The 66568-nt window shown below is 58.5% G+C and overlaps 1 protein-coding gene and 1 long non-coding RNA gene across 2 annotated transcripts; one reads left to right on the top strand and one right to left on the bottom strand.

The window, feature by feature from the left end:
- Positions 1–5946: 5946 nt before the first annotated feature.
- On the bottom strand, positions 5947–64805 carry UMODL1 (uromodulin like 1). Its single transcript, XM_072807291.1, has 22 exons — positions 64720–64805; positions 63247–63593; positions 57274–57435; positions 56111–56232; positions 53153–53339; positions 51059–51199; positions 41967–42221; positions 39764–39876; positions 38488–38707; positions 34959–35096; positions 33898–34470; positions 32531–32788; positions 30693–30805; positions 28264–28477; positions 26019–26156; positions 24292–24614; positions 19011–19156; positions 18267–18503; positions 17910–18069; positions 16077–16161; positions 9212–9414; positions 5947–7174 (listed from the first exon to the last, which is right to left on the bottom strand). Exons 1-21 carry the CDS (start codon positions 64803–64805, stop codon positions 9233–9235), a joined length of 4200 nt encoding a protein of 1399 aa, XP_072663392.1. The 3' UTR covers positions 5947–7174; positions 9212–9232.
- On the top strand, positions 44109–48874 carry LOC140621360 (uncharacterized). The gene is made up of 4 exons (XR_012021075.1): positions 44109–45049; positions 45141–45292; positions 46062–46186; positions 47121–48874. It is a non-coding gene; the product is annotated as an uncharacterized lncRNA (long non-coding RNA).
- Positions 64806–66568: the final 1763 nt, after the last annotated feature.

Here is a 66568-nt window from a genome sequence, read left to right as displayed (position 1 = left end):
GCTCGGAAGTGTGATGGCACATTGCAGCCGCCTTTCAGGGGACCAAGGCTGGCCCCAAGGGGCCCCTGGACACCCGCCCAGACCCAGACCCAGACCCAGACCCAGACCCTGCAAAGTCTTCCTGCCCAGGGCCTGCTGGGCACTGAGGAGCCTGTGAGCAGGCTTCACAGTGGCAGGGGACACCACTGCCCTGGGATTTCTCTCCAGGCCTGTAGCCCTCAGGCCCGCCCTCGTCCCAGCCCCCCGTGACCAGCACAGGGCTGGTCCACCACCAGGAGCACCCACCAGTCTGGCCCCAGTGCATTTGCATCCAGCCTCCGGATGCCTTCACCTCCCATCTCGGTCTCATGTGTCCATCAGAGGCCACAGAACCTTCTGGATTCCAGTGAACGAGGAGGGAAGAGCCACAGGAAGGAAGCTACAGGGTCTTTTCTGGATTTTCTAAATATTCTATTATGGTTTTCACCAAACACTTCCAATGCTGCCCACCCCAGCGGAGCCCACAGCAGCAACGCGTGCACGCAGGGCCCGGAACCCTGGGACCAGCCCCTGGCCGCGCCCTGACCACCTCTCCTCCCAGGATGCGGGATACGAGGTCTCTGGACCGCTAGGGGTCAGGAGGCTCCTCCCAGCCCCCGTCCGGGTGCCTGTCCCATGGCTTCTCTGCAGCCCCTTCCCCCCAAGTTGGAAAACTCCAACTTGCCTCTTTTTCCCTCACATCTGATTATAGATACGGCCCCACACTTGGAGTAGCTCCACGGGAGGGTCTCTTGCCCGAACTCTCGTGGATGCCATGAGGCAGGATCTATTCATAACACTCACAGGTGGTTGTAAACACAGCTCCAAACCTGAGATGTGTGTTGTTGGTGGTTTGAGGATCATTTTCTTCTTTTTTAAAAGAATATTTTATTCATTTATTCATGAGAGACACAGAGAGAGAGAGAGGCAGAGACATAGGCAGCGGGAGAAGCAGGCCCCACGCAGGGAGCCCGACGCGGGACTGGATCCCAGGACTCCAGGATCACGCCCTGGGCCGAAGGCAGGTGCTAAACCGCTGAGCCACCCAGGGATCCCGAGGATCATTTTCCACTAAAAACTCCACAAGCTCATTATGTTTTGTCTCACGTTTGGTTCCTCGGGGTTTTGCTTGGGGTTTTGTTTCTCTCTCTCTCTCTCTCTCTCTCTCTATCCTTTAATCACAAAATCCACAGAGATAAGCCTGGAGTTCACCGGTGAATTTCGCAATACTCGTGCTTCTTGGCACCAGCTTCGTGAGAAACCCAACCCCGGGTGGGTCCAGGCCACGGGGCGGGGAGCCGGGAGCACTATTTGTGGGGCCCCGGCCCCGTGCCCCGGGTGCGGTGAAAGCCCGCAAGCCCAGGGCGCCACGTGGGGCATCAGGAGCCAGGCCTGGCCTCCGGCAGCTCCGATGAGCTCCGAAGGCTCCGAAAGGGAGACGGACACCCACAGGAAGGGGGAAAACACTGGGCCCCAGAGACCGAAGGTTTTCAGTGGGGTCGATGCCGCCCTGAATCAAATCACACCGCGCGTGCGGCCGCCCCGCGTCCTTTCTGCCGCTGCGGGAGTCCTCCCATCGCCGTGGTTACCCACAGGTTTATTTTGCTGAGCTGATGGCAACTTGTGCTACTGCCCAGAGAGGATCCATGGACACTTCCGGGGATGTGTAAAGCACGAGGCAGCCAAAACGCCCGAGGGAAGCTCTTCCCGACTCCTCAGCCGGCGGCGGCTGTCTTCCGCGGCTGGGCAGGGGCCCTGGGGCCGAGCCCCACACTCACCCCCGTGGTCCAGCTCTACCCGGGTTTGGGGCGATCCCCCCCCCGACTCTGGTCTCTCCGGGACGCCTCCCTGGGCCTCCCCTTTGCCGATTGCCCTCTGCATCCTTGTGTTATGAGATGTTAAGCCTCTTTAGTCTTTCTAATAGCTCACTGAGCCTAAAGATGGTCTTGGGGGCCCCTGGCACATCCTCCTCCCCCCAGAAATGTCCCCGACTGGAGCTTCCACTGAAACAGGATTGAGACAATTCCTGCCCTTTATGGGAGAAAGGGATTTGCCTTTCAGCCTTCCCACAACAGGGCCGGGATGGGTGGGAGGGGAATGACCCACAGGGTCCCGTCTCCCTGACCTCCCTGTTGCGGTGCACAGGAGCCCCCCGATGGGGACTGGTCCCTGCAGGCAGGCGCAGACTGGAAAGCCCTGGGAGCTGAGGGCCAAGACGCTGCACAGAGCAGGACAGTGGACATGTCCCGGGACAGTGACCTTCAGCATCACCTCCTTCCAGGCGTGGGGCAGCAAGTGGGGGAGCTCTGTGCAAACCTGAAAAGCTGGGCCACCCCAGCACCCGGGGCTGCCCAGAGAGAGTCCTGGTCCTGCTGCCCCGAGGAGGACACAGAGGGACCAGCTTATGGATCAGCAGCCTCTGTGAAGGGACAGGCTGCTGAGAAGGCTCCTGCGGGGTGTGGGTCCTGCCCTTGAGAGGCTGAGGAATCACACCAGGCTCCCCGGGAAGGACAAAGGGTGCCGGGGGGCTGTCCCCCTGTAAAGAGCAGCCAGGCCCCTGGAGAGGCCAGTTTATGTGGGTCTGAGCGTGGGCAGTGGGCGCGGGCGCGGGGACCTACTGGGGACATCAGGTCACCGTGGCCCTGCTCAAGTGCAGGTGGGAGCGTGAGGGAGGCCGCCTTGGGCAAGGAGCTGACAGCTCCGAGTGAGGCCCTCACGCTCATGGGTGTTGGGTGAGCCAATTCCTCCCCAAGGGGAGGCCGAGCCGGCCAGTCCATGGGGGTGGGAGGCCACACGGGCCACGGGGACGCAGCTTCCTGCACGGCGTGAGCAGCGAAGTGCCCCCTTCACCTGTCCCCAGGGCTCCACAGCCAGGTTCCTCGCCGGGCGCCCCCTTCCCAGACCAGGGCTCCCCACCGTGGCCAGGTGACGGGGCAAGGGGGCCAGAAGGACGAAGTCTCATGGGCCCCGCTCAGAGGGAGACCAGGGATTGTTGTTTTGTGGGTCCTGCCCCCCAGTCCCAGCCCCTGTGGGTCATGCCAGGTGGTGAGCCTCCCACTCTCCCCAGGTGCCCCTAAGGGAGGAAGGTTCTGGAACAAAGGGAGGTGTGGGGTGGGGCTGATGTTTATACCCAACCCCTCCTGGGGGGACAGGCTCTTGTGCTCACCCCTGCATCATCTTAAATATTCTCCTCTGCTGGACGGAGAGTGAAGGTCAAGGTCAGGGCCTGGCCAGGGCTGATGGAGACCGCGGCCCCCATGCGCTCAGGCAGCTAAGAGATCCTGCCCCAAACCGGCAGCGTGGCCTCGTGCAGCCAGGCTTCCCGATGTTTATTGGAACATAAACCCTCCTCCCTCCTTCCAAGGGTGCTCCTGGGCACTGACCCTGGGACCCTGGGTCCTGGGTGGGACCCATGTGTGGCGGTCCACGCTCTGGGAGGTCTGGCCCAGCTCCTGCACCTGCTGCTTGATCGGGGGCAAGTCACCGATGCCTTGGGACCGCCTCTGTTCTCTTCCTACAGCTTCGGGGTGCCAGCGCTGGCCTCCCAAGTTAGCAGCAGCAAGAAACGGGCCGTGTGTGTGTCCAGCGCCAGCCATCGGTGCCTCTTGGTGAGTGTTCTGGAGTCATCATTGCCCAGAGCCCCTCTTGGCCTGAGTGACTGGCTCAGGGTTGGGGACACGATCCAGGATGTTTCAACCAAGACGTAACTTCAGCCCCTTCGATCAGTAGTTGAGGGAGACACCGTCTTTCTTTGGCCACCCGTGAACGAAGGCGCACCTAGTCCTGATCACTTCTCATAGTTATCGGGGGCCTAAGAGGGAACCATTGGTTGAGGCTGAAGCCATGGAAGGAGAGCAAAAAAGGTCCGTCTTGAGGGCTGCAGGAGCGAGCCTCACCTGAAGCCCACCCTGCCCTGGACTTTTAATCTGCAGGAGGCCTTGGATCATCTTTATCATTAAAGCCTGTTGGGTAGAGGTCTCCACTGCCTGTAGCCCAAAGCTCCCTGACCCTTGCTACCACCATCCCCAGTTCTCAGGTGAAGAAGCAGGCTCAGAGAGGTTAGGTGACATGTGGGAGAGTCAGTGCCCGTAGCCCCCACGCCACCCTGACTCCCACAATTCCACGCTACCCTGTGGGGTGCCAACTCTCAGGAACTCCCCCGCTAAGTCCTTACCATCAATTTCTTTCCATCAGAATCACCGTGGCTCCCGGGCCTCAACAAGCAAGACTGTCCAGTCCCTGGTGCCGGGAAAGATCCCTCCCCACGCGGCCGAGACGCAGCGTCCTGAGCGCTGGGACCAGCCCGGGGCGCCCTGGTTTCCCTCCACGCTGGGCACCCCCCTGCCCTGCCTGACCATAACCCACACCCCCCCCCCCCCAGGGAACTTAAACCCAGAAAGATGCCCACGCAGCGTCCAGGCTGGAAGCACTTCTACCCTGTGGCACACACGCTGTCCTCCTCCAGCCCGCCGGCTCTCAGGCTTTGCTGGAGGCCCCAGGTCCCCGGGGCAAGCGGGCATCGGAGGTCCCCCCTGGGGGGTCCCCCTTCAGGGACGCAGGACGCTGGCTCATCCCCAGCGGCACATAGAGACTGTCTCCCGGTGGGGCTGCCCTTCCCGCCCCAGACACGGGGTGAGAGGAAGGGGTGAGGAGGCGTCCCCCTCCCTTGGGCAGTCCTGGCGGGAAGGCAGGGTCCACTAGTGTCACCGCATGGAAATAACTCACTTCTTCTCCAGGCGCCACAGCCACCCTGGAAGACGGGCATCCTTTCCTGAGCGGTTTCCAGGACCCCTAGGGCCGCACCCCAGCAGACTCGTGCCCTAGGACCGCAAAGCCCTGAGGGACGATTCCAGATTCCCCTCGTTTGCAGGCAAATGGCTCAAAGGGAGCAAAAAAAGAACCAACCGGAGAAGCAGGGCTGTGGCTGCGGCGGGAGCGAGGACCTCCAGCCCTGGTCTGCATCGCCATCTACTGGCCGAGCGACCCAGTGCAGTCCGGGGGGAGGGCGCACCCGGAGCGGGGACGACTCTAGCCTCCTCCTTCACCTCCACCGGACCCTCCAGCTCAGAGGGAATCAGCCCGAAAAATCCTGGGCCAGGAAGGACGCTGGGCTCCCGGTGGCGTCTGGACGTGAGAACCGCTAGCGACCCAGAGCCTCAACCAATCGAAGCCCACCACCTGGCGGAGACCTCCTGGGTGGCCTCTCCACAGCTCCGGGGGACTCTGGGTTCTCCTTAGAGCCCTGGAAGGCTCCCATTCCTCACCAGTGAGCCAATCAGGTCTTCTCCGGAATCGCAGGAAGAGCCTGCACTAGGAGGGACAAGATCAGGGTGTCCGTGGTGAGCTGCCGACTGCAGTAACTTAGAGTTTTAGCCTCAAGTTTGCTTATCTGTGAAATGGGACCAGTGACTTCTAACTCATAGGGCTGTTGTAACAGTTAGATGAGCACCGGGAGGACGTTCGTGGTCGTGCTCACGTCCCACCCCAGCCTGCCGCGGGAGCACGGACCTTACAACCAGCCAGGCTTGGGTCTAAGTCCAGCTCTGTCCACTGATTCGTTGTCCCCCTGTGGGAACGTTGCACGGTATCTCCATTCCTGCGGCGGTAAAGTGAGAATAATCATTTGGGACCCACACGGTCATGGGTCTTGAAACCTGGATTTGCTGAACATGTTGCCTTCTTTCAAGAAAGGTGAGTGACAGGTACTGAGCCAATTATCAGAACAGATGGATGCAAAACACACACACACACACACACACAAAAATAATAAAGCAAACAAATAAACAAATGGATGCAGCTCATGAAGAGCCAGAAACACATGTTACCTGCCCTCCGTGGACGCAGGTAAGCATGGGATGTGCCTGAACCAAACAGAGCAGCCAGCGCAGTCACATTTCAGCATCACATGAGATTTATTCTACTTGCCCAAAACCAGTTTAACCACACGCGTTATATATTGTAATTCCTTACTGACTCTGAGAATATCCGCTAAATCAAAATAGTCACATTCTCCAACTGTCCTGTATTCAAGGCAGTTAGTTACATTCAACAAAATTAATCTCATTAATTAAAAGCTATGACCGCGTTCCCATTCTAAGTTCGTCAAGGAAAAACACTATACTCTCAGGCGTTTGCTATCAGATACAATTCAACTTACTTTAAATAAAGTAAAAACCACTATTTGTCAGTAGGGTGTCATGGAAAACATTTTAAAATAGAAGTTTAGATTCTATACCCGATCCCTCTTTAATTCATTTTGTGACCTTATGTAAGTGACTCACCTATTTCTTCTCTGGTTTCCCATTGTGTAATGGGTAAACAGTACCTTCCCTGGGGTAAAATTGTATTTTTAAATGGCTTTGAAAATACTTGGAAAAATATTAAAATAATGAGTATATATATATATATATATGTTGTTTCTACTTTTTTCATATTAATAGAGTATCTTTTGAGTCACTGTTGTGTAAAAATGATATCCTGGTAATGCAGGAGAAAAGGTAAAGAGCATATATGCCCGCTAGAAATAATATTAGCAATATATTTATGATGGATCTATTATTAAAAGAACTTCAAGGATATAGTCAAATATATTTATAAATGTGAAATATTAAATATTTAACAGTGTTGGATGAGTGGATAGAAAGATGGATGGATTGGTAGGTAAATGTATGGATGAATAGAAAGGTGAAGGATGGATGGATGGATGAGTGGACAGTTGGATGGAATGGATGGATTATGGATGGATGGATGGATGGACAAGTGAGTGGATGGTTGGTTGGATGGGTGGATGGGTAACAGGTGACAGATGTCAGGTGAGCAAAACCAAAAAGGGCCACTTGGACCAGTTAGGATGGTAAAAAAGAGTCTGGGAACTGGGGGCCTGTGGGAGTGATCTATGTGATGGCAGATCTGCATTCATGCTTGGTTTGAATATCCCCGTGTCTGGGCATCCCCCTCACCCTGCCTCCCTCTCCAACAGCTCCCCTCAGCCTCCTGGAGGGCACTGCTTATCTGGGACCTATACATATGACGGGTCTCCTGGGTCAGTCAGAGGCTGTGTTTTCACCTCTGGGACTCATCCAAGCTCTGGACGTGGGACAGAGCAGGCTTCCATCAATGCTCGATGAATTAAGAACTGAGTTGGAATCACAGCTACCTGCATGGAGAAGGAGGAGGTCACCAGGGTCAGTGTGTATGCAGGAAAGGAGAGGTTCGTGCAGGAATACTCCCAGAGCGTGGGTAGTGAAGGGGTCCCATCACCCCAAGGACAGGACTTCTATGCTTCCTGGACAGAGAGAGACTGGGCCCAAACAAAAGGGCTCCCAGGAGGCACAGAGGAATAGGAACCACGGTGGCTGAGGCCCGGTCTCCAGTGAATGAAGCTCTAGCTTCCCACCAGCATACAGGTGTGTCTGGCTCGGACACCTGAGCCAGGTGACCACACCCTGGGGGCCTTGGCCTTTGTACTATCTGTAGAGAACAGACCGAGACACGGGGCTTGCAGGGCAGCAGGGCTGAGCCGAGTGCCACCCTGGCGGGGATGGTGTGGTGTTTGCCAAAGAACAGATTGTTGCAGGAACTTGAGAACCAGTTGCAGATGTTTTTCACTTTGGAAATGGAAGCCACTGGAGAAGATGAAAAAGATGAGAGGCCAATTTTGCCCCCCCCCCCCGGTGTTTTCATTTTCAGGAGGGAGGACACTCAGGGTGACCTTGGCACCAACATACCAGATTTCCTCAGAAAGTTAGCAGGACATGCATTGACATCATCGTTGGGGTTCATGTTGCAAGTATTAAGTAAAATTCACTAAATTCCTCCTTGGAACTCTGTCCAGGGCGGTGACTGGCCTTCAGTGCTGGCCCTCTCCTAGTCTTTTCCATCTGAACTGTGACAGTTCTAAGAACCCAGGGAATGGGTACCTAAGCTATCAGGTGTCCCCGGAGCCAAGGGGGCTGAGACAAAGCAAAGGCATGGCCCCCCGGTGTCTGCAGAACCAGCTCCTGGAGCTTCTCTAATGACGAGAAGTCACGGGGAAAAGGACATCGCCTTGAGGACAAGTGTGCTGATCTGGCCTCTGCTGTGTGACTCGGAGGATTCACTTGAGCTCTCTGGGCCCCATTTCCTCATTTAAGGATGGGACTTATATCGACCACACTTTGCTGGGTTGTTTCGAAGCTCTGTTATCTCAAGAAAATAAAGAGCTGAATGTGGGGAAGGCAGCTTTGACTAGGGGAAGACCCTGAGACGGAGGCCTGTCTACAGGACAGTGTCCCCTCCTGGACAATAGGATGCAACAGGTCGGTAAATAGGAAGGCCTCCATGACTCAGACCTCATGGGCCCCAAACCAGAGACCAGAAGGCACCACGCTCAGGAGTCTTATTTATAGTTAGTGTTAAGGTGAACGGGAACTTACTGCCAGTCCCCCACCTGTCTGGGGCCCTCAGGCTGGCAGAGAACCCTGAGCAGTGGGAACAGCACCTGCCTCCCCAGGGGCTTCAGGGTCCCAGGAGGGGCCTCACTTCTGACCCAGGAGCTGCTGCCCGCACTGCTGGGTGCCTGTGCCCCACCGAGAGAATTGTGGGTTTCTTAGATCATTGCTAACATGCAACTTCTCCGGGTCTCCAGTGAAAGGAAGAGCCCGGGAGCCTCGTTCTAAATGCCTGCCAGTCAGGCGCACGCTGGTCTAGGGAGGGCCAGCCGGTCGCGTCCAGTCTAAGGCACTGTGGCTCAGCAGCTAGGACAATGGACGCCAGACCTGAATCCCAGCTCTGGCCCTTCCTAGCTGCGTTCCAGGGCACCCCTTCACCTCCCCGCCCCAGGTCCTCATCTGAAGAAGTGGTAGTAACACAACCCCACACGGTTGTGGGGAACCTGGATGAGTTAACCCGTGCACAGTGGATGAGTTAACTCATATGCAGCAGATGAGTTAACTCATGCTCAGTGGGTGAGTTAACCCGTGCACAGTGGATGAGTTAAGCTGTGCACAGTGGATGAGTCACCTCATCGTCCCTAACGACTGATGGTCCATTTCCCCTCCTGCGACTGCTCCTGTGGCTTCCCACTGACGGACGTCAAACCTGACAGCCCCCACCTACCCTCTCCCAAAGCCACCAGGACACACTGTCAGGTCTCCACCAGTGGCGAGGGTAGGACGCGCGCGCGCGCGCCGGAGGCATCTTATTCCTCACCCACCTTCGTGCCAGCTGCGACCTCCTACTCAGAGAACACCTGGTAGCTGAAGTCATCCGGGCGGGCTCTGAAGTCGTATTTGCCCGTCATTCTCTGGTACTGCACGATGACAAGCGCAGCTGCCCCTGCCACCGAGGCAAAGACGGCCACCGCGATGAGGACGAGGTAGCCGGCCGCCAGGCCTGCCTGGGCACCTGGATGCTCACCTGCAGGGAATGAGACGGGCACAGGTGGGAGGCCCGCCCGAACCAGGAGGGACGCGTCTCCTGTGACCCCAGCACTCCGACCTTGCCGGTGCGGGTGGAGCGAAGGGCTTAGGATGGAAGGGGACCAAGCTGTCCACCGGTGTCCACTGCCTTGTGACATTATTATCTGTATCTGATGGGCCTGGAGTACATGTGGGTTCCTAAAGGTGACCGAGCGGGTGTCCCGACCCCGAGAGAGCAGCGCATCAGCCTGCCCCACGTTCTAGATTATCACTAGCCAGGGGGTCAGGCCGTGTGGGAGCAGCAGGGGCCGCTGGGGCCTCGGCTGGGCTCTGCACGTGGCCACGAGGCCTTCCCCAGACCCAGAGGCCCAGTGACCATCCAGGAAAGCACAGACCCAAACAAGCTGGAAATTGGGACTCGAACACCCAGACGCCCACGTTCATAGTATCCCAACAGCCCAAGTGTTCACCAAAGGATGCTCAGATGGGCAAGTTGTGTTCCGTCCACACAGCGGAATGTCGTCGGGCCGCGAAAAGGAGCAGAGTCCTGCTGCGTGCTACAGCACGGAGGAACCTCCAGAACATCCGGCCCAGTGAGAGCGCCCGGTCTCAAAGGACCACATGCAGTATGACCCTGCTTGTAGAACTATCCAGAACGGGCAAAACCAGAGGCAGAAAGCACACTGGTGTCAGGTTCTGAGGGAAGGGGGCCGGGAGGGACCCCCAACTGGTGCAGAGCCACCTTTGGGGGCGATGAAAACATTTCGTAACCGGGGAGAGGTGGTGGTTGTACGTCGTGGTGAGTGTGTGAAGGGCCCCTTGGGTTGTTGATTGGTTCCCTGTTTGGTGTGTGAATTTCCCCTGGTTTCACGGCAGGAGAAAACCAAAGGGCCAGAGAAGGAAGCAGGCCCCCCCCACCAAGGAGAGAGACCCACCCCCCTGTGAGGAAGTCGGGGTGCCCTGAAGCACAGTGCGAGTGGCTGTGAGCCCTGATGGGGCATCTGCAGCAGGTGCCAGAGCCACCCCAGCATCACGCTCACCTCCATCCATCCTCCTACATCGTGGGGTGTCCACCCGGGTGACGGGGAGCATACCTGCTCCAAGTAGACCCTGCGCCAGGTCTCCCAGGGCATGGCACAGGTGTGCACAGTCGGCAAAGTGGTCCGACAACAGCACTAGGAACACCACCACCACCATCCCTCCCCTCGGCTGCCTGGAACACTGGTCATCCCTCCTCCAGAGGGAGGAAGGCCCTGGGGACAGTTGCTCGAGCAGCTAACCCTCCCAAGTCATCCAGACTCTGGGCAGCCTGCTTCCCCACCAACATTGGCATTGCTGGTCCTTAGACCCAGCCTCTGGGGGGTGGGGATGCAATAATGGGCCGCTGCCCTCCTCCCGGGGCTCAGGTGCAGGCCATCTTGCTAGGACAAGCAGTGTGGACCACCCCGGGGACATAGGGTCCACAGTGGAGCCCAGTGCCAGCCCCATACTGCCAGCTCCGGGGACAAATGAGCTGGTTTCGTTGCTGCCTTCCCCGCTGTGTTTCTGTTACCTGCTGCCAAATGCTCCTAACTGACTCCCTGACCCAGAGCGGCTCCAGGTGGGGTCCACAAGCCCTCACTGTCCACTGGTTTCTGTGGCCCAGGATGGTTACCAGTCCACGTGAGATAGCTAGGAATGGGGAGAATGGAGAGTGAGTGCGTCCTGCAGCATGACCTTCACCATCGGGGAGCGGGGAGGTGACCACCCGTCCAGGTGAGACCAGTCATGTGGTGTGAGCTCCATGAGGGTCACACGGTTGGACCACCTGCCTGTCTTTTAATTAAAAAAACAAAAACTGGTCCTCCACCCGCATAGCTCAAGCAGCCCACACCCGTGTGCAGGACGGTCACCATGGTCACTAGGCGTAGCTCACACAATCAGTCATTTTGCAAAGACACTGAGCTGTCAGAGCTTTGGTAAAGGAGACACACGCCCTGTGACGGATGTGACGGAGAATCTTCTAGCACAGGTACGACCCCCGGGAAACAGCCCCTTCCAAAGGTCTGCGTTCCAGCTCAGCCAATTGGGGACCCCCGTCTCCTCACTTCGGAGTGGCCTCAATGACGGCTCCAGACCCTTCCTGCTGAGACGTGTGAGCCTCTGGCAGACATCACCTAAACGTTCCCTTCCTCTCGGTACGAAGAAACTCTAGTGAGTGAGAAGTCACGAGTCATCTAGTGAAGCAAATGGCCATGGAAGAGTTCCAAAAATTAAATCAGAAAATTGTGATGCTGATATAAGATATGTTGGCGGCACACATTCAGGGACGATGCCCAAATGGATTCTCCCTTAATATTGCACGACGTGCGGGACGCCCGGGTGGCTCAGTGGTTAAGCATCTGCCTTCAGCTCAGATCGTGATCCTGGAGTCCTGGAATCGAGTCCCACATCAGACTCCCTGCATGGGGCCTGCTTCTCCCTCTGCCTGTGTCTCTGCCCCTCTCTGTGTCTCTCATGAAGAGATAAACGAAATCTTTAAAAAAAAATTATATATATATATATATATTGCACGACGTGCAACATGTGGTGCTCTGTGTGTCCTCCATAGAGATGTGTTGGGGTCCCAGCCCCTAGTACCACAGCAAGTGATGTTATTTGGAGCCAGGGTCACTGCAGATGTAATAGAGTCGGTGCAGGTTCAGATGCGGTCATGCTCAGGAGACGCCCCTGATCCAGTATGGCCCACGCCCTTAGAAGAAGACGGCCGTTTGAAGACATAGAGGACAGGGACAACGCCATGTGAGGACAGAGGCAGAGATCCGGTGATGAGATCCCACAAGGCAAGGGGAGCCAGAGCAGCAAATGCCAGAAGCTGGGAGAGCCTGGAATGATTCTCCTTCACTGCCCTGGTGGGAATCAGCCCGGCTGACACGTTGCTCTTGAATTTCTGGCCTCCTGAATGGTGAGAGAATATTTTCTCCTGTTTTAAGCACCTCCTCAGTCTGTGCAGTTAGTTTCCTGGAGCAACAGCCCCAGAAAACTAACACAGGTGGTGTGAGGGCTGGAGCGCGGGAGGGGAATGTGGAGAAGGAAGCCCCAGGAAAGGAAGGCAAGGGGTCTAGAGAAGCCAGGAACTGCTCTGAGAGGCCTCACCTGTGCAGCTACCAGCCTGTGAGCTTGGCCACATTCCCTGAAATCTCCAAATACTCTCATTCTTCCCAACAGTGGAAGTGATGGTGATTGCAGAGCCAGAGCATGGGCGCGCATTGAGGGGGCAGACTATGGGTGCACGTTGCGGGGGCAGAGCATAGACACACATGGGAGGCAGGGCGTGGGTGAACATGGGAACAGAGTGTGGGTGCAGGGTGGGAGGGGGGCAATCCTGAAGGGATGTGTCTGACAGTCTATCTCACCCCTGCACTCTCCAGCAATATTTCTGTTCACGTACACAATCAAAACGTCAAGTTTCCCCCATGTTTCTAAATGCTTTTTCTGCATATCCGTGTGGCACAGTCATGGAGCAAAGAAAAGCTAAGAAAACCCTGAGAAAGAATGATGAACAAAATGAATAATTATAATCCTTGGTTTTGAACCCGACAATTTATACCCTTATTACACTTGGTGTTGTCTGGAATGGTTGTTAGTGTGTGTTCTAGTGATTTCAAATGATGACAACTAACTCTTATTCAGTAATTTCTATGGACAAGGCACTGTATGAACTAGAAGTTATTATTGTTCCCATTTTGTAGATGAAGGAAATGAGACACAGTGTAGTCACCCATGTTGCAGAGATAAAGGAGAGTGCTGGACACTTAGTAGAGATGTAATTCTACCATGTAGACAGATGAAATAATGAATGAGTGGGTGGGTGAATGGAGAGATGGATGGAAGCTGAGTGGATGGATGGATGGATGGATGGATGGATGGATGGATAGATGGATGGATGAAGGAATGCTGCATCAGTGGATGGATGGATGAAGGTATGATGGATGAGTGATGGATGGATAGATAGATGAATGGATGGGTGGATGGATGGGTGGATGGATAGAGGAATAATGGATGGGTTGGTGGAAAGGTAAGTGGATAGATGGATGGATAGATGAATGGATGGATGGATAGATGGATGGATGGATAAAGGAATGCTGGATGGGTGAATGGATGGGTGGATAGATAGATAAATGATTGGATGGGTGGATGGAGGAATGATGGATGAGTGAATGGATGGATGGATAGATGAATGGATGGGTGGATAGAGGAATGATGCATGGGTGGGTGGAAGGGTAGGTGGATAGATGAATGGATGGATGGATAGAGGAATGATGGATGAGTTGGTGGAAGGGTAACTGGATAGATGGATGGATGGATAAAGGAATGCTGGATGGGTGAATGGATGGGTGGATAGATAGATAAATGATTGGATGGGTGGATGGAGGAATGATGGATGGGTGAATGGAAGGGTAGGTGGATATATAGATGGATAGATGAATGGATGGATGGATGGATGGATGGATGGATGGATGGATAAAGGAATGATGGATGGGTTGGTGGAAGGGTAAGTGGGTGGATGGATGGATAGATGGATGGGTGAATAGATGGATGGATAGACAGATGAATGGATGGGTGGATGGAGGAATGATGCATGGGTGGATGGAAGTGTGTGGATGAATAGATAAATAAGTGAATGGATGGGTGCATGGGTGGATGGATAGAGGAATGATGGAAGGACAGATTGAATCCAGAAGACTCAGCAATTTTCCCAAGACCATGCAACTAGAAGCATGAGAGTCTATATTCAAATTCAGGCCCCCACTTAAAGCCTAGTGCTTTTTCCACTCTAGTAGTTTTGACATTACCTGGAATATCCATAAATAAATATAAGTTCTATTTCTATAAATGAAAATGCATATTAGGGCCCCTGGTCAGCCAGTTCTCCTAAGCAGTCTGAGAAAGTGAAAAAAAGTAGGAGAAGTTGGTGGGTCCTGCAACTGCCTGATGACCAGTGCAGACACCGGAGCCTGGAGCCCAGCTGGGGTGCACCCCCCAAACCTGGAACCTTTTAAACTTCACAAGCACATTGGATGAGAACCAGCAGTTGAGGATCACAGGGCAGGAGGCCCTCCCTCCTCCTCCTGCTCCCTCAGCTTCCTTCCCAAGCCCTGATCAGCACTCGGACCCTGGCTCACACCCCACAACCAAAACCCCAAAGTTCTTGTGCAGGAAGATACAGAGAGGCCAGGAGGGCCCTCAAAGTTGGGGGAAAAAAACAACAAAAAAGGAAAACTAACTAGGATTACGTTTAGCTACAGAAGGAGAAAAAGCCAAAATAGCAGTGACCAAGAAACGTGGAAGTTTCTTTCTTTCTGGCACAAAAGTCAGAGGTCAGAGGCCAAGCCTGGCCTGGCACACTCGCTCCGCGGTGTCCTTGGGAATGGGACTCCCTCCAGCTCCTGTCCTCAAGGCCCGCAGGGTCCACCAGGCAGCTGGCCGCACCCCCCAACCCCACCTGCCAGGCAACCGGAAGAGACATGATCAAGAAGAGAGGGACGCATGATGGGCACCCCTTCGGGAGCTGTCACTCGACCTCCCATTTGCATCTCATTGGCCAGAACTTACTCCTATGGCCACACGTAGCTGCCAGGTCGGCTGGAAATCACAGTTTTTATTCCCAAGAGCCACGTGCCAGCAAAACACTGGGGATTCTACAACTATGAAGGGTAAGAGAACAGCTATTGGGGGACAGCTAGCGATTTCTGTCTTTTTTCAAATTTATTTATTTTAGAGAGAGAGGGAGAGAGAGCATGAGTGCACGCGAGGGTGGGGAGGGGCAGAGGGAACCTCCAGCAGACTCTCCGCACAGTGCGGAGCCCGACGTGGGGCTCGATCTCCTGACCCCGAGATCATGACCCGAGCCGAGACCACGAGTCAGATGCTCAACCCATGAGCCACCCAGGCGCCCCGAGGTTTCTGTCTTAATACCCAAATCACACAATTTCCCCCAACCAATTTAAAAACAACAACAACAATAATAAAATCGATCTCAAAAGGAATAAAATGTTTTTCTGGAGAAGTGACTGCGGCCTTTGAAATCACATGGAATGTAATCAGCTGGTGGAATATTATACCATGGAGGAAGCCATGCCTTTTTTCTTTTTTTTTTTTTTTTTTTTGTATCTTCTAGTTTAGCCAAGCCCAGAATAAACAGCATTCTCGTGTGTGCACACACGAACACACGCATGCACACATGTGTGCCTACACATACTCCGACCTGGCGTAGCCTGAGTTCCTCCCTCCCAGCAACCAACCCATGTGGTATATTTATTCCAGGTCAGGAAACTTGACTGGTTTCGGTGACACAGCCCAACATCCTGCTTTATCTAACAAGCGTGTGCTGACTTCCCGAAGCCCCAGGCTTCTCTTCTGCAGCGTGGGGACGGCAGGGCTCCTACCCCCAGGCCTGCCGGGTGGGGTGGGGGGCAGCCCCACTCTGCACCAGAAGGATTTAACTGCAGGCTGGAATCAGGGGTCTCCACGCTCGCCAGCTGCTGCGTCCCCTGTGGCGAGGCTGCAGGATCGTCCCGGGTCCCCCAGTTCCCGGTAGCAGCACCCTGGTTCACGCACTGGGGAGACAGAACCAGCGGCATCTGTTCCTTAGCTGACTAATCCAAGTCACCAACTCACCTTCAGACCGAATGAGGGGTCCCCAGGACGTCTGGTGTGTCGCAGATGCTTCACCGCTCCTCGGGGACCGGATGCCATCGCAATTCTGTTGTTTTCGGAATGAAAGAAACATTCAGATGAGTTGGACGGAAACTAATCAGAGCCGGGAAGTGGGGTCACTGTCGCCGTGAGACTCTGATCCGTACGTTGCAAACCGGCTGGAGGCAGCCAGTCGCAGGTGGATGAGCTGAGACGGGAGCGGGACGAGGGAATGACCACCTGGGCCTCGGGGCTTTGCCAGGGTGACAGGAGGGATGGGGAGAAGGGGTTCGAGAGAGGACCTGCTGAGCCGTCTCCAAGCCCTGGCCCCTCGGCCCCTGGGCCCCTCTGTTGGTTCTGAGTCGCCTTGGCGGTTCTCTACGGCCGGCGGCAGCGGCCACTCATTCCTTTCCATGCCTCCGCCTTGCGGAAAGGCTTGGGGACGAGGTGGGAACTGCTCGCTATGTACCTGCCACCAGCTGCATTATTCCCCCTAAGAGATGTTGACGCCCTAGCCCCCCAGGGCCTGTGGATGGGACCTTATCTATAGACAGGGTCTTTGCGGATGAAGGTAAGGGGAGGTCACTCAGGTGCATCCTATGTGACTGTGTCCTTATGAAAAGGGGACGTTGGACACAGACAGGCACAGGGGAGAGCAGTGAAGACACCGAGAGAAGCCGTGTCTACAGGCCAAGGACAGAGCCTGGATGCGTCTCTCGCACAGCCCCAGGGGGAGCTCAGGGGAGCCCTGAGCGTGGACATCCAGCCTTCAGCCCCTCAGAGGATGTGTGCCTGCTCTCTCGGGTGCCCTGTGGTCCTTACAGCCACAGGACACCAAAACAACACCGGCCCTAAGAGAACCTGGAGAGGAATCTGTAAAGCCATATTATAAAGAATCCGGGAATTGGCAGCTCCTTGCCGAGGTGGTTGGGGCTACAAATACTCTGTATTTCTGAGGGGCTTTTGGAACAGGTGCAGGCGCATGTGCACCTTTAGCTTCCAGTCATCGGGCAGGGGGGTGGAGGGGAGGCTGTGCTCCTCTCAATCCTTTTTTTTTTCCCCTGGAAGATCTACTGTGTGAGAAAAAGTGCCATCAACAAAATGAGTTCATCTCCTATGCACGTTCTTGGGGGTGCCGGGGGCGGGTCACCCAGGGAGCCCACAGGTCTGTGAGCAGCGCAGAGGAGCGACAAACACGCAGGAGCTGGGCCCGAGGCCAGCAGAGCTCTGTACACCGTCCTCGGCGCAGAATGCGCGTGACAGCTCCCGCACCTGTCTGGTATGAAGAACAGCTTTCAAACCTAGGACTGCAAAGCATATCTCACATTCAAAGGTCTCAGGAAATGAGAATGTAAAATTATTCAAGATCCCAACACGAAGGATGAACATGGGGGGGGGACCCCGTCTTATTAAATATCACAGTGGTGGGATTCAGGAGCGTTCCATCAATGTTGCTAAAAATAACACGAAATTCAAGTAATGTTTTTACACCTGAATATGCATTAAAGCACCTGGAGGAGCACCGCAGTGTCGCGGCCAGGGATGGGATGCGATGCGACGGCCAGCAGACGGCGCGGCCTCCAGAAGGACGCAGCTTAGCCATCCGACCACAAGGATCGCCCACCCCGTGGGCTGCCACCGTCCACACCTCACGTTGCCCCTTTTTGGGGGCTCAGTGTGTGGGGCCCCGTGTCTCCTCCAGGAGTCGGGCCCCCAGAGCCGCCCAAGCCCTGGGCTTCAGACAACGGAGCAACCCTCCTCAGAGCGATAAGGTGCGCGAGTCCAGACACACGTTCAGAAAAGCGAAACACCTACTATTTTGCACGTGGTTCCGGGGGAGTCCATGCAAATGCGAAGTCTGCAGTGCAGATAGACGATGGAGTTGTTGATGAAAGAGAAGATTTTCAGCTTGAACTGGGCCTTGCTGGAATCCCCGTTCTCGATCACGTTCGTGTGCGTGTTGGGGATGGGGCAGCTGGGAAGGAAGGGACGGTGACTCATTAGTCGGGAGCCCGACGTGCACACACCACGTCCACCTGCTGCCGTGGGACGCTAGGCCCGCCAGCTCTCCCATTCCTCAGAGACTCGGGCGTTTCTGCAAACCCAAACCCGTAGATCCGTAGCGTCTGGGAACCCAGAGGCCCCGCCGAGCGGGCTACCCGCGAGCCCTACCTGTTGTTGATGAAGCCGAACGTGACCGGGTCCCTGGCGTTGCTGGACGGCGTCGCCCAGCACTCGGTCAGCACCACCTTGAGGTTGCTCTTCTGTTTATAGAGCCCCACTTCAATCTTGACGTCGTCACTGGCAGACACGCTATAATTTCGAGGTATTGGGGAGTCCCCGATAAATAACTGCATTTCGGTGACAAAATTGCCAGCGCCGTGGAGGTCCTCGATGATGGTGTAGACCCTGCAAGAGTGAGTGGTTTCGGGGGCTGCGCTTCTGTGACCCACCCCCTGCCCGTTCCTCCCCGAGAAGCAACTCCAAAGAAGTATAGAAGTAAAGGAAGACCACTCGAAGGAGAAGAGGCAAAGAAAGTCCACCTATTCTGAGCTGGCTGGAGTGGTGTGTTAGCGCCACCACTGGGGTTTGGAGGGGACTCAGGGACAGGCGGGGGCGGGGGTCAGCTTCACAGTGGGACTGGGCGGCCCCAGGCAGCCCCGATGGAGGCCTCGTCATGGGGAAGCCAAGGCATCCTCTGTGGTTGGCTAGGGGTGCATATCTGGCTTTCTTTGGTTGCTCCTATTTTGGAAGGGAAGACAAAAATTAGGGGAGCCGGCAGTTACCAACCAAGCCCTGGCCACTGTGCACCTCACAAAAGGGTCCTCGAGTGGTCGAACCCTCAAGAAATCCAATGTGAAGGCACGAGAGAGGAGAGTGAGCTGGGGAGGGATGGGCAGAGACAGCTCCACTCACCCCCACTCTGGGGTGTAGCCCGACGACGTCAAGAGGTCGTTCTGGAAGGCACAGTGGATGGGGCTCAGGATCTTCAGGTGGTGGATGATGCCCTCGGGGGACAGGTCATTCCTCAGCGTGGTCCTCACCACGGTATTTGTCACATTCTGGACACAAACAGGGCGTCAGCGTGCTCCCGGGCCCCTGGACACACGTGCGGACCGTGCTTCTGGGTGCCCGGGGCGGGGAGGGATGGCTCTTCTCTGAAGCTTGCCCCCCAAATACCAAAACCCCGATGAGCTTTTCCTAACATGAAATGCCAAAGAGAGCATGAAGTCCTGACCCCTGGTTTATGTAGCCTGTGTTGTCTGCCCATTTTCCTCATTGGAAGAGATCATCGGCTGACACCCCCCAGATAATAGATCAATTCCTCCCCAAATCATCCCCCAGAACGTTTTTGAAAACGAGAGATGACTGGGAAATGAACTAGGGGTGGTGGAAGGGGAGGAAGGCGGGGGTGGGGTGACTGGTGACGGGCATGAGGGGGGCACTTGACAGGATGAGCACTGGGGGTTATTCTGTATGTTGGCAAATTGAACCCCAATAAAAAATAAATTTATTATAAAAAAAAAACGAGAGAACGAGAGCACAAGACCCTCCTACAAAGAAATCGAGCTAAAATCAATTGATTGAAGTCTACACTAGACCACCAGCATTCTCTCCAGGCGCCATCGTCTTGGGGGGCAAAGCAGGAGCCCAGGGACCCAGAGGACAACCTCCAGAGAGCGGAGGTCATCGTGACCTTCACCTGAGCCCCCAGGGAACAATGCTGAGCCTGCCCCTGTCATGGAGTGAAGCCCCCTAGACCCAGGGGCAGAGCAGGCTGGTTTGGACCTACAGAAACCATGTTAGAGTCAACCGGGATTGAGGACTGGTTGCTTGCGGTGTGAACGTTTAGCAGAAGGAGAGGCTCTCCAGACAGCTGTGCAGGATGATGCTCCTTCCGAAGCGCACGAAGGTTCTGGAATTTCTCCAGAGCCCACCACGGGGACGGAGAGCCCGAGGTGGGCAGTTGCACGATGTGCTTCAGTGGCGAGCATATAGGAGGAGACGGATATTTCTGTGAAAATCTCCATCGTCATACTGGAGCCGAACCAAGTCTTCTGTTTGACAAGATGCCTGAAGTTTCATTCGTTTGCGGTGCTCGTGGCTTGGAGTCTGATCATCATGGGGGTGGGCTTCCCAAGACCAGCGCCCCTTTACGGACACCTGCTACGCTGTCACCAGAACAGGGCACAGCGCCAGCCAAGGACGCCTGCAGATTGTTGGTGGACGCCTAGTGACGAGCGTGGCAACTCTTCGGCCGAAGTCACGGCCTAACCGGCTTAGGAGTCGACTCGAGGCAGGGGAAACTGTGAGAGGTGGACGACCCAGACCACCGACGAGGAGGAAGCCGGGGCCTGGCTGAAAAGTAAGCCGATGGGGACCCATCGGGAGCGTCCACGGAAACTCAACCACCGAAGCAGGACGTGATGGGCAGCAGGGTGGCGCCCACGACGGCGGCACAGCGGAGGGCCTGGTCGCGGTGAGCCTGCCAGGCAGCGATGGCTGAAACTAGACATCTGGAGACCAGCAGCCCTGATGGCACCCCCGAGTCTGATAGAGACGCGGAAGCCAACCAGGTTCTGGCACGAATGGGTCACAGGTGGTGCAACGCTTGCAGGAGCGTGACGGGGAGCGGCTGCTTTTGGACGGTTCTGGACTGAAGAGTCGCCGCGGGGAAGACGTTTTGAATGCTCCTCTGCCTCTCCAGCTCCCACACCTACTCCTTACTGGCCACTCGCTTATGAGAAATTACGGCAAGTGTATTTTCTCCTGGTGCGCCCGTGAAACAGACCCGGTAAGCACGGGTGAGTTGACTACATCAGGGAGTCATTAGCTTATATCGGAAGCTACTGGATTTGACCGGGGCGGGGTGGGGGGGTGGTCTCTAGGTTTTTATATACATAGTGAAATTCGGATTTTGGAAAACCCGGTTAATTCTTGGAATTCGTTTGCCTTACTAGAGACTGGTGATGCTTTAGCTTCTGGGAACACACCTGCCCAGGTTCCTCACCGAATTATCCGAAAATGGAAGCCCTGAAACACTTCTGAACGTGCACCTGTCTCTGCGTCTGCTTGTATCGGCATCTCCCTACATTGCAATACTTATCTACGTGATGTTTGGGGGTCCGGTGGCTTCTTCCAGCTGAGGAGCAGAGGTTCCCGTACACGTAGGGTCATAACAGACAGGGCGTCAAGTCTCTGATGCCCCCCCCCCCCCGTCCAGAGCACATGCTCACACCATGGTGCACATTCGGTGCCTTTGGAAATCGCTTTGAAAAGTGTCTCAGACAAACTGGACGGACCCCTGCCGCCCCCACAAGAATTTTGGAAGTGTTTGTGAAGATGACTCCGTACGCTGGCGAATCTCCTGGGGTGTGTGCATCACTTTGGGTCTCTTAGAGCATCCTCTGCACAATCTGTATGCGGCCTATCCAACTTATGGGGGAGCCTTAAAGCCTTAGATTTAACATCTAAAACATTAAGGGGTCAGTAACTCTGAAAGTGCTGAACCAAAAAAGGAAAAAAGAAAGAAAAGAAAAGGAGGAAGCAGATCCTGCTAACTCTATCTATTCCGTTGTATTTGTATAAATAGTCTTTGGGAAATCTTAGGTTTTGGCAAATGTCAAAAAAGATCAAGAACTTCCGGGATGCCTGGGTGGCTCAGGGGCTGAGCATCTGCCTGTGGCTCAGGGCGTGGTCCCAGGGTCCTGGGATCGAGTCCCGCATCGATCTCCCTGCAGGGAGCCTGCTTCTCCCTCTGCCTGTGTTTCTGCCTCTCTCTGTCTCTCATGAATAAATAAATAAAATCCTTAAAAAAAGAAACTAAAAAAAAAAAAAAAAAAAGATGGAGAACTTCTGTGGATTCCAGGGCTGGGATGGCTCGTTAGAGACACATTTCCCTCTGCTCTGAACGGGCTCTGAACCCTACTGTACGTGACAGCTGTACCAGGTGTGTGTGTGGCTCAGGGAAACAAAGGCAGCGAGCCAGTGCGCCGGCTGGCCCCTGGGGCCCCCCCACCCATACGAGGCTCCTCCTGAACAGCTGCCCACATCATCTCCTGCATCGTTCAGTTCGCTTCTGCAAGCCTGCAGGCTGCTACCTTGGACCTGAGACCCTCGGGGGCAGCTCTGCCCGGGCCCACCCTCCAGCCCTGGCCCGTGGGCCCTGGGGCTCAGAACCGCGGCTGCTGAGAAGCTGCAACCAACCCCCACCCACCCACCCACCCCACCCCCAGTCAGTGCGGCCCGCCTCCAGGGAGCCCGAGGAATCCTTAAGAAAGAGAAGCAAGCCCCCAGGGTCATGTTTAAGCTGTGCTGGTTGGACGGTGGGAGGGGGGCTGATGAAGGCTCTGGGTCCCTGGGGACATCCTGGTGGCTCCCCCCACCCACAGCCCCAGAGGAGGCTGGAGTCACACTGGAGAGAGGCAAGCAGGCCGACTGTGCAAGTGCACTGCTCGGCCATGGTCCCCCGCACGCCCACGTGCACGCACAGACCCCGCAGCGGCCTGCCCCCCCACGTCCTCTTGCACCTGACCCTGCAGCGCAGCGCCTGGCCCCCAGCACGCCTGCACCTGAGGGCCATCTTTGCCCCCACGTCCCATCTCTCCTCTTCCCCAGAAGCCTCCCACCAAGTCCTTCGCCAGCCTTTGGAGCCCCTGCCTCCTCTCGGCGGGGCTGCTCCCCGCGTGGGCTCACTGTCCACGACCAGGCCTCCTGCTCGGGGCGCCCACCCAGCTCTGCTCCTCTCAACCCCTGATCTTGCCTCCCTGTGCCTGTGGCCCCCGCATCACCCGTTGGCTGAGCCCAGGCTGTGCCCGGGGCCCACGCATCCCCACTGGGGAGCACAGACTGGCCCCAATCAGAAGCCTCTGAGTACGAGGCCTTTGCCCCCCTTGTACCCCTGAGGCCCCTGGAAAGGCAGTCACAGGGGCCTTAGGGCTGGTCCTTGCAGGCAGGGCAACCTTGCCCCATTGACTGCCAGGTCGCACTGAAACCTAGACACGGGGACCTAACCATCACCATGCAGGTAGGGCACCCAGCCCGCGGCCCCATGGGCCACCCTTCCCCACCCTGTTCTGGGAAACAAGGCCTCGGATTGCCCTCAGGAGGTTCTTAGCGGCAGAAGTCCAGGCCCCTGGGCCCCTGCCATGTGGACCAACCTCCCGACTGAGGACAACCTCCCCGTCTCCACTGCCACGCGGCCCCCGGCTGAGACCATCTCCTGGGCCACGGCCACCACCAGACCTTCCATGCACACCCTCAACCCAGGGCCCAGCTGCCCTGCCTCCCAGACGCGCTCCTTCCAGCACCTTCCACCTGGTCACTCCCGCCCACCACCCCCTGCTCTCCACCCCCCTCACCCAGCCTCTGCCACATGTCCCCTGGCTGCACACACAGGCCTCCCCGCACGCATCTGGGGACCGTGTCAGTGTCCACAGGTCCTGTCCCAGGGTAGCACATTTCCCTGTCCCCCCGTGGCCAGTGAGGGGGGCCTCACGGAGGACGCTGGTGGCCTCGAGACTGCTCAGTGTGGGGAGGAGGGAGGCAAGAGGAACACGGGAGCCTTAACTGTGACCCAGAGCCAACCCGGGAAGAACCAGGGCCGGAGTCGGTCAGCCTGGCACCCGGGGTGCAGGGGTGCTGCCCCCAGAGGAGCTCCCGTGGGCCGGGCTCCCGTCTGTGCCACCCGTCACCCTGTCAGCGACTCTGCAGTGATGCAGACCTCAGTCCCTCTGGCCGGGTCCTTGTGATCACACCAGCCCCTTGCCCAGCGTGCACAAACGTGTGCACACTCACGCAGTCACACACGTCTACAATCACACACACTCACCTACACGCACGCATGTTCTCACACGTGTGCACGTCTGGACGCTCACGGTAACACACCGAGCTCTCCTCCCTGTTTCCTTGCTAGCCGCCGCCCATCCTGCCTATGCTTCAGAATCCCTGGAAGTATCTTTAAACCCCGAGGCCGACCCCAGGCCCTTTGCACAGGATCCCACAGGGCAGAGCCTGAAACTCCCTCCTGAATCTAGGACGCAGTCTGGTCCCTGGTGAGAACCTGCCCTAACGTGTCCCCCTTTCTTGGGTCCCCCATTCAAGTCGGAGACCTTGGGGTGCAGTCTTCCCCAGTCCCCCTCCGCACCCCACCCCTCCCTCCCTGTGTGCCTCCCGCGTCTGGCCCCCCAGCCCTTACACTTTGCACGACGGTTCCGCACTCGCTCCACCCGGCCACCAGGAGAACGTGGGTGCTGTTGTGGTAGCTCACATTGCAGGAGGGCTGTCCCAGGTACAGGGAAGACTCGGGGATGGACTCCTGCCGCAGGAAGCGCCTCTGGATGGCGATGGCCACCTTCTCGATCTCGCAGAGCACCCTGACCGCCTCGGTCAGGCTCAGCCGCGGGGGCGGGTCCTGGGGCCCCTGGCTGGCCGCTGGCACCGAGGCAGCCCTGGTTCCTGCAGGGGTGGGGAGGCCCCCAGGGGCCCCGGGAGCCTGGGCCGCGTGGCCAGGAGGGTCACCTGCAAGGCACAAGGAGATGAAACCAAGACTGGGTCTGTGTTTCGGGAGGGTCCCCTGAGCCTGGCCTGCGAGCCCGCGTGGAGGGGGCAGGGGCTGAGTTCCGGCACACACCCGGGCTGCACATTCTGGCCACGACCACACACACGCACCTGTTGCATGTTCCTGCCCAACGGCGGGGCCTGGCCTGGTGGGCCGGGGGCTCCCGTGGGCCAGGGGACCATGGTGCCCTCTGCCCCCCACCCCCCAGACTCTCCCGGGCTGACGCTGGGTGCGGGCTGAGCCCAAGGGCTGGCTGTGACACCCCCCTAATCTCTAAGGTGGGCTGCGCTAAGGTGGGTGTTTAGTCTCAGCATCCTGAGTCCCCAGCTCCTCCCCCCGCTTCCCGCTTCCCCCAAAGCACGGCCTCAACCTCCACGGGGACACGGAGGCTCTGCAGAGACGTCCAGGTCCCCCCAGGGCTCCAGGCCTCGTCTGCGCCAACCCGACCCAGGACACGTGTCAGCCCGCTCCCTGGGCCCGGCTCCATCACCCGCCACCCCAGCACCCGTCTTCTCTTCTGTCAGGGTGGGGCTCGCCCGCCGCTCCGACCCCTCACCTAGCTCCCAAGATGCAGCCCGAACCCCCGCTCATGGCGCTCACCGCCTTCTCCACTGGCCTCCCCCGCTCGCTCCCGCCCCCCTTCACATTTCAGCCGGGCCCAACTGCGCCGGCACCGTGCGCCCATCAGGAGCTCTGTGCTCACTGCTGCACCGACCTGGGGCACCTGCTCCACTGGAGCCCCTCTGCCCAGTGCTGTCCTAGCGGGCCTTTAAGACCTCCTCTTCCAGGAAGCCCTCCTTGACCCAGCTCCTGGGGCTGCCACAGCCTAGCCCCTCTGAGCCTCCTGCTTCTACTGCAAGAACACACTCCATACTCCCGGTGACAAGTGTTTACTTGCATAAGTGTCCGTCTCGCTCCACCTGACCACAGATCCCTGCATGGCAGGGGTCACCTCAGGGCCAACGCTGAATCCCCTGAGGCCCCATTTAATGGTTAAAGTATGGGGTGGAAGGAGGGGCCGAGCAGAAACATCTCCCGCGTGCTGCTTGTCACACGGGCTGTAGGCTCCGGAGGTCACTTCTAGAATCCGAGAGGACGCCGCAGACCTTACGTGCGTAGTCTCTCATCGGGGGCACTTGGAGAGGCGAAGTGCCCCCAGGAGGCTGGAGATGCATGGCACAGTGTGAAGGGGCACGTACGTGTGCACAGACACGCACACACACGTGCACACACACGTAGGAAAACGCGTCCAGGACATAAAAATATGCTGACCCCGTTTGGAAAAGAAGGACTTTGTGAACGGACGTCCTTAAAAGAACAGATGACCTGACGGTATCTCAGAGAAGGGATTAGGGAAATCTCACCTTCACAGGGTCTTCCAGAATATTCCAGAGGGACGTAGGGGGCGCCGCCCACGCAGCTGCACGTGAAGGAGCCCAGGGTGTTGCGGCAGGACGCGCCCGGCTCGCAGTCGTGCTCCTGGCTCTCACACTCGTCGTAATCTGCGCGACATCGGAAACAAGACGGGACACGGTCACGGTCACCGGGCCCCCGAGGGCTGCGGGCGAGAGGCGCTCCCACGCCGGCTGTTCACACGGCCTTGTGGGGCGGGGCGGGGGTGGGCAGGCGTGAGTCTCAGGCCGCGGAGTTGAATACGGAGGGACGACAAAGCTGGCCAGTTCTGGGGAGTTGAGGGGACAGGGAGGCACCTGCTTCTCGGCCGGGATGGGGGCAAGAGCCGGTGTCCGGACGTCTGCGGGGGCTGCTAGGGGGGAGGGCTCCTGGTCCCGGGGGCGCTGGGGGGGAGCAGCTCATCGGGGCGCCAACAGGACCCCGGCCCCGGCCCTTGGCCTCAGGCCCATGCACCCCACAAGCCTGTCCCCATAGAAGGTCCTCGGCGCACTTGCCTGCCTTGGTCTCTGCGCCCAGTCACTAACTCACAGGAAGGGGGTTTACTGCAGGAAATGGGTAAAAATCAGGCCATCTGAGCAGAGAGCATGTCCACACCTAAGGCCGCCTCCCGCATAGCACAGTTTGCTCAGTGACATGTCCCCCTGGTCCTTTCAAACACGGATGGCGGGACGCCTGGGGGTGGCTCCATCCGTTGGGCGTCTGCCTTTGGCTCAGGTCATGATCCCGGGGTCCTGGGATCGAGTCCCGCATCGGGCTCCCCGCTCAGTGAGAAGCCTGCTTCTCCCTCTGCCTCTGCCTGCCGCTCCCCCCGCTTGTACTCACTCTCTCTCTCTCACTCTCTCCCTCTCAAATAAATAAATAAAACCTTTTTTTAAAAGATGATTGAAACTATGTTTTGGGGTGTTGCCTTCTTCAGCAGGGTGCCTTTATTTTGTTTAATATAAAAAAGCTTACACTTTTATAGAGTCAAATACTTCAGCCTTTGCCTCTGGGGGCTCCTTTGACTTCAATTTTAAAGTTAGAAAAGCCTCCTCTTTCCAAAAACCGGAAAAATGCTTGTATGGCCTCTGAGTGACGTCATACATGAAATTTTTGCATCATTTATTTTCAAGTACGACATACGCTGTGAACCGAAATGTGCCCCCAAAATACATACGTTGGAGCCCCAACCCCTTGTGGGACTGTGTTTGCAGAGGGGGCATTTAGGAGGTAATTAAGGCTAATGGAGCCCATAAAGGTGGGACTGTCACCCAAGAGGGTTGGCGTCCTTATAAGAAGTGGCGCCAGAGCTCGGCACACACACGGGGAAAGAAAGGCCTTGGAAGCTCTGTCCACACGCCGGGGAGAGGGTCCGCCCCAGAAAACGAACCAGCGGGCCCCCGGATCTGGGCCGTCCAGCCTCCAGAACTGTGAGAACGTGCAGTTGTGTTGTGAAGCCGCCCCGTCCGTGGTATTTGGTTACGACAGCTCGCGAAGACAAATGGGACTTGAAAGAGGAATCTAAATGGCTTTGTCTCCCTGCTTTTCTTTTCAATTATTTTTACCAGGATCTCCCTGGAAACCATGCTTGGGAGGAAGCGTGGGCTGCAGAGAGGGGCAGGTGCACCCCCGGCCCGGTTACGTGGGTGGCAGAGGAGGCCCAGGGTGGGACGTGGACCCCGGAAAGGGAGCAGCATCTCTGGGCATCTGCGCAGCTTCACACCAGGATGGTTCTGGCCCCTAAACCTTCAGAAACCAACACAGTAGCAATAAGAGAGATGGGGCGCCGGCGGGCGGAGGGGGGGCTCAGTCGGTGAAGCGTCTGCCTTCAGCTCAGGTCATGATCCCAGGGTCCTGGGATCGAGTCCCGCATCGGGCTCCCTGCTCAGTGAGGAGTCTGCTTCTCCCTCTCCCTCTGCCCCTGCTTGTGTTCTCTCTCATGTTCTCTCTCTCTCTCTTTCAAATAAATAAATAAAATCTTTTTTAAAAAAAAAAGAAAGAAAAAGAAATAAATTAAATTAAAAAAATAATGATAAAATAAAAAATAAAAAAAGATGAGGGTCCTATCTGTTCCCCATGTTGACCTCCTGCCTGGGAGCCCCTAGGAGGAGACACATGGGGTGACGTCTTCCAAACAAGGGCAGAAGCTGGGGTCTCCCCACCTCTCTTGCAGACACAGTGAGCCTCTGGGGGGCGGGGGGGCCGGCCTCCACCTACCCTGGATGACGGTGTCCTCTCCGACCACCTCCAGCAGAGACGCATTCTGAAAGGCCACGAGGAACGCAGCGGACACCTCGTGGACACCCACATCTGCGGTGATCAGCAGGTTAAACTCCACCACGACGCTGCCGTTGGCGATGCGGGTCACCTCCACCTGGACCCCACCGGAGTCCACGAGCCGAAGCATGGAGGCTGGCAAGGAACCCCGCACCTTTGGAGAGATGGCACGTGAAAAGAACGAGAGGAAGCAGGGTATCCGACCAAGGGGGCACCTCCTGGGATTCGGGCCAGCAGCAAAAAGGACAAGGTCCCGTGTGCCGTGTCCCAACCCCAAGTCCCAGGAAGAGCCCTGTTCCCCCAGAGCACATCCGCGGGCCGGTGTGGGTGACATTGAAGGGCCCTGCCTGGGTGGGGGGGGGACACGTCACCCAAAGGGGCACACGTGACAGCATTTAGAACCTACTGCTCTCGGCACAGAGCTGTGGAGGGTGGGGGCTGGATGGGTGGACATGGGGGGGTCATCTCTCTCTCATTGTGCATTTTCTAGAACACTCCCTCTACTGCTGCTGCAGACCAGCTCCCCTGCCATTCTTCCCACCTTCCCCAAAACCGCTTCCCTCCAAGCCTTCCCACCAGGACACGCAGCTCCTGCCTCGCTTTTCCCTCTACCACCTTGGAGGGAATCCTTCCCCGCAGGCCATCCTCGCGCCTCACAGCCAAAACGCCACTGGGTAGTGGCTCTAAGCGGTCCATACAGCACTAGACTTCTATGGGAACGTGTGCTTCTGGGGTCTGGCCTCCCAGAAAACCTCGTCTTCATCTGGACCCCGTGAAGGGTGGTGGCTCAAGGCACAGGCTCATGGATTCACTTCTCAGCGTTGGGACATCCAAGGTGACAAATCTGCTGTCACCTCCGGTCACCGGGCCACCATCACTACCACTGGAAGAGCTAGCTCTTGTCTCTTTCTCTCTCTCTCTCATCTGGGACTTCCAGAGATGCGGTTGGATTAAAGGCCCTCGGGGCTGCCTTTCAAATCCGTCTCAAAGCAAAGTTCCAGCCTCCACGCTAGGGAGTGACGGGAACAAGGTGCCACGTTAACCCACAACCTCCCAAAAGCTGTCCCACATGAGTGACAAGCTGCACAATCATCTGCTATCCTGAAACTCTAGACAAATCAACAACGGTGCCCAGAAAGAGGCGAGCGAAGACATGGTTGGGGGAGGAAGGATGCGTGCAGACATGTGTGCGGATCTGGGGCTGCCGCACGTGGCCGCCGGGGCCCTGTGGCCCGATGGTCAGCGCTGCTGCTTAGTATTACGTGCAAACATCACGGAACCTACAGGAGACCATTGACAACTCTTGAATCCACGCACAGGGGCACTGGGCCGGGTGCTGGGGACCCAGGACAAATAAGGCAGGATCCCAGATCCCCGAGGAGCCCCAGCGGGACCCATTTCCTCCACCCTGGAGGGGAGAACAGAACCAAGTCATCGGGCTACGGGGCGAGCACCCTCCGCCTCGAGGTGGTGCTTCCAAACCCTCTCTCCTGGGTCTTAAACCCGGCGGGGAGGGAAAGCTAACGGGGACCCGGACGTGCACTGCGTCCAGGAGACCGCGGGATCGGGACCAGCGCATCCTCTCTTCGTCAAAGGGGAATCAAGCCGCAGCAAATCCCGGCCACCACCGTCCCTGGGAGTGTGAATGGGGCGGCGGGGGAGGCGCCGGCGAGATTAGGAAAAAGGAGCAGCAGCTTCATTCACGCTCGCCAGAAAGTGCAAGCACCGCCACGCGCATCAGCGGATGAAGGGGTGCACGGACCGTGGTCTCTCCGTGTGGCCGCCCGGGGCTCCGGGGAGCAAGCCAGACGCCGCAGGCCACGCGTGTAATGATTCTGTGCACGCGTGACACCCGGGGCAGGCAGACGGCAGGTTAGTGGGTGGCAGGGGTGGCAGGGCCGGGGCGCGGGGGGAGTCACTGCAAATGGGCACAGGTGTGGCCTCTTTCGGGGTGATGACGGGAATGTTCTGGAACTGGCGGTGACTGTTGCGCAGTTTCACAGAAAAAGCCCAGAGCGCTGCACGGAGCCCTTGTAAAGTATGGATTTTAGGGACCGTGAAATTAGATCTCAATTTCTTATAAAAGGTTTTCTTCGCCGGGCTTCCTGCTCCACGGGGTCCCACCGCCGTAAAGGAGCTGGCCCAACAGCGAACAGCGCCGAGCAAGGATGCAGCAGGGGCCCAGGTGTGTCCCCCACCTGCCGATGGGTCTAGCGGCGGGGACGCCGGGCACCACGCCGGACGGAGCTTCCCTCGGAGGTGGGGGGTCCCGGCACCTACACGTCCGCGTCCCGCGTGGCTGTGCCTGGGCTTCTGTCCGCACCCCCGTGCACGTCCCGAAAAGGAAGGGACGGTCCCCCCCAACTCACCATCGTAAGGAACCGCTCCCGGAGGTCCTGATACTCCTCGCTGCTCGCATTGCCGAAGGACTCTACGTACCTGACGTTGGCTATTCTGACTTTGCCTCTGAGTTTCTGGGCCGCTGTGGACAGAGAACAAACCTGTCTGAAGCATTGGGAACGGTGACAGCGGCAGCTCGGTGGCTTCACGTCGGCCAGAAAGAACGGCACCGGAGGCTGGTGGTGCCCCGCACGCGCACGCACAGCCCAGCCACCCCAGAGGACGCCGGCATGCAGCCGGGGCACAGACGGAGAAGCTTCTGGGCCCCCTGCCCCCCTCTTCCCCGCCCCCATGTGGCTCTCCACGCACACGCTGCCCAGGTGGTTTACCAGCAGGGACAACTTCGAGAAGGAAAGGAGGCTCTCTCATGCCCAGGCCGCAGGGGCCCACCTGGATGTCCTGGGCAAATCAAGTCGTGGGGCGGCCTTGCCCCGCCCCTGCCAGAGCCCACAGCCCACGGCACAGCGCCCAGGGGTCCTGACCCTCTTCTCCCTCCCCCTAGAGCACCGTCTCTCCGTGGCTTAAGGGTGGTCTCTGCTTTTGCATCAGGTCTGTTCCATGGGAATCTGTTCCCTCCACGTGGGGCTTCCAGGAGGCCTTGGTACAAAAATGCGGTCCAGCAACATCGCCTGGCCACACCATGGTGTCTGGCAGGTGGCATCCAGCACGGCAGCCACCTCGTTTGGTCCTTCACCAGACATCTGTGATGTACCTGCCAGGTGCCTGCTGTTCCGGGCGCTGGAGGCAAGGCCAAGTTTCTCCCGGCGGGGCTGAGAGTGCTGCCCCCACAGCTTACTGCCCAGGCCTAGCACAAACCACAAAGCCATCCCAGGACGCATGGCCTGATGACCCCACACCCATGTCCTTGGGGTCACGGCTATCGCTGCACCGGAGGACCACGGGTCCAGACGCCACAACTGGGGTGTGCAGCTTGATCTAAAAGCCTCAGGAGCAGGACAGGTGCACAGGTGAGAAGGGACAGGGACCCGCCCCGGCACAGGTCACATGCCCGTGGTGGGGGCTCCTCCTTCCAGCAGGTGAGGCCTTCCGGCAGTGACCGCCCCTCCTCCAGCCCACCATGAACCTACCGGAGGACGCCCTCACACACCGACTTCCCTCTGATTTCCCGGTCCACAGCTCATCGGTACCCTAAAGGACGCACACAGAAGCTGAAAGCTCCTCTTACTGGCACCCCCAAGGGCTGTGCACCCCACCTTGGAGCACTCTGCGTCAGCCCTTACACAGCTGCCCAAGACCTGAGGACCCATCTGCAACGTCAGCCAGCCCTTGGCTGTTTGAGCAACTTAGGCATTCAGGGAAGTATCTGGACGACGGGTGCAAAGGGGGAGAAACAAGATTTGTCCGAACACATAACTATCACCAGCACCAACGCCACCTCACCAGGCCCCGGCCGGGAGGGGACAGACAAGCTGTCCAACTGTCTCATGTCCCCTGTCTATCCGTCCTTCTTAGAAGCCAAGTCCAGGTCCGCTGAGAGCGGGAGCAATCAGAGGGAGGGCGTGACGCTCAGCACACCAGCACCACGCGTGTTTTCCTGCCACGTACCCTCGAGGACACGGGGCAGCCAGCGGCCACCACCTCCGCGGGCAGAGTCCTGAGCACTTTGCGCCTCCGCGTGGCCCGCGGTCTGCCCCCTGCTGCATTCCTGGGCCCCGGAGAGGCAGAAACCCAGCCGCTCGCAAATGACTGGCTCTTTTGAACCTGAACGCGCTGAAAATCTCTCACGTACTTGTTCCCTCCCTTTGAGAACAAGTGGCCACGAGCGTCCCTGAAGCCCATTCATTACCTGTCCTCACTCTGAGGCGGGCCCCGGCACCTCCTTCCCTGCATGCTCCGGCCACTATCTCCACCAGGTGCAGGACGCCGGGCTCCAGGCCCGACAGCGTCAGGCTCGCGTTCCGGGTCTCCAGGTGCACCGCGGGGCTCCGCGTGGAGGTGACGGTGAGCTGGAAGGTGGGGTGCCGGGCGAGGTCCGCCGCCCACGCCACATGGAAGCTGGTGCTGGTCACATTGGAGATGGTGACCCTCTCGATGGGGACGGGATCTGGCAAGTGGACATAAGCATCGAGCAAATGAAAAGCAATCCAATGATTGAAGGAGAGAGGACCGGAGAAGCCTCACCAAACCCTAAAATCGAATACACGGCTTGGGGACAGGAGAGGGCATCGGCAGACACCAGCCCAAGGAAGTCATATGAACCCGCCGCTAGCCCTGCATGTGGTACAGTGTCCCTGGATGGCCCCCTGAGCCCCAGGCTCCCTCGGACAGCCCTCCCGCCCCTTCCGGTTTGGTTTTCTCTCTGCCACTGAGGTCCCTGGTCTTCCCCAAAGCAAACCTCTTGAGCAGATGCTGGGTGGCTCTTCCAGAGGGGGTACCCCACCACCCCTGAGCAGACTCATAGAGGGGCCAGCACAGGTGGCCATGGCTGGCTTCGGAGCCATTCCCGCAGGGTGATCCCGGGGGGCGCTCGACGGTACTGACTTACGGGGCCTGCCGTGTAGTCTTGGAACGTGCAACACTCAGCAGAGGAGATGCACCGATGGAGCTACGTTTAGGTTCTATTTGGCGGCAAGCCGGGGTCGGGCTAGCACCGTGAGCTCACAGGGATGCCGCGTGGGAGCTTCACGGCCGGGGCTGCCGCCCATCTACGGTGCTGCCCCAGGACCTTGGCAATGGCCAAGCCCTCTGTGTGCTGTCAGTAGAACTGCCAGGGGGTCTGCACGGTGCAAGGGACTGTGCTAGGGCTCAGGGCTTCTGCACTGTGGGGAGGCGTGGAAATGCTGGGGTGTCCAGCACTCCTGGGTGGGGGGGCTCTGCAGTGCTTAAGGGCACACATGCACCCCACAGGCTCCTCCTGGGCCCGACCTCCTGCTCCTGATGGGCGACCAGAAGGCTTGGGGACAGGCAGGGGAGAACTGGGGAAAGCACAGGGACCAGGTTTCAGTCCTAACAAGACAGAGGCCACCCCCAGGGACAGGGCTGTGCTGTGCCCCACTTGGCGCAGCCATACGATGAGCAAGACACCTGACTTTTCTCAAAGGTCTTTGATTCAATGACCGTGTGAGCCTTTACCAACTGGAACGCAAGGGTTCCCCGGTGTGCCCGGGGTCTCGGGGCACAGGCCCCCTAGCACACGCCATCCGAGGCACTCACCACAGGACGGAAGCTTCAGAGACTCAGGGGTGAGGGCTGAAGGCAGGTCCGGGGAGCTGGAGGGCCCAGGGTGCATGTTCTGTGGCCCTGTGGGGTCCAGGGGCGCTGGTGGTGTTCTCCAAGTGGGGAGACCGGCGTGCCACTCGATGTGGTCTGCGGGGCCCTCAGTAGGTGTGGGCCAGACGGGTGGCTCTGTGCTGGAGTTTCTTGACAACCATCCAGGGGTGTCCAGCAAGACATTCATGGCCCCAGGAGGGGAGCCATGGGAGTTCCCGGGAGCCCCGCTGGCTGTCGGTGGGCCTGTCACCAAGCCTGGGGCCATGCTGGGCACCTCCTCCTCCATGCCCTGGCCTGTGCCATTCCCGTCCTGCTTCACCACGTCGCTGCCCCCTCTCCTGGGTGGCAGGCCTGGGGTCTGGGCCTGGCCTGCTGCGGGTGTGCCCCCTGGGTACCCAGGGCTGGGCCACAAGGCGGGAGTCTCCCGGTCAAGGGCTGTTGTTTCTGTGCCGAGAACTGGGGCTGTTACTCCTGTTGCCGGAGCCAGGACACCTCCCGTGGGGCTCACCGTGTCACCTACTGAGACACACATCCACTCTCAGAGGGGACACCTGGTCCAAAGACGCTAAGCAAAACCTACCAGATGCCACCCATGAGCGAGAGCCTCCCGGGGGGGCCCCAAAAGTGGGGACAAAGGCTGTCTCATTGGGGGTGATGGGATCACGAATGTCTAGTGGGGCTCGTGTCTGCAGCTCTCCGAGGGGGCGGCAGGGCCTCTCCACTGGATAAATGGGAGCTCTCAGGTGCCACGAGCGGGACTCCAGCTGGGGGGCTGCAGAGCCAGGACATAAGCACGGGGCCCCGTTCTTGCAGCTGAATCCACCCGGCCCTTGAGGAAATGGGGCAACTTCTCTAGATCTGGGCTCAGCGCAGGGCTCGGTGCAGATGACCGGCATCGGTGTGCCCTACGTTACACGAATAAGGGAAGGATGCGGGACAGTGGCCCGTGGGTGCTAGAGAGGCTATGGGATAGGAGGTCCCGGGGGTGGGGGTGGGGGGCGCACCCTCACAGGCCCGGCCCGCTCGGGCGGGGTTGGTGTCCCTGGCCGTCCGGCACCGACAGGTGTAGGAGCCCTCGAGGTTGATGCACTGGGCAGCGGGGGAGCAGTCGTGCCCCAGACTGTCTGCACACTCGTCCCAGTCTGCGGGGCGGGAGAGAAACGGGACGAGCTGCTGAGTAACGGCCGGAGGCTGCTCACAAGGCAAAACAGCAACGGAGCTGAGTTCTCCGCAAGCACCTCCGCAGCCAGCAGTCGAGGGGCAAAGGCCGGGGTCGGTGGTGGGCTCCCCGCCCCCCGGAAGCCTGTCTGTGACCTAGACCGCAGGCCCCGCATCTCCCTGCGACAACCTTCACCGCCGGCTGGCTGCTTTGGGGGCAAAGATTAGCGACTGTCCATTCCCTTTGGAGCCCTTGGCACCCACTGGTGTGAATATATTCTTCTCCTGTGTATTCTGTTTCCAGACCCCAAAACCAGGATGCTTCCCCTCTTCACCAATGGGCCAACATCCCCCTAATATTTAGCTCTTCAGCAAAGAAAACTAGCCAAGCCTGGAGGCATCTGGGTAAATCTAACCGGAACTCTTAGAGACGCACGGAGGAACGGTCCTGAACACTAAGAAGCCCAAAGAGCCCATGTCACTGGGAAGCGCTGACCCTTGTGGGCCGAAGGAAGAGCGTCAGGTAAGGGGCCCCCAGCACCTGCTCACCCACCACACCCAACACAGCCGGCACTTTCCAGCCAGCGGCAGCCTGGACCCGCACTAGCCAACCCGTGAAGCAAGGCTCCTGGGGCCCCCTCTGCTCTCCAACCCCCTCTTCCCGCCCCCCCGGGGGAACTGCCACCCCCACTCTCGCAGGGAAACATCTGATGGTCTCGTGCACTTTGACATGTGACTGATAAAGTGCTACATGTGACACGCATGATAAACCTGAAGGAGTAAATATCTCAAGCTGCATCCCAGGCGAGGAGGAGCCGGGCTAGGGGAGGGGGACAGCTTTCCCCACACCCCGAATCCATCTTTCAGATCACTGCCTGCCTGTCCCTCCCGCCCCAGGGGAGAAGGTGGCTCAGAACGGAGTGGCCTCTGCTGGGGGACCGAGCCGGGGGCCCACCTGGGGGTGCTGGGCTGGGCTGGGCTTGGCGACACCCTGTGCCCCGGCCCGTCACAGGCTCCCCTGGCTCCACCATGCTCGCTGGGCCAGAGGAGCCCAGACTCGCCCATATTTAAGTCATGACACAGGACGCACACTCGGTTTTATGCGGAGAAAACTCTGCAGCCAAGGGCTGTTCTCGTCCTGTGGTTTTCAATTTTGCTTCATGTGATCTTCACGGAAGCTCATGGAACAGCTCCCTGAGACCCGAGGGCTCATCAGCTGATGCAACAGTCACCTCCCACCGCCCCCTCTCCTCCCCGCCCCCCCAGACAGGGCCCTGTGTCCCCGCCCCCGGGCCTTCCTGGAGCCCTGCCCCACTTCCTCCACAGCCTGCAGGCAGCTCCAGGGGTTTTGGGGGGTGGAGGGGGCTGGGACCTGGGATGAGCGAGCAGAGCCCCGCAGTCCAGAACGGGCTCCCACCCCTGAACACCTGGCGGCTATTTTTAGCCACGGTGATTCACCGGCCTCCCCGCCGGAGCAGCTGGCCAGCAAGCCCGAGTGAGGCAGGACGCTTTGTCTCGTCTTGCGTTAGAGCCCCAGGCCAGGTGGTTCTCCAGTCCAGAGGGAGGAGGCAGGTCTGGAGTGAGAGTGCCCAGGGGGCCTCGGCACCTTCTGGATCCACCAGACGCCTCGGGGTGCAGGGGGAGGGCTCGCTCCTGGGGGCCCTGCAGCTGCGGGAGGGCGAGCGGCCCCGGAGGGCGCGGCTCGGAGCAACAGGGTGCTGCTCAGCGGGGGGCACGCCCTCCTGGAGGCAGACCAAGGACACGTGGCCAGCCACTGACCCCCCCACGACAGATGGGCCTCAGGGGGAAGCTGAGGTCATGACAACGTGACCCCCCGCGCTGCTGGGACATGTTGACTCACGGAGGCGAGAGCCCCCGAGCCACCCAGGAATGCTCCGAGGGCGCCAACAATAGCATTTCTGTGCAGCCGCGAGCAGAGCAGCCCTCCGTGCTGCGGTTTGTTGGCGTTCCGCAGGACGGCCACGCGTGCGCTTCTCGGTGCCCCGCCCGGGGCCTGGGCTGCCTGCCCGAGGGGGGCTGGGCCCGGGGCTCTGGTGACACAAGCAGCAGTCGCTGGGTCACAAGACCCTGCACGGGGCCGGGCGCCCCCACCCCAGTCACCAGGCAGGAAGGGGGTGCCAGCACCGGGAGGCCTCCAGGAGCCTGCAGGGCGACCTCATGGGACCTCATGGGGACGCTTGACGGGACCTGCTGACACCCTGAGAACATGAGCGACGAAGGCGCCTCTTCTTCCTCTGCCTCTTCTTCCCCTCCCAGATCCTCACGAGCCCCCAAGCTGGCTCGAAACAACAGGGTTCATTCTCACACTTGCACAGGCCGAAGTCCAGGATCCAGGGGCGGCGGGGCCCCATCTGGGGCTCGGGGCAGAAGGGGGAGCATCCTCCCTGCCTCCTCCGGCCTCTGGGGCTCCCGGTGTTCCTGGGCTCGTGGCCCCCAGCCTCGGCCTCGGTCTCCCTGCGGCCGTCCTCCCTGTGTCTGGGTCTCTCCTCCTCTGCATCTTCTCCTGTAGGGCGCTCCCCCGATCCTGGGCGATCTCCGATCCTGACCTTAATTTTGTCTACAAAGACGCTTCCTCCAAACTAAATCTGCAGTTCTAGGTGGACATTTCTTGGGGGGGTGCGGGGAGGCCACCCCTTCAACCCGCGGGCAAGGAGCAAGAGTAACCCAACGCCTGGTGCACAGGGCCGGGCCGGGAAGCAGCACTCGGGGCTGCTGGCTCCCCTGAGGGATGCTCGGGTCTGGCCTTGGGTGGAACTGAGGGAGCAACTGAGGACCCCCCGCTGGGGAACGTCATCCCTGCCTCACACATCAGCCTGTTCTCTGCTCTCTCCCTATCTCTGTCTCTGTCTATCTCTGTCTCTCCCTACGTCTGTATCCCCGTTTCTGTATCTCTGTGTCTCTGTCTCTCTCTTCTCTACCCCTACATCTGACTGTCTCTCTCCTCTCCGTCTCCCCACCACCCTCCTCTGTCTGTCCCAAGGTGTCTCCCCCTCCCCTGATCTAAGACTTCCTGCCTCAAGGCAACATGAAGTGAAATTACATAACATTCAGGCCAAGGAACTAGAGGCCGGTTGGCAGGTGGCGCAGGGGACGGCGGCCCCCAAGGCCCTTCCCCTCCCGGGTCCTCCAGCTCCGTCCCACCTCGTGTTCTGGGCCCCAGGCTCTGGGGTCCCTCTCCCACCGGAGCAAGAAGCGTGGGATGCAGGTGGGCCCCCACGCAGGAACACAGAATAAGGATTCGAATTTCATGCACTTGATCGATCTTTCACGATAAATACGCATGGACCTGAAATCGCGTGGCCGGGCCTCTGAGGGGCCTGGCGGCAGTGGGCTCGGGTATAGAGGAGAACCGACCTTGCACGCGTGTGCCCCGCGGGTCGATCTGGAACACCCGGCTCGCCCACAGAGGCGGGAGCATGGGCGCCAGCGTGGAGAGTCCCACTGGGAACTCAGGGTCCTGAAGCAGCAGCCTGAGCGTCACCACCACGCTTCCGGCCTGGAGAGACACGATGCGCACCTTCAGCTTGCCTCTCCTGTACAGGTCGGACAGCGCTGGCGGGAAGGCGTTTGCAACCTAGTGGAGAAGAGGCAACAGCCACTCAGAGCAGATGCTTCCACCAGCGTCTCCAAAACCATTGGGCAGGGCCCGTGTGACCCCCCAAAATGGTGCACAGAATGTGTCCCCTTGGTGACCAAGAGGAGGTGTCCGGTGACCAGCCTCTAGGGGCCAAGAAGAGACAGGAGCACCTGGCCCCCCGCACCTCCCCCAGGGCCTCCCCAGGGACAGCCGCGGTCCCCACTACGATTGTGAGAATCCCAGTCACCACGACAGTTGGGCTTCCTGTCACGGAGCACAAGACGCACAAACCACTGTGCGCCCTGGAAATCGGTGTGCAGGCGACGTGTGTGTGAGACAGATGGAGAGATGTAGTGGCTACTTGCAGCTGCGCCCCTCATGGGCTGTATCCCCCCCAGAAACACCGGGGCCACCAGTGTGCGGGGCCAGCATGCCGAGCGAGGGAGGCCAGCCTTGCCCCCCACACACACCATGCCCCGCACACACGCGAGACACTCCCACTGACAGGAACAGGCTAACTTATCAGTTTGAGGGCAGGATAAAATCTTAGGCCATTCATGGTTCTCGGTGGTTTAGCAAGTCACTTGGGTCCCAGGTTCATCTGTCACCCAAGGGGAGACAGCCCTGGCCGCTGGCCTGGTTCCCCTGGGCTGCATACTGCTGCCCCCTCATTAGCCACGGGGAGGGTGGATGCCGTGACCCCTGGTAAACGCCCCCCCCCCCCAGTGAAGCCCCAGCACTAAAGCAGGGAGACAGATGCCCCGGGCTACCTGGATGGAAGGTTCCGCAGAAAACCCAGCTGCACCATCGGGGGCGCACTTGAACCAGAGCTTTTCACAGACCGTTTGGCCCCGTATCCAGATTTAAGGGGAGCCCCCCTAAGGGGCAGCACTTGGGTAATCAGTGCCCAGGATCTGGGCTGGGGTGACGCGTGCTCGTGCGCAGTCACAGAGAAGGGGCTGGCACAGCACGCACGGTTGTCTGGCTCAGTCGCCCCTCCACCCCCCACCCCCACCCCCCACCCCCAGCACCGTGTCTGCACTTTGGCTTTACCTCATGGAGCAGCAGTCGGGAAAAGTCCCGGTACTCGGGGCTGCCGGGGTTGAGCAGCTCCTCCGTCACGTTGTGGTCCAGGACCCTGACGGTGACTCGGAACACGCGGGCGTCTGCAACAGCGACAACGCAAATTGGCCAAAATCGGTGATGAACCGTCACACACGCCTTGCTGTCACTGTTCCCCAGAAAGTCTCCTCTTCTGAGGGGACATTTGTTTGCTGATAGATGGAGGGAGGAGTCCTGGATCAGCTGGCACACGTACGGTCCGCAGGCCCCTCTTGCCATCCTCACCCCGCGTGGCTGCGGCTTTCCCGCGTCGTCCACGCACACAGCCGGCCGGGTCCTCATGCCGGATGCCACCAGGCCCCGGTACCCAATGCATCCTGTCCACCCAGGACTTTCCAAGCGTGTGCACCCAGAGTCCCATCCCAGGAACCGACTGTCCCCGGCAAACCGGGGTGGGGGGGTCGCCCGGCAAGGGAGGCACCCCTTCTCTTTGGCCATAAGCAAAGCCGGGAGAAGTAGGATGGGACGGGGAGCGCGTGTCTCTTTCATCGCCGAGAGTAAAACCAACATCCAAGCAGGTCCTGCTGCATCTCCGTGTGCTTCTCTGACGACCTAACGGCCGTGGGCCGGATGCGCCCTTTATCCCTGCTGGGTGCACGCGCCACGAGGGCCGCGGAACTGTCACCGGGTTGTACCCCGTGCGTTTCTAGATCAGGGCCTCTCTGGCCCTTCTCCCGTCCTCGGGGCACCAAGTGTCCCTGTGATGTCAGCCTCGACCCTGCCCACAACGAGAGCCTCCTGGGAAGGGGGGGGTCAGTGTCCACCTGAGCCCCCGAAATCCAGACTCTCTGTGAGGCTCTGCAGCCACTGTGACCGGAACGCCCACCGCCTCCTAACGCCGAATTACCTCGATAGAGCCTTTAACGTGAACCAAGCTCCTTAAGAGAGCAGCGTGCACGCAACAGACATTTTTACAACATGGAGAAGGAGAGAAGAGGCTGGCGGTTCAGGAGTCTTCTGGAACTTTCCTGAGGGCACGGGTTGCTGAGCCCCCCCCCCCCTGCACATCTAGACATGCTCAGAATGTCCCATGGGAGAGGAGTTGGGGAGGGAGCAGAGGGAGGGTCAGCAGAAGCAGGGGATGGGGAGAGCTGGGGTCTGCCCTCACTCCCCGACGACCTAGGGAACCGAGTGCTCCCTCATTTACTCCCGGCAGTACTTGGACCCTAGACTGAGAAGATGACGTGGGTCCTGCTCTGAAGTCGGAAGCCTCGTGTGCCAAGGTGTGCCCATTTCGTGGCTGGGGCTCTGGGGGTGGGGGGGCCGCTGCGTGCCCATTCTATGTGTTGTGACAATTCAGCAAGGGCCGGCCCCAAATCGGCTCCCAAAGGCTGCAGGACGGTGTCCTCAAAGGCCTGCTCATTCCATCCCTCATTCGTCCCTGGACAAGGCCTCCCACGCAGAGATTTCTGTGCTCTGTCCCCAGACCGGCCTGGGAGCTCCTCTGTCCCCGCCCAGGTACGCCCAGGCCAGGCAGGGAGGAGATGCAGTCATGGGGAGGGGCGGTGAGGTCAGCCACCTGCGGAGCCCTATCCCCATCCCCCCCACCGCCCGGGCCACACCAGCCACCCTCTCCAGAGCTGAATCCCTGGTTCACACCTACAACCTGTTTGGGTGAAAGAAAGTATCTTCACGGGCCGATCTAGGGGGCACCGTGTTAGCTTTTTAAGGGCCTCATGCGGGAAATGAAGCAGGTCCGGGAGGATGCCCCGTGATGCTCGGCTCCGGTTCCGGGAACGCATAGACGCAGCCCTGTGAAGTCGGTGCTGCAAAAAGGCCTTTCAGGGCGCCCATCGCTGCCGTTTTTGCTTAATCACACTGTTTGCTCCGCCCTCTCGGACTGCGAAGGCCTTCAAACCGGGAAGGTGGGCTCCTCACCTCATCACCTCAGGTGTGAGCATGGGCCCCCGCACCACCCGCGGAACAGGACGAGATGTAGCGGCGTGAGAGGAGCCGTGGAGACCACAGACGGCCACCGTGGCACCGCTCAAAGGACACGGAGCCCCCACAGCCCCTCCGGGAAGGACTGCCCCTGCCCTGAGAAGATGACGAAAGAGGATGGGAATCTTGGGGCCAACAGAGGTGGAGCCGCAGACCCTCAGGTAAGACGCAGGGCGCGTGTGGGTGCCCTTACCTGTTCTGACGGTCAACGTGGCGGTGACATTGCCCCCGCACGCCTGGTAGCTGGTCTTCACCCCATACAGCTCTCCGGCCTCCAGCCCCGCCACCTCCAGGGTCCTCCCCGCGGTGCTGGCGCTCTGCAGGAGCTCCTCCCCCTTGTAGACCTGCACGTGGAAAGTGCGGTGCAGGGAAGAATTCAAACGCCAGGACACCTGAAAGCTGCTGCTGGTGACGTTGAGGGTCACGTAGTCCCGGATGGGAGGGCAGTCTGTGGAGGCAGAGGGTGAATGAGGTCGGAGACACCAGAGACAACCAAAGCAACATCCCTCTGTGGGCCCCACAGCAAACTCAAACAAAAACACTTCGGCGTCGAGGGAAACCATCCGCGAAAGGAAAGGACAAGCTGCAGAACGGGAGAAAATAGTCACAAATCAAATACCTGGTAAGGGGCTAATATCCAAGATGTGTAAAGAGCTCATCCGACTCCATAGCGATCACACGCGTGCACACACACACTCGATCCAATTAGAATATGGGCAAAGGATCTGAACAGACATTTCTCTGAAGAAGACATCCAGGTGGCCAGCAGACACACGAAAAGGCGCTCGCCGTCACTGGTCATCAGGGAGGTGCCCCGCACACCTGTCGGAACGGCTGACATCAACACCACGGGAGATAACGCGCTGGTGGGAATGTGGAGCAGCCGCTCTCGAAACAGCGTGGAGGCTCCTCCAAATGTTAAAACTAGGGTGACCGTCGCATCCAGCAATCCCACCACTGGATGTGTATCCACGGGAATCGAGACCACACCGTCAAGGATGCGCCTGCGCGACACGGATTCCCCCGGGACCTCCGGAGGGACACCTGCCGCCGCCTCCGTGGGCCCGGGACCCCTCACTCCGGATGTGTGCCCTGCAGAGCTGTGACAGGGTCAGGTGCTGTGCTTCTCGGCACCTGGTCTGCGCTCCGGGAACTGGGCCCTTCTCCAACTAGTTTTCGGGGCAGCTACTTGCGGGACGGTGCCGCCTGTCGCGAGGTCTTTCCGATGCTGCCCGTCAGCCGCCCTCTAACGTTCGAAGGCGGATCCACCTCTGCGGGACAGGCCTGGAGATGTTTTCAATGCAAATCGTCCTTCTACTCCTTCCCTCTGTCCTCCTGTGACACGGATTTGCGTCCTCCAGGTGCAGGATGCCTTCTCGTTGCCCGCTAGGACACTCCTCTTAAAATGTGGTCCCGGAAAAGAATGTTCAGGATGCAGGATGCCTGCATGATCTGAGGGCACCTGAGGCCTTCCCCCATCCTGCAGCCGTGAACCAGATCCAGGACCTGACATTGGTCTGGGTGACACACATCACATTCCCTGCGTCCACGGGTCTGGGCCCTCGTTTGCTCCGGGCAACCCTGACCCGTCGCTGGCAAAGCAGTTCGGGTGCTCCTGGGGGGTCCTGCCTCTCCCATGATCTCTCAGCTCAGCCTCTGCTCCGGACCCGTCAGCGTGGCACCTGAACCTTATAAAGGTAGAGATGCCGGGGACTCCCGCCATCGATCCGGAGCACCCCGTGTTCAGAAGCCTGACGGCAGGTGAGGAGCACCAGCACGGGCGAAGCTGTACGGCCGCGTCTCACCCGCCCCGACCACCCCGACCGCCCACGGCCCTGCCCTCGCCCACCCCCAGGTTCGGGAGACGAGGCCAGTGGCTATTAGGTCCCAGCTGGGAGGGAGACCGCGTCGGAGGGAGAGAGGGCGACCTCGAATACAGTTCCACCTGATGCTAAAAGCAGACCGTGTTCCTGGAAGAGCAAGCGGGAACCGTGAGGTATTTCTGACGGCTTTTGTTTTGTGCAAGAATCCAGCTGCCCTGCATGTCGCTAAGCGGATGACTAATTTCACAAGAAAAGCATCTGAAACTTGCGCTGTATTTTCCACGGGGTCTGTACCTCTCAACCATTCCAGCAGATTGCTCATGTACATTAGCCTCTAAATGTAAAACATATGCTGCTCCCCTTAGCGCTGCGCGGCTGGGATTCACTCTGACACTCTGATCTGGAAAATTCCCTGGTCTTTTCTGCCTAAGAGAAGTGAGGGCGGCGGGGGGGAGGGGAGGGGACAGGGTGCAGCTTTTCCTAGTGATGTTTCGCCCTCGAGAGACCCTTTATCTTGAAGGAAACTTGCAACTCGTGACTTCGAGTAGCATGGCGCAGTGTGGCTGGCAACGTCCCTAACTGTAAATAGAGCCTGATCGCCTATCAGATTGCTCGCCAGAGTATTCTCAAGTACTGTATTCCCACCTTCCACGCTCGCTGATGGGACAGGACTCTCCCCCGGAGGCCACGGGACAGGAGAGGTAGGATGGTTGGCGGGGGGTTCTCTGCGAAGCCCTGTGGGCACATTTGTGCGTGGAGGGTGGTGCTGGTGTCTGGTCCGACTCCAGTGTCACGAAGCACAGCAGAGGAGTGTTTTGTTGCCAGAAGTGGGGCTGGCAGGTGCATTTCTTCAACATCCAGGGACCCTCAAACATGCCTTTTCATGCATTGACAATAAATACCGTTTTGAGTGCCTGCTGCTTGCCAAGTACAGAGACTCATTGGCAGAGACCAGGAGACAAGCCTCCTCCCTCCAAGGAGCTTCATCTGCTGTGAGATGGAAGATTCCAGTGGGAGAGGACGCCCTGGACACCTCCCATTCCTCGAGGGACGCTGGGGACCAGCCCGCAGGTCCCAGCATCAGCTCACAGCCTCCACCCCATCAGCGGGAAGAGGCAGCGAATAAGAACCTGATATCGTCACCCCCGTCACGCTCTGCACCAGCAAAGAAAAGGCCCCACTGCTCCAGAGCGCTGGTCAACCCCCAGCCCGGCACTCGGATGTGGGAAAGAAGGGGCATGGCCACGGGGGAGTCCCCGCAGGAGGCCTCACGTCGGCTCTGGATCAGGAACAGATAATCCAGAATCGGAGGCGCCCTCCAGCCAGAGGAGGCTGGGAAGGGTCGCCTCCGGTGATGGACAGGGACCGGGCTGTCTCATAGAATCAGCTTGGGGACCTCGTACCGACCGGTGACCTTCCTTTACCTGGACTTCCTCTTTTGAAAATGAGTACAGTAAGGGCAGATGCCTCCTGGGGGCGTTTGTTTTTTGTTTTTTTGTTTTTTTCTTTTTTTGAGATTTTGATATTTTATTTATTATTCACAGGCAGAGACACAGGCCGAGGGAGAAGCAAGCTCCCTGCGGGGAGCCCGATGCGGGTGGGACCCTGGGATCACGACCTGAGCCGAAGGCAGACGCTCAGCCACTGAGCCCCCCAGGGGCTCCCCGTTCTGGGGGTGTTCTAAGGGTTAAATAAGGTAAGACTGTAAACTGCTCATTCAAAGCCCAGGAGAGTTAAGTGCTGAGCGGCTCTTGGCTGTGTTATTGTTATGAACAAAGGTAGGGTTCTCGCCCTTCTGTCCCCTTATAAACATCTAGTTCACACTCAGTGATAACTATAAGCTCTATAGGGATCCCTGGGTGGCTCAGCGGTTTAGTGCCTGCCTTTGGCCCAGGGCGTGATCCTGGAGTCCCAGGATCGCATCCCACGTCGGGCTCCCTGCATGGAGCCTGCTTCTCCCTCCTCCTGTGTCTCTGCCTCTCTCTCTCTCTCTGTGTCTATCATGAATAAATTTTTTAAAAAATTAAAAAAAAACAATAAGCTCTATAACCACTTCACAATGTTAGTGAAAGTTCTAGTTTTCATGGCAAAATGTTGGGAGCAAGCTAACTGCCCCCATCCCTTGAGAAAAGTACCTAAGAGCATCGTATCATTGCCATAGCTGGTCATGACAGAGGTCGCCCTTACCCGTGGGGGGATACATCGCAAGGCCCCCAGCAGATGCCCGAGCCACGGAGAGCACCGCACCCTCATACATCATGTGTTTCCCCACATAGATTCCTAAGATAAAAATTTAACTTCTAAACCAGGCACAGTAAGAGATTAGCAACGGCCACTGATAATAAAAGAACAATTCTAACAATATACTGTAATGCAAGTTACGTGAATGTGGTCTCTCTCTCTCTCCCTCTCTCTCTCTCTCAAAATATCTTATTGCGCTGTCCTCACCCTTCTTATGATGACAGGAGATAACAAAAATACCGATGTGACAAGGTGAGGCGCCGCTGTGACACTGCGTTAGGCTACTGTCGACATCCGGACCGCACATCAGAAGCAGGATCATCTGCTTCCAGGACGCGGTTGACCGCAGGTGAGTGACCCCACGGAAAGCAAGCCTGCCTCTGAGGGGGACCACTCTATGACTTAACCATCGGAAATCCTTATCATGAAGCCCAATTCGCTCCCACGGAAAACTTTATGTGACATAATGGCGAGTAAAGAAAGCAGGATGCAAAGTTGTATGGGTAGCAGGATTTAAATAACATTTAAAAACCTAGCATAGGGATCCCTGGGTGGCGCAGCGGTTTGGCGCCTGCCTTTGGCCCAGGGCGCGATCCTGGAGACCCGGGATCGAATCCCACGTCGGGCTCCCGGTGCATGGAGCCTGCTTCTCCCTCTGCCTATGTCTCTGCCTCTCTCTCTCTCTCTCTCTGTGTGACTATCATAAAAAAAAAAAAAAAATGCTTAAAAAAAAAAATAAATAAAAATAAAAAAATAAAATAAAAACCTAGCATAAATAAATAAATAACATAACATAATATAAATAATAAATAAATAGCAAAAATAATAAAATAATAAAAATAAAAACAGTCTTCTGGGGGCACCAGGACGGGCATTTACCTTCCTCTGTCGGTAGAAGTTGTTAGAATAATAAACCAGGTTCCAGAATGACGAGACCAAGTTTTCGTGGCCACAAGGAGTGGGCTGTCTCTGATCTCGGCCGGGCCATTGGAGAGCAGGTGCCGAGGCCATCCACGCCTCCTCTCCTGCCCAACCTGTTCATGCCCTGCTGTCCTGCCGGTGCCTGTCCCCACCACGCCCACTGTCCCATCACCAGCCACTGCTCCGGGCACCCTGCCTGAACTGTTGCGTCCCTGCTTTGTGCCCTGCCCCAACTCAGAGTGGGATCGGCTGCTGCACATGGAGCAGGCCGGACCCCACAGGTGAACCCCTCACGTGGAGAACGTCTATGGCACCCGGGGCCCAGCTCCTTCTCTGCTCTGTCTTTGCTCCTCCATCCCTAGGGTCTAACCTCAAGGCCACCATGGGGCTCAGATGGTGATCGGGACCTTGGCCATCGTAGCGCCGTGCCCACCCTGATCTCAGCAGGGCCAGCACCCTCACGCAGTCTTCTCACCTCCCATGGAAGCGTCCACTATATCTCACCAGCTAAGGTGAGTCCTACCTGCAAAGAGGGAGAGAAACATAACCTTTGCAGCTGGGCTCATCTTCACAGAAAACTCCACATTCCATCACCAAGGAAGGAGAGATGGGATTTGGTCCTCTGGTCCCTTCTCCACCCAGCAGCAGAGCGCACCTGAGCACAGGTGCGTCGGGTCATCCCGTGTGCCCTCCAGAGCCCTGTCTTACTCAGAGGGCAGTCCCAGCAAAGCCCTGCTTGCTCATCTCCTGCCACGAAGGCCGCAGGAGCGGAGACAACACCGTATTGTGGAAAAATAGGACGTGCAACCTATGGCGTATGAAGGAGCCTTGCCAAAAAAAGGCCAAATCTGAATCTGAATCTGAATCTGAATCTGAATCTGAATGTGCCTCTACCTTAGGGGTTATTAACCTGGATGGAGACCAGAGGCAGACGTCAGGGGTCCACGCATATAGATGAGAAGAAGAATCTTTATTTTCATGCGCATCTAATATAATGTAACCTTTGCTTCATTCGTGACCCGGGTACCGGCGGAAACCACAGAAGTCCCGTATCACAGGACGATGTGGCACCCCTCTGAGCATCATCTGTGCTCACCACTGCTGAACTGCATGATTTAATCAATGCGTGAAGATGTGCATGGTGTACAAACTCAGGTTGGGCTCTCCAGAAACAGGCCCTGAGACGAGGACTTGCAAGCAGGTACTCTGGGAAATTGGGGCCATTAAGGGGAGGCGCACAGGGAAAGGAAGGTGACAGGGAAAGGCCTCTATGAAGATGATGCCGGAGTAGGCAACTGGACCCGGTTGCAGCAGGAGTCTCTGGGACATGATGCCACCTGCATGCCCTTCTCTGAAGGCTTCTGACAGGCAGACAGAGCAGCCACGTCAGCAATGGACAGTTGACCGAAGGGATGGAAGGGGACAGTGTGGCTTTGGACAGTTGTGTCACCATTTGGGGCCGTGAGATTTTGATAACTGTGTCTTGATATGGTCAAATTGCTCTGTCGTCCCATATGCTTGATGCACTTGGGAACATTTTGTGAAGGGATCCATTGGCTTCATCAGATGCGTAGGATCCAGCACCATTAAAGGAAGAGCTAACTGTGGGTTAGAAAATCCAGAGAATGGGGACAGGTATTAGGGCCCCTGGATGCAGGTATTAGGGCCCCTGGATGCCCATCGGCAGATCCCAGCTTATGGGAAACCCCACTGGGTGAAGGGGCACCGACTCCTCCAGCCATTACAAGGAGAACCAGAGAGGTGTAGGGAAACCCCAGATTTCAACTCAAACAAACTGTCAAAAACTTAGGATGATGATGGGAAATGAGAGATTTCAACAGACTGGATGTTTGATGAGTTTAAGGAACTGTGGTTTGGGGTTTTTAAGGGATGATATGATCTGATACTTGGGTTTTTTAAAATCTCTCTCTCTCATCTCCTAGAGTCACATCCTGGAGTGTGACAGACGGGGTGATACATTGAAGGGGGTTCAGAAGGATGGGGCAGGGGGCGGGCAGCAGATGGGGACAGAGATGGAGCAAAAGGGGTCCCCAGGGGGTCAGCGGACCTTCATCACACTCCTCTCTAGGCTTCGATCTGTCTACAAGTTTCCAGAATAAAGACTTAAGAATCCCCGTGGCCTTATCACCTCTGCGCGGGTGGGTTGTGCCTGGCCCTGCCCCCTGTCCCCAACCCCCAACCCCCTCCTCGCCACGCTGTCCCCACCGCCTCCTGGCTTCTGGACTCCATCACGCACGCACCTCTGCTGGGGCCTGACCTCATTCTGTGTGGGAGTTTTCCGAAGTTTCTGTAACCAATGACCCCAAAATAAGAGAAATTCACTCTTAGGGCTCTGGACGTGAGAGGTTGAAGACGCAGGTGTGGGAAGGCCTGTGCTCCTTCTGGAGACTTCTGGGGAGAATTCAGGCCCTACCCTGCACAGTCTCCGTGGCCGGTGGTCCCTTCACCATCAAAGCCCCGCCCAGAGCCTGTGCCCCCTCTGCTCCCCTCAAATAAGCCACCACTGTCCCCCCAGCTCAAGCCCCTTGGCTAATCCCATCCGCAAAGTGCCTTCTGCCTCGTGAGGGACAACCACAGGCCCTGGGTTAGCAGGTGGGCCGCTGCGGGGCGTGTTATTCAGACCAGACTGTACTCTGGTCTCCACCCAAAGGTCACCATGTCCCGGGGCCTCCCCTAGTCACCACCTCTGAGGCCACACCCCCAGCCCCCAGACCCAGCCCATCACTCTCCTTTGTCTTGCACCTGAACCGCTGCCCCACATTTGGTGTTCGCCCACATGTGCGTCCTTTCCTCACTGAAATGGGAACCAAGGGAGCAAGGGCTCCTGGACGCCGAGGAACATAGCAGATACTCATTAAAGTGTGTTGTATATGGGAATGGATGCACGAATGAATGAATGAATGAAGGCTAACCTGACCCTCACTGCTCCCTCCATCAACTGCTCGTCTTCCACTCAGCATCCCAGCTGCACCCGCGGCCCGGCTGCCTACAGACAGGTAGCCCTGCAGGCTGAGCTGTTCACCCCAACAACTGCAGGTGACCGTCATCCCCAGCTGGGGTGGGGGGACGTGGGGAGGCGGAGAAGACTTTCCAAGGGCAGCCTCTCGGAGGACCGCCAGCACACAAATGTGCTTTGGCAACTCCCGTCTTTGCAAAAGGCCCTCCCGGGGGTCCAGGCCTCCTGGGGCTCAGCCTCATTCCCCTGAGCCTCCTTGGGGTTCGCGTCTGAGAAGGATGGTTCCTCCTTGACCACTGGATGCTCTTTCCTGCCATGCTTCCTGCCTCCCCCGGCAATTTGTCAGCACCCCAACCTGCACGGAGTCCCAGCCAAGGCCCCCTCCCTTCTCCCAGTCATGCCCGTAGTCCAAGTGCGACCCCGGGATGCAGACACCCCCCGAGTTAGGCGTGTAGCGCAGCCCTCTCGGGGCTCCAGCACCAAATGTCCAACTTGGTCTGCACCTGGCACGGACCCTCAATTCCACCTCCATCTCAGTTTAAACTATCATCCAAGACGAGGCTAACAACCCTCGCCAGCCCCGACTCACCCGCGAATCACCACGTATTCGCGGTTCAACCAGGACGGGGTGAGCTGCCCCTTCCCCCTCTTCCTCTCCTGCATCGAATTGATCAGTAAGTCCCCAGGGCTCTCATCTCCAACGGATGCCTTGATTCCACCCCTCCACACCACCCTCCGGCCCCCAGACTCCAGCCCCCCGCGGACCCACGCTGCAGCACTTTCACAACGCAGCCACTGCTCAGTAGAAGCCCATCACACGCACACCCCACACCTGGTATACACCTGTCACCTCCCCTGACCCACCTGGGCCAGAGCCAGGCACTTGCTCGTCGGTGTCGTCTAGGTTGACTGCGGGATCACAGGGACAGACCAGGTCACTACTGTGGTCCCGGTGTAAGTATTGATCACATCCCCTTCACTCTCGGAAGGGTCCAGACGCAAGCAGTGAGCTATACAGGCATCTTCCTTGCACGTCACGCCTGGCAAGCGTCTGTTGTGTTCTCTACTGAGTTTCCCAAGAGCAAAAGTTGCAACCTATTTGCACGTGTTTCTATTACCAGCATCCAGCACGGTGGACGGCACATAAACATTCACTAACCCCAAGGACGAACCCACTACGGGATCCAGGATGCTGGAAGTGACTCTCCTCTGAACATGAGCCAGTCACACCCTCTTTGCAAGACACGATGGCCTGTGGACCATTTAGGCTGAGAAGGTTCCCTCAGCCATGCCTCCCCCACCAGGGGAGCCCCGATCACTCACCTCCACACATGCGGTTCAGCCTCTGGGGAGCTGAGGCCAGGGGATCAGGGTGGCAGGTGCACTGGGATGAGCCCTCCATGTGCAAACACTGCTCCCCTCCGGAGCAGGCACTGAGATCATCGAGGAAGCATTCGCCAACATCTATTGACAAGAGGAGTGGGTGAGACACTCGTCACAGCCCTAAGCACCTGGTCATTCCCATTAACCTCCAGGCTGGTGTCCCAAGGGCTGAAGAAGTGGCTTGGGCAGTGATCCCAGGGTAACTTCTGTCTCAGAGAGCCCCTGGGCCGGCCGGGCGCCTTCATCCACGCGGATGGCCCACGTCCCAGACACGCGGCGCGCTCACCTTGCAGCGCCATGGGCACCCGGCGGCAGTGGCAGGGGTTGGCTGCTGCCACCAGCAAGAACTGCTTAGGGGCTGTGTCGAGTCTGAAGGGTCATGAAATGAGGAGGTCCGAAGCTCCTGCCTAAGAATAGAGCCTGTGGACGGGCAGTCTTCTGGACCAGAAAGAGAATGGAGCTGCCCCTTGGCGTTCAGAAGAGACCTGTCCCTCTCCCGCCAGCCGGACGGCCTAGCAGAACCCCAGCCCAGACAAGGCTGCTCCGCAACCGGGATGAAGGGGGACAAAGCAAGGCCACGTCACAAACCTATCCAGGCCAGGCAGGAAACACAGACACCGGGTCACCTGCAAAGCAGCACCCCCCGTCCTGGCTGAAATGAGAGACTTAGCTCTTCACCAGCTATGGCTTCTCGTCGTGCTAGCCTCCCCCTCCTTCTAGACGAGATTACCGAGACACCCAGTCTCAGCATTGCACATGCTCACTGGGGTGTCTAACCTGGAATAGAGATAGAGGCCCCCTTCCTTAGACTCTCCCCACACGGTCCTGCAGTAAGACTCTCCAACACCCCCCACCAGATGGCCCGGGCTCCCCTGCTGGTCCATTCTCTCTCTCTCTCTCTCTCTCACGACCTTGAGTCATAAACTGGACTTGCTCACTACTGGTGCATTCTCATGGTCTCTGACCGGGGTGGCGGGGGGGGAGCCTCATCAGAACAGACAGGACAGCCCCTTCGGCACGGCTCAGTCTGGTCTTCAGGAACAGCTGCGGATTTGAAGGCAGTGGCATGCAATCCCCGGAGCTTTCGCTGGTCTCCAGACCCTGGCACATCCTTTTTTATGTATGACCTTTGGGGTCACAGACTCTCCAGCAGCAAGAGAGACCGACTGTCCCTCAGCCCAGGAGGCAGCAGGTGCCTCCCGCCATGAGCAAGAACGTTCCACGGATGGAGCCCAGCCTTCCGCTCCCACGCCATCCACGGCTGCTCTCAGGCCACAAGGGCACAGCCGAGCTGTTGAGACAGAGGCCGTGCAGCCCGCAGCCAAAAATATTTACTGTGTGGCCCATTTCAGAAAACGTTTGCTGACCCCTGGCAAAGACCCCCCCACTCCCACCCCAAAGAATAAGACCAGGTGATTTCTTCCAGAAACAAGACTACTTCTGTGTGTTTAGCACAATTTTGTGGCTGTGCTACTAACCGGGCCTCCTAGGGCCAAGGGTGTCCTTGGCAAAGGTGGGAAATGGCAAGAGGGAAGGTTAGGGAGCCAAGAACTGAAGAAACAGGCTGCGGTTCAGTTGTTCTGGGACCTGCTCACCAGCACTTGGGTGGAAGGGGAATCCGGGGTGGAAGGGTGTGGAGGAGACACGAGGGGGCCAGCGAAGGGAAGGGCGATGTCGGTGCAAACCCTTCTGGGGGCGCCTGGGGTCACGTAAGCATCCGACTCTTGGTTTCAGCTCAGGTCATGATCTTGGGGTCGTGAGATTGAGCCCCAGGTCAGGCTGCACGCTCAGCGGGGAGTCGGCCTAAAGAATCTCTCCTCTGCCCTTCCCCCCACTTGTGCACCTGCTTGCTTTAAGATAAATAGATAAATCTCTTTAAAAAAAAATCCTTCACCTTGGAGCTCAGAGTTTAAACTTGGTTTGGGCCAGAAAGAGCTAAAGACAGGTCAGGCCTCCCCTCACCCGCTGGACCGTCCATCCTGCAGCCCCCCCCATGCCCCCCACCCAGGGGAGGACGGAGGGAAGGAGCAGTACCTTGCACCTGGATGTTGATCACTTCATAGACGCGCTTCACGACCTCGTCCAGCATGACGGAGACGGTGGCCACGGGCACCGGCCGCGGCAGGCCCAGCAGCAGCCATGACACGGTGGTGGCGGCGTCCCCGCTGGCTGACTGCACGGGGTGGACGGCGGGGCGCAGCGGCTGCAAGGCGCTGGTGACCTGCGAAGCCAGAGTCAGAGCGTCCCTCGGTGGACAGGCACCCGTCACACGGACGGGGAGACTGCAGTCCAGAGAAGTAAAGACTGTGCGCACACGCGCGTGCACACACACACCGCCCCGCCCCGCTCCGCAGAAAAGACCTTCTGCAATGGTTCTCTATCTGTCATCATCCCAGTAAGAGCCCTGCCAACCAGATCCTAAATACTTTTGCAGACAGGTGTCGGGTGTTAAACGAGGGTCCCTCCAAAAAAAAAACCCGTGTCGAAGTCCTAATCCCCAGAACGCCGGAATGTGACCTTTTTTGGACATAGGGTCGTTGTAGACGTCGTTAGTTATGATACGGTCATTGGGGTGGGCCCGGGACCGGGACGACCGGTGTCCTTCCACAAAGAACTCTGGACACACAGACACGACAGGCCCGAGACAGGGGCCTGGGACGGACCCTTCCCTTGCGGCCGTCGGCTGGGGTGGCCCTGCCCGCACCTCGCGTCCAGACTCGCAGCCTCCAGAAGGGGCGGTGCGAGCCTCCCGCCTGCGGGGCTGCGTCAGGGCCGCCCCAGGACCCCGGGTCCCCCTCCCCCGGAGGTAGACGTAGATGGGGTCAGGCACCGTCTCCTATTGGGTATGCCCGGGTTTGCTTCCCATTGTGCTTTTGAGGCTTAAAGATTCCTTTTCTCATTTCCTGCACATTTGCTTTCCCGGTCCTCTGGCCTCCAGACCCCGGGACCACGTTGGTCGCACGATCGCCGGGAAGATGGGCGGCACGGGGGCAGGCCCTGCCAGCCAAGCCTCCCTGGGGGCGCCCCAGCAGCCCCGACACGCCCTCACGGGGGACACAGGGCTCATCAGGCGGGAGCCAGAACAGGGCACCGCATGGGGATCCCTGAGTCACCCATGGGAGACAGGGCCCCTGTGGGTGGTAACAGTCTGCCTGGAGCACCCGACGGGGAAAGGGGTGACCCGGGACAGTAATATTTAAAACACCAACGACCGCCTCTGGGAACCTGCATTGTCAGCACGGCCGTAAGCTCGCGACGTGAACTGCCGAGCCCTCAAAGCCCTGTCCCAGGTGGGAGGTAACTGAGGCACAGAGAGGTAACTCGCCCAAGGTCACACGGGGATGAGTGGCAGTGTCGGGATTTGCCAGGCAACCTGGCTTCCCCTGGCCAACTGGGCCGCTCCAGCCCCCCAAGAAGCCACAAAGAGACAAAAATCACTTGCAGTTGGGACAGTTAAGGAGGCTTCCTGGTGGAGGTGACGCCTTGGAATAGCTGTCTAGGTGGGCAGCCCAGAGCAAGGTGAGTGGGAGTGCCATCCGTCCTGGGGCTGCCCCTGCCGGCTGGTCCAAACGCCAGCAAGGGACCCCATTCGGTGACCGACACCGTGAGCCCCAGCTACAGATGGGGCATGTCGATGGGCCCTAAAGGTCAGGTGGGACCGGCCATGTCATGGGCCTGGCTCCATGCGGAAGGGAGACGTGGGGCCCCTTGTTCAAAAATTATTGCACGTTTCAAGAGGCAGAAGCTGAGCATTAAGCCGAGGGTGAGGCCCTTGTATCCATGGGGCGGCTGCACGGGTCGCTCGCCCAGGAAGTGACCCTGACCTGGGACTGTCACCCTGGGAAAGCCGCCCTGCGGTGACCAGGAGCCATGCCCGGGCCATCCCAAGGCTCCCAGGACGGTGGTGCCAGCAGCTGCGGGCAAGGACTCCTGGTGAGGAGGCTCCGCAGGTGACAGCAAGGATGAGCTGTGCCCCCCACGGGGGCCTCTTCACCAGGACCCGAGTCACCCCTCAGGGGACGCGCGGCCACATCTAGACACATTTTTGGTTATCACAGCGGGGAGTGTTCCTGGCTTCGTGTGCGTGGAAGGCAGGACCCTGGGGGAACCCTGTGATGACACGTGAATCGTGCGGAGGCCGAGGACCCTCATCGACGCGTCCCCGCCCAGCGCTTACCAGGATGCCTGCAGAGCGAGGACCTCAGCCACCTTGAGTGAGGTTAGTGAGGGCACAGCTCTGGAGCTGAGGCGTCTACACTGGGGCACGCTTTGATTTAAGCTAAAAGATCGAGGGTTCCGTGCTCTAAGCGGTGAGGGGGTAGCTGACATCGCTTCTGTCTCAGAACAGCTGCATACTGCCGGGTGTGCATTTTATTGCACATAAATCACACCTCTTTAGAGCTGTCTTTTTTTTTTTTTAATTAAGAATTCACATTTGGGGGACACCAGTGGCTTGGTGGTTGAGTGTCTGACTTTGGCTCAGGCTGTGACCCCGGGATCCTGGGATCGAGTCCCACATCGGGCTCCCTGCATGGAGCCTGCTTCTCCCTCTGCCTGTGTCTCTGCCTCTCTCTGTGTCTCTCATGAATAAATAAAAATCATTAAAAAAAAAAAAAGGGGGATCCCTGGGTGGCGTAGCGGTTTAGCGCCTGCCTTTGGCCCAGGGCGCGATCCTGAGGACCCGGGATCGAATCCCACGTCAGGGTCCTGGTGCAAGGAGCCTGCTTCTCCCTCTGCCTGTGTCTCTGCCTCTCTCTCTCTGTGACTATCATAAAAAAAAAAAAAAAAGTAAAGAAAAAGAAAAAGAAAAAAAAATTAAAAAAAAAAAGAATTCACATTTGGTTCAGAGTCAGGCATTTTGGGGTCACTCGTGGAACTTCCCCCACCCTGGATCCCCACCCAGGGTCTGCACCTGTACCAGCCCTGGGGGACCTGCCCTGGAAAGGAGGCCGGACCAGGCTCCCCACATCCTCCACCCCCCGCCTCACCTACCATGGAGTGCAGAAGCCGCATGTGATCCAGGAGTCGGGGGTCCACTTCCTTGAGCAACTTGAAGTCCATTTTCACCAGGACAGTCACATTGTACCAGAAGGTCACCGGGTTCCTCTCTGGAGCTGCACGAGGGCACATCCTGATGAGCTACAGGCCCGGGACAGGCTGGGGCCCACGGAAGCCCACATAAATCTGCCACCAGGGACAGCGTGGGACACCCCTCACTTCTCTTACACCCCGAAGTATATAACCCTACACACACTGTAGAGCATATTACCGTGTATAATGTCCCTAGATAATACTGGATACGTCATAAATAACTTAGACGATAATGTATATAGTGTAGGAGTATAATTGATTCACGTTATACATAATGTGATATTTTGCACCGTGTATCCTGTTACTTCATCCTGTATTAATACCATATATACTATACGGATGCTGTAACATTGTGACATAGATCCCATATGATATATATACATTATTTATCATAATTTCCCTACTTCTGAACCTTGACCGACCCGTTCTCCTGGGGGCAGCCCACGGTCAAGACAGAACTTTTCAGGGGCACCCGGTGGTTCAGTGGTTGAGCATCTGCCTTTGGCCCAGGGTGTGACCCCGGGGTCCCGGGACGGAGTCCCACATCGGCTCCCTGCATGGAGCCTGCTTCTCCCTCTGCCTGGGTCTCTGCCTCTCTCTCTGTCTCTCATGAATAAATAAATAAAATCTTTAAAAAAAAAAAAAGAGCAGAACTTTTCAGACCTATCAGGTATGTCGTGAGGGCCAGGCCACAGACCTGCCAAACCTGTGCCCTGAGAATGGCCTTGGTCCCTGTGGTCCTGCAGGGCCACCAGTCACCAACTTCACATCTCCCTGCTGTGACGCAGTTCAGCTTCCAACCAGCACCAGCCGGAGCCCCCGGGCTTCCCCGGGCACACTTGGGAGGTTGGAGTCCCTGCTCTTCCAAGACTCTCTTCCTTCCTCGGGGCACCTGGGAGCTCTCCGCCCCCCTGAGATTTCAGGGGCCAGATTCGGACAAAGACATTGCCCAGGAGTGGAACGCGCCCATGCACACGGCTGCAGGCTCTGTGAGACGGAGCTGCTGCTGCTTCTGGAAACCCACTCCACCCCAACCTTCACTCAGACCGAGGCTTCAACCCTACCTCGGGGAGCAGGAGCCACGCAGTGGTGGCCCCGGGATGAGGGGCAGCACTTCCGAAGCCCGGGGCAGTCGGTGTCCAGCATGCATGGTGACACAGGTGCTTCTGACCCCACCTCCGGGCAGACCCCAGGTCTCGAGGCAAACTCCCTGGACCGATTCAGGGCTGGGGGGAAAGGGATCAGCGGTCAGTGATGCACTGCTTCGGGCACTCCCAACGCTGGATGCCATCTGTGGTTCCTGGAGACACGCAGCATGACCTGCCCAAGGGCCGTGTCCGGGCTGGGCATCGCCTCACCACGTCCTGCAGAGCAACCATCCAGAGCCATTTGCTCTGACTTTAATATAATATAGTCTGACCATCTTTCCTGGGAGGAGACAGTGTGAGCTGGGGGGCTAGGTGTCCCCTCTTTCTAGGCCAGGTGCAGGGGCTTCACCCCCCAGAGACCCCCTTGCTGCTCCGTGTCCCACTCATTCACTCACTCACTCATTCAATATTTACAGAGAACCTACTATGCATCAGGCATGTGCCAGGCGCCCAGGATTCAGCAGCAGGCCAGAGGCAAAGTCCCTGCCTTCAGGACACTTAGATTCCAGGGGCAGAGCCAGTATGCACATAGACCTAAGAACTAGCCCCAGGAGTGGGAGAGACACGGGGGGGGGGGGGGGGGCTTTTGAAGAAAAGGGCTTTTGGAGACTGAGATGCAGCAAAGCTACCAGAAGAATCCATGCCCTCAAGGGGACCTGGCCAGGAGTCTCGGTGCTGGCGCTTAGGGTGATGGAAAGCTCGAAAGCAGGGAGAACTTGACCCTGGGGAGGCCAGGATGCTGCCCTCAAGGCGGGGGCGCTCTGCTGGGGGTGCTTCTGTGGCAGGACCTGCGGCAGCCTGAGCGGTTGCACGCCCAGAGGTGCAGCTGGGCTCAGGACAGACGGGGACGAAGGGACCCTGGCAGCTGAGAGCTCGAGGCAGCTGGGGGGCAGCAGGGAGGGGCCCAAGGAAGGTGAGGCCCCAGCGCAGGCGTCCGAGGAAGGGCCTGTGCCATCCCCAGCCTTCCTGTCACCCACCCTGGAGACGAGCACTCCAGCTACCTTGGGTGTCAGGCAAGCCCGGGCACAGCTCCGTCTAGATTCATCTAAAGCCCCACACCCCCCGGGACCTCTGGAAGTGCAGTTCCGGGCCCTCCAGACTCCAGGGAACGCAGAAGAGGCCAGCAGGTGACCACCCTCTGCAAACGTCCCTCGAGGGTGGGGAGGGAGATGCGTGGCGTCCCATGTGGAAGGGAAGTGGAGGGGCTGCAGTCCTGGGGACAGTCTGGGTCCCCCCACGGTCTCCACAGAATGCTCCACAGACAGAAAGAAGGGGGGGGGAGGTCCTTGTGCGGGAGCACATCACCCAGGGTAGCTGTGCCAGCCAAGGAGGGGAAGAGAAAGCCGGAAGTGCCCTGAGGGAGAGAGTCTGCATCGCTCTTCTGGGGGAGCCAGGCCACCAACGGCTCGCTACCTGACCCACGCTGCTGAGCGAGGGCCTGAAAGTCCCCCTGGGTACCGCTGTCCTTTCCACGCTGTCTGTGGCTCCCCCGCCACATCCCAGACATGCAGGTGCCCATTCTGGAGTCTGAGGTCCCAGGGACGTTGCCACGCTGGGCCTGGCTCTGGGGACATGGAGCATGGGCCTGTGGTGCAGCCTGAGACTGTCGCTGGGGTGCAGACACCAGCATCCCTGCAGGGCCACCGCTCAACGACCTCCGGCTCGCTGCCTTCCCTCCCATCCTAAAAACCAACGGTCCCGAGGCTAAGGAGACATGAGACCAGATGTCACCTGGGCTCCCAGGACAGAACAAAATGACATTTGGGGGGAAAAAAATAGTGAACTCTAAATGAAGCGTGAAGTCGGTTCCTCCGTGGGGACCAAGGCGCCAGGGTAACCGAAGGCGCTCCCCTCGGGGGAGCCGGGGAGGGAGAATGGGAACCACCTCTCTACAAATCTACAGCCAGGCCAAACCCAGAGGTTCACTTAGATGCGAAGCAAAACCAGGCCACGGAGAAAAAGCGGCTCCTCGAGAAACGATTGCTCGATTGCGCGATCGCAACGGGTCACGTTTCAAGGTCACGTTCACCTGAGTGCGGCTGCTGCCCGCGCTCCTCCTCCGTCCTCACCCCGCTACCTACTCTCTGAGGGCCCAGGGGAGCAGTCAACAGTTCCAACCGGGTGGAAAGTCAAAAAGCCGCTTCTCCTTCCACGAACTCGGCACCGACAGTGCAACAGGCCTGCCCAGTGCCTGGCAACCCACGATTGGTCACAGGCCAACCAGACAGCAGGGAGGTTTCCATCGCGACAGTGGCACCGAAGTGTCCCCGGGGCTGGGAATCTGACGGGGGCCCTGGAATAATCGTTTCCACCCTGCATCCTTCCCCCCATAGGGGTCCTGGTCATCCGTAGGGGAGGAGGGGGGAGGGGGGAGCCTCCCGGCCCCGTGGGGTCTCGTGCTCGCCCAGAATGATGAGCCCGCAGAAACCAGGGGTGTCACCCCTGTGGGTGGGCATCGGCCAAGACTCTCCCCACCCAGAGAATCCATCGCCAGTGAATCATCCAACCATGCACAGCCGTGTTTGTGCCACCCGAGACGTCGGGAGCAACTAGATGCACGGGGCGGGGGTGGGGTGGGGGGGGGCTTGCTTCATGAATGCCGCTACCTCCATGCCCACGACACGGCGCCACGTGGCCGCTAAGTCACATCTATTGACGGGAAGGATGTTCCAGGGGAATTGCTAAGTGGTAAGAGAATTGCTAAGTGGTAAGAGGGTACAAAGAATCCCAGCCGGGGCGACCGGGCTTTTCTAGAATGCCTGCCCTGACTGAGCAGGGGCCACGGGAAAATATGGACCACGGGTATACGCGGGCAGCGGGCGACCGGCTAATTTCTCTTCGTTCTCTTCTAGGTTTCCAGCTGTTCGGCAAGGCTCGCGCGTTCACTTCTGTGATTGTATTGACGACACATTTAAATAAAGTCGTGGGTGATTTATCATTGTTTCCCCAACGCTGGACTTGAAAAAAAATAAATGGAAAAAGTCATCTAGAGCGCAGAGGACATCACATGGGTACCCATAACTGCCTTCCCTTTTTCAGAAGGCCCGTTGCTGCGTGGGCGGGGACAGAAGCCAGCCCGTCTGAGGGGTTCGCGGTGGCCCCGGCCCAGAAAACCCGTCGCCGAGATGCAGGTCACCCCACACTCGGAGGGAAGGGAATCTGCTGCCCTCCTGCTGCCCCCCCCCCCACATTCCTAGGCTTGTCCCCGCCGCTACTGCAGGGTCCCAGCCCTGCCTCGTTCTGCGCAAATCGACCCGCGGGTGTCGCGGGGCACCCCAGAGACTTCCCACTTCCCTTCCAGCCTGTCACCAGGCACCTCTGAACGGGTCTGATCATTCGCTCGAGCTTTGATCAAAGGAGGCGAGCAAGCGTGAAGAGGGCGGTGCTGCCATCCGCTCGGCCCGGTGGCAGCTGCATGTCACCCCTGCCCTGGCATCGGGCAGGGGCCCTCCTGGGGAAGAGGCCCAGGCTCTGTGCCCCTGTCGCTACACCGCTGCTCCTCCCCCCCGCCCCCGTCCCCTTCCTCAGATGCCACAAACTGAATCCGGCCGGGGGCGGCAGAGACGCAGCCCAAGTCGGTGCCACGTTGGTCGAGGCACCTGACACCCCTGCCCCCCACTCCGCGCCGCCGTCTGTGACCCCATCTGCATTAGGGCAATGCTCCGGGCCGGCCGGCGGCGACCAGGCACCTACCCAGCTGGCCTGTCATAAAGGACACGGGCAATGAAGACCCACTGCCTCCTCTTCTCCTTCCTGCCGGGCTCCCACACAGCTGCTAGAACGACCCCCCAAGACCCAGGGGGAACCCCTGCCCTGCTCAGCCGCCTCGGAGGGGCCTCTGATGAGAGCTCCAGGGGACTCCTCCCTTTCTCGCTCCCAGCGTGTCCCCCTTCCACAGCCTCACCATTCCCTGTGGGTCCCCCAGAGAGCCCTGCCCATGGGACTCTCGGATCTAGAACATTCTGGGCCTCCCCACACCTGCTGAGTCCCTAATTAAAGGTGCCAACGCTTCAGAAGTGGGGCTGAGGTCCCACAGGAGGCACTTCCTGGGAGCTGGCTTGTGGAGGGCAAGAAAGATGAGGAGCGGGTGACAAGGAGGGGACGCCACTCCAGCCCTCCGTCTCCCGGGAGAATTAGCTTGTTGAGCCCCGCAGGGCAGCCGCCCGACAGAAAAGCACCAGTCAGCGCCGGTGGGGCTGGCGGGGCTCAGACCCTGTGGGGGGGCTCCTCGGACGCTCTGGACAGATGGCCTCCCTGGTCAAGTGATGTCACAGCAGCAGCGAGCAGGTGGGAAGAGAGGATGGATGGGACAGGGTGGCGCCCACCTCTGCCACCAAATCCTGAACCCCCAGACCGAGGTGCTACGGCCTGAGGCCTCCCTGACACGGGGACCCCCACACTCCCCAGGAAGAGACGTGCTGCTGCTGCCAGGCAGGGCTTCCTGTGCACATGTGGCCCTTAGAGACGGGGGGACCAGTGTCAGCACAGGAAGGGGCTCCCCAGACCTAGCCCCTGGCATGGCCCCACCCTGCAAGAGCCCCCAAGGGCACCAGTGGGGACCCCCCCACCCCGAGCTGAGACCAGGCCCTGAGGTCAGCCAGAGCCACCTGGTTTTTGGCGGCGATGGCCTTGGCGATAGTGGTGTCATTTCACCCGTCATCTCCATGTGTGGCCGTCCCAACAGGGTCAATGGGAAGGGTCAGCCATCCCTGTCCCCTGTGAGGTGGCTTCGGGGCCCTGAGAAGGGCACGCTCAGGATGACTCTGTGTGCCAAGCCCACATGGCCCTTCTGCAGAGTCTGCACCAAACTCTGGGAGGGGTGGGCGCCGACCCCCCAGGTGTGCAGCATCCTGGCCTTGGGCCCCGGGGATGCCTCCCCCCCAGACCCCCAGAGTGCTGCTCTGTGCACTCTGGAGATAGCACCCTCCTGTCTAGGGGCGGCCCCTGGAAACTCAGGGGAGCCACACCCTCCCCACTTCCCCTGCACGGCAGGGTGGGGTCAGGGACACCTTCTGACAGCTCCGAAACTCATTTTAGATCTGGTGTTGACTCAACTTTAACCACCACCGCCCCACCCACACGCACACACATGCATCCTTTCCCCTGGAAGAGGTCTTCTGGAAAGTTCTCTCTAGGTCAAGAGGCTGAGCCCTGAATGTTCCAAAGCCCAGCCCCCCTGGCCTCTCACGCTTCCCCGGGCACAGCCACCCTGGCCGCCCGGGGAACTGCCTCAAGCATCCTCCAAACAGCCCCGAGGAAGGAAGGGGACCTGGGGGCCCCTGGGCAGTTAGGGGGTGCCGAGAGGAGGGTTTCCCTTCCTTTCACACAGTGGGGGCTCAGATTAGGATTTCGGGTGAAGGAAACACTCATTCCACTACAGCTTTAAAAGGAAACGGTCGGCTGCCAATATAGAAGAGGTTGCAATGCTGGTTCTCAACCTCAGCTACACGTTCAAATCACTCAAGAGCTTAAAAAAAAAAAAAAAAAAAAAAAAGTCCCAATGCCCCAGCTGTGCCCCAGACCAATTCTATCGCCTTCTCTGAGGATGGGATCCAGGCATTAGCATTTTTAAAGCTGCCCAGGGGCCTTGAGGGTGCAGGCAGGCCTGAGAGCGGCTGCTTGAGAGTGGAGGTTCTCAAAGGGGGGCCCCCAGAGCATCAGCAGCGGCGGGGAACTTGTACTCCTCCCGGACCCGCTGGTTCCGAGACCTGGGGGTGGGCCGGTGGCCTGTGCTTGGACAGGCCCTCCTGACCTTCCTCGCGCACGTTCTAGCCTCTTGCAGGAGGGCTAAGGGGTGCGAACAGGGCCTGTGCTGAGTCCCTTCAGGGGTCACAGGGAGAGGGCAGGGGAGGGGCCCCCCCACCTACCCGCCGGCCGCCCCGGACTCACGCAGGACACAGTAGAGGCCCAGCTGCTCGTAACCCGCACAGCAGTCGGTCACGTTCCTGGACACGGGGACCTCCACGGCCAGGCACTGGGTTCTGTACACCGTCTTGGGGCATCGCCTCCACGGGATCCACCCGCCGCAGGGAGCGTGGGTCACGTGCGACGTCTGGACAGCCTCCACCTTCTGGATGGTTCGGGTCACGCTGTAGTTGCACAGTTGGAAGCTCAGCAAGGAAAGGCCTTTTTCTACGGGGTGGTTGGGGGTGCGGGGAGGAGAGATGGAGGAAACAACCAAGGAGAAAAAGCCGAAATCAAATGGATAGAAGGGGTTCTGGACCAGGCCTCCACTTCTGCAAGAGCAGGGGAGACAAGACCTCCTGCCCCTGCACCCCCTGCACCCCCTGCACCCCCTGCACCCCGGGAGTCTTCCACCAGCCCACAGAGAAGTCAGGCGATTGCGTGAACTCAGGCAAGTCAGGTGTAAACGGGGACCCTGCACGCTCAAAAGTGCTCTCCGCAGACACAGACGGTAGGGACCAGACATCTGGGGCTCAGGTCCCCGCTCCCTGACCCGTGTCCCCCAGTTCTGCAGGCTGGAAAATCCTGTGCTCGCCTCTGAATCTCCACGAGCCTCGAGGGCCTCATATGTGAAACGAGTTCGCCACCGTTCCCTCCATAAGGGCTGCTGCGTGCCAGGCTCAGGTCCCAAGGGCGGCCTTTTTCGGAATAAGCAGCGGCCCAAGCACACAGGAGACGTTCCCAGGTGGTGAAGCTCAGCGTGTGACACCCACCTGCCCGCTCCGTCTCTGCGTCTCTCACCTGGAGCCCGGTTGCTGTGCACAGACGCCCACGGCCCCCATCCCTGGGTTCTCAGGACCCCCGGGCACCCCCTCCCTCTCCAGCCTGGGTCCTGGGGCGTCCCATCTGCCCGTGGAGCCTCTGTTGCCTCGTGTAGCAGGGACTGCTATGGGCCGAATCATGTCCCCACCCACCCCTCCAAAATCCACGTGCTCAAGTCCTGGGAAGGGGTGTCTGCAGACCTAATCGGTTAAGATGGGGCTACGCCACACTGGGTGGCTCCAATCCATCATGACACATGTCCTTACAAAAGGGGGAATCTGGACACAGAGACAGACACGCACACACGCAGAGGAGGTCACGGGAAGACGCAGGCGGACGTCGGAGAGATACGTCTACTAGCCAAGGAGCGCCGAGCCCGTCCACAGACCCCCAGAAGCGGGGGCAGAGGATGGAGCAGATGCCCCGTCCCAGCGCGGGGGGAGCCAGCCCTGCTCACACCCTGACCTCCGGCTCCTGGCCCCAGAGCTGGGAGGAGGAAAATCTCCAGGGCTTGGAGCTTCGTCAAGGCAGCCCCAGGGAGCCAAGGCTCCACACCGGCCTGGGGCCCCGCGCTGTGGGCTCTCGGGGCAGGATGAAGGGACGGCCTGATGCCCTTTACGCTCTCAGATGCCTGACCTGTGAGCCGAGGCTTTAGGAAACTGTCCCGAGTGCGTACCCCTCGGGGACAGGAGCTTTGTGTCGGCAGCAGAAATCGTCAGCATCGCCAGCACCAGGGCGGCGCCCCCAGACTCCCTCCCTGGGCTTCACGGCATCCCACGAGGGTGCAGAAAGCGAGACTCTGGGGGCTGGCGACCCCCAGGGAGAAGCAGAGCCGAGCCAGCCCTCCAGCCCAGGTTGAGGAGGGGGCCCGCAGCCTTGCTCTGGGCAGAACCCGGGGCCGAACCCCAGCACCCAGAGCGAGCCCAGTCCAGAGCTACACCCACGGTGCTGACTGGGAGGCAGCCACGCAGCAGCCTGCTGCCCCCCCTCCCCAAAGGGGAGCCGGGGCGAGGAGTGGGGAGGCCCTCGTGCTTGGGGTGGGGCAGCAGAAACCAGCTTCCCAGCCCAGGGAAACGGCCTGGAGCTTGGATATCCCTTGGGTGAGGGACCGGAGATGTGACGGTGTGACAGTGTCCAACAGCCTTGTCCAAGCCGAGGCTTCCCGCACTGAGAATTTGGCAAGGTGGCTCCAGAGTTTGTTTTGTGTCGTATCCTAAGAGGAGATGCTAACCACTAGCGAAGGTACGTTTCCCAGGCTCTAGAGAGCCGCTGTCTCCAACCGATCATGACAAGGTCCCAGCGGAGCATCAGCAGAGCCCTCTTGCATCAAAAGTGCATGCACGCTACACACACACACACACACACACACACCCTCTGAAACTCTGGGATGTTTGCCTCATTTTGATTTTTGCGTTCCTCCAGAAGCCACCCCGGTCCTCTCCACACCTGGCTTCTTAGCAGAGCCCAGAGGAGAAACCTTACAGCAGAACCTCCCATCCTGCAAATCCTTCCAAGAGCCATCAGCGCGGGAGCCGGGGCTCCTGGGTTCTGGTCTCAGACTCGGGAGAGAAAGCCCTGCAGTGAGCGTGGTCCTGGGTCCTGGTCCTGGTCAGAAGATCCTCATTCACACCAGCTTCCCCCAATCCCAGCTCTGTGACTCTGAGCATGTTTCATGCCCTCCCGGTGACCCCATTTTATCATCTGTCTTTTTTTTTTTCTAAGATTTTATTTATTTATTCATGAGGGACACAGAGAGAGAGAGGAGAGACACAGGCAGAGGGAGAAGCAGGCTCCATGTAGGGAGCCCAACGTGGGACTCGATCCCAGGACTCTAGGATCACGCTCTGGGCCGAAGATTGTACTAAACCACTGAGCCACCCAGGGATCCCCTTTTTTTTCTTTTTTTTTTTAAAGATTTTATTTATTCATGAGAGACACAGAGAGAGAGAGAGTTGTCATCTGTCAAATACTAACTATGCCCTGGAATGAAGGAAATGAAGCTCTGCCTGCAAAAGCAATACCTGGTCCACGAGGGCAAGGAGCTGTGTAACCCTGACACAACCCCGACCCTCTGCCCCCGAGTCCCCACGGCACGGCGAGAGGTTCCTGACAGCTCCAGCTTCTCGATGCTCCCATCCTCTCTGCCACTGAGCTCTGGGGTTCACACGTTACCCATCTTGCAGGGAAAATCGAGCAAAAGAAATCACGAACCAAAATTTGGCAGCGGGTGAAAAAACTTTAAACCAGTGCCAAAATGAAGTCGAGCGTAGAAACCGAGTGGATGTGTTTGAATTCCCAACTGAATAAGACAGAGTTCAGAGGGAAATGATTGTTTGTGCAGGTTTGCAACCTCCATTCTCCGCAATCCGGGGCTTCGGAAACCGGGCATGCTCTCAGCAGGAACAGGTGCCCGGCAAAGGGTTTGGGCAGGTGCCCTCGCTGGGTCCCTCACTGCCCTGCCGGCCACTTTTCACCTTCATTTACC

This window comes from Canis lupus, chromosome 30, assembly GCF_048164855.1.
Source record: "Canis lupus baileyi chromosome 30, mCanLup2.hap1, whole genome shotgun sequence".
In the NCBI taxonomy this organism is placed as follows: Eukaryota; Metazoa; Chordata; class Mammalia; order Carnivora; family Canidae; genus Canis; species Canis lupus.
The sequence above is the reverse complement of the archived record's forward strand: the minus strand, read 5'-3'. Positions and strand labels throughout refer to the sequence as shown.

Excerpts from the sequence above, each read along its gene's own strand:
- UMODL1 (XM_072807291.1), bottom strand. The coding sequence starts at position 64,805 with ATGCTGACGATTTCTGCTGCCGACACAAAGCTCCTGTCCCCGAGGGGT. Across the intron at positions 63,594-64,719 it reads CCTAAAGCCTCGGCTCACAG|AAGTGGAGGCCTGGTCCAGA; the intron begins GTCAGGCATCTG and ends CTGCTCTTGCAG. Across the intron at positions 42,222-51,058 it reads GCTGAACCGCATGTGTGGAG|ACTGCCCTCCCATCCGGGAC; the intron begins GTGAGTGATCGG and ends CTGCCTCCACAG.